Here is a 71,589-nt window from a genome sequence, read left to right as displayed (position 1 = left end):
AAGTGCTCTCTACGGGCTGATTCTTCGACACTCCGTCACGGTGAATCGCCCAAAACCGCTCACAAGATTGACACGAGCCACCCACAAGAACTCCGGGTGATCTTCGTGCCTCCAATCACCACCGAACCGTCTAGGTGATGGCGATCACCAAGAGTAACAAGCAAAGAACTCTCACTTGACCCAAACAAGGCACTAGAGAGTGGTGGATGCACACTTGACTCTTGGAACTCACTAGAGGAGGATTCTCTCAAGAATTGACTCAAAACTCAATCCCCTCTAGGCTCTTTGCAACTCTCTTGCTCCACAACAAGTTTCTCTGAGGTTCAAATGGGCAAGAGGGGTCTCATGGACGAAGTGGAGAAGTATAAATACTATCCACGAAGTCCAAAGGTCGGCCAACCGTTTTCCACTGAAAACGGGGTCACCGGACGCACATTATGTTGCACCAGACGCACTGCACCGAGCGTCCGGTGCTTCATAACGGCTACCTGCTCTTTTCTCTGACAGGTCACCGGACGCTAACTCTCAGCGTCCGGTGCTAGCGTCCGGTGCTCAGGGGAACTTTGCAAGCTCCCTGGGTAAGGGACCGGACGCTACCCGGTGTGTCCGGTGCTAGCGTCCGGTGCCTAACCCTAAGCATGGCACTGTTCTAATGGCTAAGGACCTCACCGGACGCACACACAGAGCGTCCGGTGCAGCGTCCGGTGCCCCTTTGGGCACCCAAACTTCGTCGTAACGCGAACGCTCCAAAACGAAGTTGGTTCCTCTCGATCTAAGGACTAGGTGTGAGCTGCCTAGTGCTAGGTTTACCAAGTGTGCACCACACCTAAACCTAAAGCCTTGCCTAAGTCAAGCTACTAGATCAAAGCCCCTCTTAATAGTACGGTCAAAGGAAAACAAAGTCCTAAACTGCTCTAAGTGCCCTTCTTCACCATATGGCACTTAGACCTAGTCTAGTCTTGACGATGTTCATCCATCCTTTGAAAACCGAAACGATTTCCACTATTAAGTAGGCATGTACGTCCCTGTTCATCGAGTACCTGTTTACCATGACCTTACCTATGATTTTGCCTCTGCAAAACACACGTTAGTCATAGTAATCAACACTGTCATTAATCACCGAAATCACTAAGGGCCTAGATGCTCTTTCAATCTCCCCCTTTTTGGTGATTGATGACAACCTCTAATTATGAAAAGAGTTGAGGTTTTTAAAGTGACTTGGTTTCAATAAGCATATTACGATAAGTGCAAAGGGATTAGTAATGCTTATATCAACCAAGTCCAATACCCTGCATCCAAAAATGTGAGTGGTATACGACAGGATATAAACACTAGGCTCATAGTTACATCGGAGTAGAAACGCGGAAGCAAAGGTAAAAAGAGCCAAAACACATGACATTAAGATATCACAATAACCACAAGTCATGTCTCACAACCATAGTATCTCACACAAGTGCAATGCATAAAAGTAAACGTGATGCATGATAAAGTAGCACACATAAAAGGTATCTCAAAAGAATAAAACTCCCTCTCTAGTTCTCAAAAGAATAAACTCCCTCTATAGCTCCCCCTAACTCCCTAACTCTCTCATATGCACTCTCTCCCCCTTTGGCATCAAGCGCCAAAAACCTAAGAAGACGGTGGAGGAGGCGGAGCAGAAGAGTCCCTCGGTACGGCTACGAAGCGAGCTGTATCATCTGAAGTGTCGGTCGTCGAGGCGGAGGAGGTGGAGTGACCCTCTGAAGCTGCAGGTGCTGGAGAAGCGGTCCGGGTCTGCTCTGGCGCTGTCACAGGCTGTGCTGGCTGCTCAAGTCCGGCTGATGAAGCTGGCACGGACTCGGTCGCTGTAGCTGTCGTCTCTGGAACGGTAGTAGACGGTGCAAGCTGCTCGGACGACGCTACGGACGACGACAGAAGCTCTGTAGTGGTAACTGGCGCCGTAAAGACTGCAGGAGCCTGCAGAGGAGGAGGCGTAGGGTCACCAGTCAGAGCACTGTAGGTGAAGATGAGGTGCGGATCTGTCTGTGAGTCCCACACAAGCTGTGACGCTGAAGCTGACTGAGGGGTGAAGCCTGAGCGGAGAGGGGTAAACTGCGGTACCTGCTCAAAGCCTGAAGATATAGCACCCTGAGATACCTGGTGCTGTGGCGTCGAAAACGGCTGACTCTGAGCTGGTAGCTGGAGCGGCTGCTGTGACGGGCTCTGAGTGTGGGGTACAGGAGTAGGGGGCCTGACGGACGACGTGCCTGGGAGCTGTATCTGCGGTAGCTGAATCCCAGAGGCGGCCATGAGAGCGGCCATCATCGCTGTCTGCTGGGCCTGGAAAGCAAGCTGCTGCTCCTGAAAGGTGAGAAGCTGACGCTGGAGCTCATCCTGCCTAGCCTGCATAGCTGCATTGATGGCAGCCTGATCCCTGTCGCGCCTCGCCTGCTCCTCAGCTGCACGGCGCTGGTCTGCCCTCATCCCCTCTAGAATAGCAAGCAGGGCGGGGTCTGAAGCACTCGTGGTCGTGAGCTCTAGGAGGAAGATCAGTCACTGGCGGCTGATAGTCGTCGTCTGAGCTGTCTGAGGCGAAGTCAAACTCGCCCTCTGCCTCTGCATCGGCGAACGCCCCAATAGCTATGTCCTGCTGCTCCTCTGTCTCTGCGACAGCTGCTGTACTGCAGGTGCCCCTAGGAGAAGACGGGGGCACCGGTCCACGTGGAGCACGAGGAGGAGGGGCACCGCGAAGGTCGTGGTGCGCTCTCAACATCTGCCGGGGGTCGTAGTGGGGGAAGACGGTGTCCGACTCTGTCAACTCCCTCTGCCAGTGAGCTGGCAGGGGCAGTGGCCTAGCACGAAGTATAAGTAGGGTGATCCAATGCGCGTAGGGCAACTGACGCCGGCCCCTGAAGCTCTCGGAGATGGTGTCCTCTATCTCTGAGACAATCAGATCCCACAAGTCAAACTCTGTCTAGGAGATGAGGTGAGCAACTAACCACTGCTGGATGCGAGTAAACCCGTCTCTGTAGCCTGTCCTGGGGAGAAGAGTCTTCCTCAACACGAAGTCAAGGATCCTGGCTGGGCGTGTCAAGTCTCCCACTGTCCTGCTGGAGCCCTCCCCAAAAGGTGCACGGAAGCATGGAGCCACGAAGTTGATCGGTGGTATCTCACCACCGTGAGGACGACGAGGGGGATCCACGTTCCCGTAGCACAACTGGTGAATCCTGGTGGGAGAGGCTCGCAGTCCAAGCACCTGTCTGGCCAACTGTGCTGTCACTCTGTAGTCAGTCCCTGCTAGTGCGTAGTGGATATAACTATGATCTGGAGAAATCCACACTGACGCATAGAACTCTCTGACCCACTGCTCACAATAAGTACCGGGGAGCGCTAGCAGCTCTGGGAGTCCGTGGAGGTAAGTGAAATACTGCCGAATATCTGCCCCGACCACGTTCCCGAGAATCTCTAGGTCAATCACCCTGTGCTCCCTGAACTGTGACTGAGAACGAACCAGTGCCTCGTGAATGTCCTCCTGGACGACGGTGTAGAAGCGGGCACCGGCTCTGGGATCCCTGGCAGCTGGAAACTGTTGACGGTCCTTAATGCTCACATTTAACTATCAACTAATCATGGAAAAGGATCCAAATGCAACCAAAACCTAGACTTAGGGTTTTATCTGACAGAATTCCACGAGTTTTGGTGTTTGTCTATTTCTGCAGGGGGTTATCAGGAAATATGGAGGAAAGGCCCACACGTCAGGATTACATAGAGATATTAACGTGCCGCGCAATTTTCTATCATCTAGAAGACTCCAGAAGCCACGGGAACGAACGGGAGGCTGAGCGGGCCCGGAAGCAGGGCGCCCGCCCTACCCCCCTGGGCGCCCGCCCTCCTCTGCTGGCCAATCAGCACGAGTCTCGGGGATTATGCCCCACCGACTCTAAGGATCGAGGAAAATCACACGATGAAGGTCGGTTTGATCGGATGGTGGAGAATAACGTAGAAATTCCTTGGGAGCTACTCTTCCTAGATTTCTTGGGGGCTACTCTTCCTAGATTTCTTGGGGGCTACTCTTCCTGGACTATATAAGCAGACCCCCACCAGCCCCTGGAGGCATACCTCTTCTACAGAATCAAAGCTAGGGTTTCAAGTCTTCATCCAAGTAGAGAGGATCCCTCTAGTTCTTCTAGTTCTACCTCTAGTTCATCTAGATCTAGTTCTAGTTCATCTAGTTCTAGTTCTAGTTCCTCTAGTTCTAGTTCTAGTTAGTTCTAGTTGTAATCTAGAAAATAGGGAGAGAGAAGAGGAGAGCGGAGGAGGAGGAGCCGGATCTGTCGGATCTTCCTCAACATTGTACTTTTACAGCAACTGGTTCGTTCTTCATCGTTCTCCAGGTTCTTCAATTTATAATTCCAGAGTTCTTTAATTACTTTTATTTACATTCAAGTTATTTATTGGATTCCCACTTGCATCAAGTGCTCTAATCTTTGCAACATTAGAGTAGTAATTAATAGATTAGACGTGGTGTTTAGTCTTGCAATTACCTGGAATTGCACCCAATCCTGCGGATTGTTGTGGTAGCCTTAGGGTAGTGATAGCCCTAACGGTCGACGTATTCCACCTCGTTCGGATCGGTGTTTGTAGGACCGTAGTCAGACCTTCCTAGCCACCTTCTCATCTCTTTCTGTGGTTAGTGTTCTGATGTCCCGAAATAGATAATCTTGAAGTAATTCTTGATTCTTAGATCAACTAGAGAACTCTCAGGAAACTTCCTCTCTTCCCACCAAAAATAATCATATAGTTATCCTTGGGCGATCTTGGATCTTAATTAGTACACTCACGTTCTCTGTGGAAAATCGATACTCTGGAATACTCCCGGGTGAAGGCTACATCGGTATCCGTGCGCTTGCGGATTTTTCTGTTTGCGTTTAAAATACCCAACAAGCTTTCTGGCGCCGTTGCCGGGGAACGGTAGCTGTGCTAGTTTCGAACCAAGTCGTCCGTGTATCTTTTTTCTTTTTCTTTTCCTTTTACCACACTCACCTTACCATTTTCACCACACCACATGGATTTCACTCCTATCTATAAATTCTTTGCTCCAAAGGGCGAGTTATTAGAGCCACCACCATCATCACATCCAATTCTTACAGATGGCTACGACCTCGGCCCTGATCTAATAGCCATGATTCAGGAGCAATCCTTCTCTGGGCAAGTAGATGAAGATCCATACACCCACCTTAGAGAATTCGAGCAGTTGTGTTCTTGCCGATCTATTTCTAGCATAACACAAGAAACCCTTAAGTGGAAATTATTCCCGTTCTCCCTTTTGGGAAGAGCAAAAAAGTGGTATGCTCATTCTGTAGGAGGCGTTAATGGAAATTGGGATGAACTTCGAGACAACTTTTGTCTCGCTTTCTTCCCACTTTTTTGAATTGCTGACCTTAGAATTGAAATTCTTACATTCAAACAAAGAGAGAAGGAAACTTTAGGAGCAGCTTGGGCTAGGTTCACAAGCCTTACCAATTCCGGTCCAAACCTTTCCCTGCCTGACCATGTACTGTACTACCACTTTTATCGTGGTCTAAGCAAGGAGGCTGCTCTTCACCTCGACATTGCTTCAGGAGGCTCATTCACACACAAACTCACAGATGAGGGGAGAGCTATCCTAGAAAGAATTCTTGAAAATACCCCTTACACAGGCATTTATGATGAGTTTCCTGAAGAAGAAAAAGAAGTCGAGCCTGATCCTAAACCAAAAGATGAGGAACTTGCAACCGAGTTAGAAATTCCACCTGACCCATCTAGTAATTTGGTTGTAGAGAAACCTCCTGATAAGGGAATGCAAAACCAATTAAGGGATGATGAACCACCACCTTTAGAGCATCCCTTTGAATTCGAGGAAGATCTTTTTGAAGATTATGGAAACACCTCGAATTTTCCTATCCAAACACGACCTCTAGCAAGGACCACTCAATCCATTCTAAGAGTAGAATCTGTTGACATAGAACACATCAAAAGCCTTTCGGCTATTCTGAGTTATGAATGGCTAACAGAAGCTGAGCTGTCTCCTGAGGTAGCTCGGATCATCACTCCTTCAACCATTCTTCTATGCCAAATTAGAAGGTCCGCTAGGAAGGTCCACTACAATCCATATGTTGGGATAAATGTTATTTCCAAGGAGTTAGCTGACACTCTTTATCCCAACGAGTCCATAACCCCATCTCAAAAACTTTTACAAAGTCCATCTAGATTCATTCTAGAAAGCCATGGGGTATTAAGGGCAGTTCCTGTTAGAATCAAGGACTCTAGAATATGTCTAGATTTTCATATTTTTGACATATCGGAGATTCCTCTCTTGATTGGCAGACCAATCATGAAACTTCTACATGAACAACCACAACGAGGTCATTTAGATTTCAAGGTTGGGAATTCCACTATTGTTGTTCCTCTTGCTAGATTAATTAACACGATAGTGGAACCCAAGCTTGAACCAGATCCTATTGAGGAGATCTTAATGCTGACTCAAGAGGAGATGGCCCAACCATTCTTTAATCATGAACACTTTGTTCAAGAAGAAGAAGTGTTGGTAGAACCCGTTGAGCTAGACAAAAATGAACAACTCTCACCTCCTTCGATAGAATTAAAACCTCTTCCTTCTGGCCTTAGATATGTCTTTTTACACAATAACCCAAAAACTCCAGTAATTATCAGTGACAAGCTTTCCGATTATGAAACACAACAACTTGTCACTGTTCTTGAAAGACATAGATCAGCATTTGGCTACTCTCTCGAGGATCTCACGGGCATTAGTCCCATTCTCTGCACTCATCGTATCCCTATTGATCCTAATTTTACACCTTCAAGGGAACCACAACGGAGACTTAACAATGCTATGCGAGAGGTTGTTAAGAAAGAGGTCCTCAAACTCTATCGTGCTGGGATTATTTATCCTGTGCCACATAGTGAGTGGGTTAGCCCTGTCCAAGTAGTGCCAAAGAAAGGAGGAATGACGGTCGTTAGGAATGAGAAGAATGAACTCATCCCTCAACGAATTGTCACTGGGTGGCGTATGTGTATTAACTATCGAAAACTCAACAAGGCTACAAAGAAAGATCACTTTCCATTACCCTTCATAGATGAAATGTTGGAACGGCTTGCAAACCACTCTTTCTTTTGTTTCCTTGATGGTTATTCTGGATATCACCAAATCCCAATCCACCCAGATGACCAAGAAAAGACTACCTTTATATGCCCGTATGGAACTTATGCATACCGACGAATGTCGTTCGGATTGTGCAATGCTCCAGCTTCTTTCCAACGGTGCATGATGTCTATTTTCTCGGACATGATTGAGAAAATCATGGAGGTTTTCATGGATGATTTTACCGTCTATGGCAAAACCTTTGATCATTGTTTAGAGAATTTAGATAGAGTCTTGCAGCGATGTGAAGAAAAGCACTTAATCCTGAACTGGGAGAAATGCCATTTTATGGTTCAGGAAGGAATAGTGCTAGGACATAAAGTGTCCGAACGTGGTATAGAGGTGGACAAAGCAAAGATTGAAGTTATTGAAAAACTTCCACCTCCCACGAATGTGAAAGGAATCCGTAGCTTTTTGGGACATGCAGGGTTCTATAGACGCTTTATCAAGAACTTCTCTCAAATTGCTAGACCCCTAACTAGTCTCCTAGCTAAGGATGCACCTTTCATCTTTAGTGATGAGTGTCATGAATCTTTTCAAACTCTTAAGAAAGCACTCATCTCAGCCCCGATTATCCAACCACCTGATTGGAATCTTCCTTTTGAGATCATGTGTGATGCTAGCGATTTTGCGGTTGGTGCCGTTTTAGGACAAACCAAGGATAAAAAGCATTATGCCATATCCTACGCTAGCAAAATCTTGTCTGGACCACAGCTCAACTACACTACAACTGAAAAAGAGCTTTTGGCTGTTGTCTTTGCTATAGACAAGTTTAGATCTTACTTAGTGGGGGCAAAGATAATCATCTATTCAGACCATGCTGCTCTCAAGTACCTCCTCACTAAGAAAGATGCTAAGCCTCGTCTAATTCGATGGATTCTTCTTCTCCAAGACTTTGACATAGAAATCCGAGATAGGAAGGGAGTTGAGAATTCCGTAGCCGACCACTTGTCTAGGCTACAATATAAGGAAACACATGATGAGCTTCCCATAAATGACTACTTAAGGGATGACACCCTACTTAAGATAACACATGCAGATCCATGGTACGCAGACATCGTAAACTTTATAGTAAAAGGCTATGTCCCACCTGGTGCAAACAAAAGGAAGTTGCTTCACGATAGTCGTTTCCACCTTTGGGATGAGCCATATCTTTTCCGAGTCTGCGCTGATCGACTCTTAAGAAGGTGTGTTCCTATGGCTGAGGCTACTCAAATTATGGAAAGATGCCATGCCTCGCCATATGGAGGACACTATGGAGCATTTCGAACACATGCTAAAATTTGGCAAAGTGGCTTTTTCTGGCCAACGATGTATGAAGATACAAAGGACTTTGTCAAGAGATGCCACCGATGTCAAAAACATGGGAATATCAACTCACGAAATGAAATGCCTCTCACAAATAATCTTCAAGTAGAACTTTTTGATGTATGGGGCATTGATTTCATGGGACCATTCCCTATGTCCGGGAATTGCGAGTATATCTTAGTAGCTGTGGACTACGTGTCCAAATGGGTAGAAGCCCTACCTTGTCGATCAGCTGATTCAAAACATGCCAAGAGAATGTTCCATGAAGTAATCTTTCCTCGCTTTGGTATACCCCGGATAGTTATAAGCGATGGAGGTTCCCACTTCATCGACAAAATCTTCCGGAAGTACCTAGCCGATCATGGAGTTCGACACAACGTCGCAACACCATACCATCCTCAGACTAGCGGTCAAGCCGAAACGTCTAACAAACAAATCAAAAATATTTTACAAAAGACCGTAGATGAGATGGGTAAGGGGTGGAAGGACAAACTTCCTGATGCACTTTGGGCATATAGAACTGCATTCAAAACACCCATAGGCACGTCACCTTATCAACTTGTATATGGAAAAACTTGTCACTTGCCTGTGGAAGTAGAGATTAAGGCTCATTGGGCACTCAAGAAATGGAACATGGATCTCCACCTCGCTAGCGAGAATCGTCTGATGCAACTATCTGAGCTAGAAGAATGGAGAGAGAAAGCCTACCACAATTCAAGGATTTATAAAGAGAGAACAAAACGATGGCATGATAAGAGAATCAAGCACAAGGAGTTTAAGCCTGGAGATAAGGTTCTACTATTCAATTCAAGAGTTAAGCTCTTTGGGCATGGTAAGCTACGAAGTAAGTGGGATGGACCATATAAGGTTATTGACACTTCAACTCATGGAGCCATTACCATCCAAGACGACATAGGTAACACTTTTAAGGTAAATGGTCAACGCTTGAAAATGTATCTTGAGCCACAAAACAGCCTGGTAGAGGAACTTGATGCGATTGAGTTCATAGAATTCTCATATTAAGCTCTCATAAGCTCTAGACAATTACCTAACCCTTAACATGTTCCACGAGTTTTGTTGTCTATTTGGGTTGTGCAGGATTTTGAGGCTTAAGAAGAGTGAGACCGAACATGCAGGCCACAAGAGTGAACGACTATGTCAACATCCAGCTTGGGGGAGGCACTCCCACGTGTATCTAGATAAGTATTACTTTTCTTTCTTGGTTTTATTTTCTAGTATTCGGAAATAAATAAATAAATAAAAATGCATAACCATGAAACCAAACAAAGTTTTTCTTTTGAGTAATATACAATAGTTTTGTGTAATCCTAAGTTTTAAATAAAAATAAAAAAAAGTTTGATTCAAGTCTAGGTAATTGACAAACATGATATGAGAAGGTCTGAGCTACTATTTAACTTGTTCCAAGTTTTGCTAGAGTTCTAGAGATTTTATCTTTTGAAAATCTAAAAATTCATAAAAAAAAATATATGAGATCATAACACCTAGAGTCTTATAAGATATAAATATTAAAACTGTGGGCACTTGCTTTGTTCAAGCCATTGTTAATTCTTGTAGTTTTGGTTGAGAGAATTATCATGCTCCCAAGATCAAGATCTTTTTGTTCTAAAAATATAAAAGATTCACTCTTCCGAAGTATCATTGCGTTAGAGGCATGGGACTATGCAAAAATGTGACTCGAAAAAAAAGAGAGTGAGACGAGAGGTAAAAATGGACAAGTGTCCGAAGTAGAATTAGGGGTACAAAGATACCCACCTGAGTGGAAAAAAAATGGACATGTGTCCGACAGTAGAATTAGGGGTACTTGCTGCCCACTTGAAAAAAAAGAGACTGAAAAAAGAGAAAAAAAATGATAGCCCATGGTCCCTCTAATAAGCAATATGCCAGTAAGAGATGACAAACTTTTCAAAAAGGTCAAAGGTCTTGATCTAGGAGTATGACATTCCTCTCCCTTGCTCCGAGCATTGACATAGCAAAATGCAAAGTAAGTATGCTAAAACTTTTAAAGCTCTACTTATATATCTTTCGAGAAGAAGGCAAATGCCTCAGTTTTATTTTGCAGACTTATAAAAAAAAACTCCAGAACAAAGGTAAGACAGAAGAACTTAAGACATAGTGCTTGACTTGATCGTTCTGTTTTTCAATCACTTAAGACCTTAGTAATAACTTAAAAAAACCTGTAGTAAGAGGCATAAAAGTAACCCCTGATTTCTTGCTGATTTTAGCTTTGCTCAGGGACGAGCAAAGGCTAAGCTTGGGGGAGCTTGTTGACGGTCCTTAATGCTCACATTTAACTATGAACTAATCATGGAAAAGGAGCCAAATGCCACCAAAACCTAGACTTAGGGTTTTATCTGACAGAATTCCACGAGTTTTGGTGTTTGTCTATTTCTGCAGGGAGTTATCAGGAAATATGGAGGAAAGGCCCACACGTCGGGATTACATAGAGATATTAACGTGCCGCGCAATTTTCTATCATCTAGAAGACTCCAGAAGCCACGGGAACGAACGGGAGGCCGAGCGGGCTCGGAAGCAGGGCGCCCGCCCTACCCCCCTGGGCGCCCGCCCTCCTCTGCTGGCCAATCAGCACGAGTCTCGGGGATTATGCCCCACCGACTCTAAGGATCGAGGAAAATCACACGATGAAGGTCGGTTTGATCGGATGGTGGAGAATAACGTGGAAATTCCTTGGGAGCTACTCTTCCTAGATTTCTTGGGGGCTACTCTTCCTAGATTTCTTGGGGGCTACTCTTCCTGGACTATATAAGCAGACCCCCACCAGCCCCTGGAGGCATACCTCTTCTACAGGATCAAAGCTAGGGTTTCAAGTCTTCATCCAAGTAGAGAGGATCCCTCTAGTTCTTCTAGTTCTACCTCTAGTTCATCTAGATCTAGTTCTAGTTCATCTAGTTCTAGTTCTAGTTCCTCTAGTTCTAGTTCTAGTTAGTTCTAGTTGTAATCTAGAAAATAGGGAGAGAGAAGAGGAGAGCGGAGGAGGAGGAGCCGGATCTGTCGGATCTTCCTCAACATTGTACTTTTACAGCAACTGGTTCGTTCTTCATCGTTCTCCAGGTTCTTCAATTCATAATTCCAGAGTTCTTTAATTACTTTTATTTACATTCAAGTTATTTATTGGATTCCCACTTGCATCAAGTGCTCTAATCTTTGCAACATTAGAGTAGTAATTAATAGATTAGACGTGGTGTTTAGTCTTGCAATTACCTGGAATTGCACCCAATCCTGCGGATTGTTGTGGTAGCCTTAGGGTAGTGATAGCCCTAACAGTCGACGTATTCCACCTCGTTCGGATCGGTGTTTGTAGGACCGTAGTCAGACCTTCCTAGCCCCCTTCTCATCTCTTTCTGTGGTTAGTGTTCTGATGTCCCGAAATAGATAATCTTGAAGTAATTCTTGATTCTTAGATCAACTAGAGAACTCTCAGGAAACTTCCTCTCTTCCCACCAAAAATAATCATATAGTTATCCTTGGGCGATCTTGGATCTTAATTAGTACACTCACGTTCTCTGTGGAAAATCGATACTCTGGAATACTCCCGGGTGAAGGCTACATCGGTATCCGTGCGCTTGCGGATTTTTCTGTTTGCGTTTAAAATACCCAACAGAAACCAAGTCGAAAACGGAACGAACCGCAGCTGCTGGATCTCTCTGGCTGACACAAGGGTGAGATCCCGGTGGATCCTGACTGGCCTCTGGCGGGAAGCTGGAGTGCCTCTAGCCGGAGTGGCATGAGCTGTGGAGGTGGACTGATCCTGCGTACGAGTCCGGGGAGTAGCCTGAGTACGAGCACGAGTCGACCTCCGCAGTGGCTGCTCCTGCTCCTGTCCCTCTGCTGGACCCTCTGCCTGGGTCTCTGTCTCTGTGTCCGGACCCTCCTGAGCCGGATCCCGAACCACAAGCCTAACCCTCTGACCTCCAATCGTCACGGTTCCTGGAGGGGATCCATGGAAAGCCTCTGCTTCAAGCACTGCACGCCTCTGACGTGGCGTAAGATCATCCCCAATCCTCAAAGCACCTGCTCGACCACCTCTCTCTGCGGCCTCTGCTGCTGCTGCCACTGCCTCTGCGACCTCTGCATCTCTGTCACTGGCCTTGCGCTTCTTGGTGGCCAGCTTCTTTCCTTTGCCTTTCTCTGCTGCTGAGAAGCGACGGGGAGGATCACCTCCACCATCACCACCTGAGGCACCTCCAGTGCCGGCTGTCGGACCGCTGACATTCTTGGTACGAGCCATTGCAAAGCAATCATCCGACAAACAACTGACTGACAAAGGAGAACAAAGCACTGCAAAGAATTGACAGGATAGGGTCTATATAAGCAAACGTATTGACTAGAGATGAGATAAGCCTATGGATCGCAAGAAAAGATAAGATACGGGCATGAACGGCTTACGATCCACGGACGAGACGCGTTCCGGAAAGGATGTCACGATCAAGGGCCGTCGGAGAGCACGAGCCAACTTCTCAAGGTGCTATAAGGGGAGATGGATTGAATCGTCATCAAAAGTAACAATGAGATCCAATCACGCAAAGATTCGAACACCTTAAGGGCATGGTTCAAGAACCTTACCCAAAACCTAGCTGCTTCGCAATGGAGAGAAGATCAGCCAAGGAGAAAGAAGAGGGAGACCTTCCTAGGCAGATCTGGCGCGGGAGAAGGCCGAGGGCGCCGTGGATTCGCTGAGGATCAACGGCGACGGTGGTTTCCACCGAGCTAGGGCAAGGGCGGCTCGGGTGATGACGGCGGAGGAAAGAAAGATCGGCCGCTCGAAGCCCCTGGGCGCGGGCTTTATGCGCCCGCCACGGGGTCACCGGACGCTCTTTATGTGGCACCGGACGCGTCCGGTGACCACCGGACTCATGCGCAGAGAGGTCTGTAAATTGCCTTTGCACCGGACGATGGGCACCGGACGCTGGCTTTAGCGTCCGGTGCTTCAGGTCACACAAGGTGAGCACCGGACGCACCTCACCGGACGCTGCAGGAACACTGTTCCTGCGTCCGGTGCGTGCAATCTGGCACACTCACCGCACCGGACGCTCAGGGGCAGTGTCCGGTGCATCGTCCGGTGCTCCTCTGAGCACTTTTCCAACTGAGCACCACGCCCGACTATGACCCAACCAAGTTCCATCTTCAAAAGCACTCAAATAAACACCAAATGGAACTGGTATGAGTGACATCTCTCAAACCCTCAAATTTTCACAAGTATTTAGCCATAGGCTTAGTAGTTTTTATAAAAATAGTTCGAGAAAATCACCAAGGAGCATCGTATGGCCATAAGGCTAGGGGTTTGAATCATGATGAGCTTTGAATGCTCCCCCTATCTATGGACGAACACAGTGGATGCTCAACGAATAACCGAAAAGAAACGATCAACTAACAAGCATGCACATGATATGAGATGTAATGCAATACTTGAAAGAAAACTAATGCTTGTCAAGTTTGATCCAAGGTTAAGCTTTTTCACACACACAAGGGGGTTATCTTAACCATGTTAGACAAGCCCTATATGCAAGTTGGATTTTAGATTTAGTATGCATGGAAAACAAAGCAAAAGTTATTTACAAGATTCAACACACAACTTTTATCTTTTAGTGATGTTGGATAGGTCAAGCACATTAAGTTCATTTCTCAACATACAAAACCTAGCTTCATCTAGAGGTTTTGTGAAGATATCCGCCAATTGATTTTCCGTTCCCACATTCTCTAGTGATATGTCACCTTTCGCAACGTGATCCCTAAGGAAGTGGTGGCGGATGTCAATATGTTTTGTGCGGGTGTGTTGAACCGGGTTGTTTGCAAGTTTTACGGCACTTTCGTTGTCACACAACAAAGGTACTTTGTCTAGTACTACACCATAGTCTAGCAAAGTTTGTTTCATGTAGAGTATTTGTGCACAACAAGCACCGGCGGCTATGTATTCCACCTCGGCCGTTGACAAAGAAACACTATTTTGTTTCTTTGACATCCAAGAGACAAGTGATCTACCTAGGAAATGGCACCCTCCGGATGTGCTTTTTCTATGAATCCGGCACCCAGCATAATCCGAATCGGAATAGCCTACAAGTTGGAATCTTGCACCTTTGGGATACCACAAGCCTAGGCAAGGTGTGTATTTTAGATACCTAAGAATTCTCTTGACCGCAATCAAGTGAGATTCCATAGGCATTGCTTGATATCTTGCACACATACACAAACTAAACATTATATCGGGCCTAGATGCGGTGAGGTAGAGTAGACTTTCTATCATGGAGCGATAGAGAGTCTTGTCAATAGGGTTACCTCCCTCATCCAAGTCGAGATGCCCATTTGATGCCATGGGAGTCTTGATTGGCTTGCAATCCATCATCTTGAACCTCTTGAGAAGATCTTGAGTGTACTTCTCTTGAGAGATGAAGACCCCTTCCTTCATTTGCCTGACTTGAAATCCAAGGAAGAAGGATAGCTCGCCAATCATGGACATCTCAAACTCCTTGGACATCAAATCACCAAATTCCTTGCAAAAATCTTCATTAGTAGAGCCAAAAATAATATCATCAACATAAACTTGGCAAATGAAGATTTCCCCATTCATTTTCTTGGTGAAGAGTGTTGTGTCAACTTTCCCAATCTTGAAGCCCTTCTCAATGAGGAAGTCCCTAAGCCTCTCATACCAAGCTCTAGGAGCTTGCTTGAGACCATAGAGAGCCTTGGACAACCGGTAGACATGCTTGGGGTACCTAGGGTCTTCAAAACCGGGGGGTTGCTCAACATAGACAAGCTCATTAATATAACCATTTAAAAAGGCACTTTTCACATCCATTTGAAATAACTTGATGTTATGACTAGATGCATATGCAAGTAGGATACGGATTGCTTCAAGTCTTGCCACCGGTGCAAAGGTTTCACCGAAGTCAAGACCTTCCACTTGTGAAAAGCCTTTTGCCACAAGTCTTGCCTTGTTGCGCACCACTTTGCCTTGATCATCCTTCTTGTTCCGGAAAACCCACTTTGTTCCAATCACTCTTGCATCTTTGGGTTGCTCTTCAAGTGTCCATACTTGGTTGCGAGTGAAGTTATTCAACTCCTCTTGCATGGCCATGATCCAATCCACATCACGAAGAGCTTCCTCTATAGTCTTTGGTTCATCTTCAAGAGACACAAAAGCGTGATGTTCAATAAATAAAGCATGTCTAGAACGAGTAGTTACACCACGTGATGGACTCCCGATGATGAGATCTTGAGAGTGATCTTGGAGGAGATGTGATGTTCTTCTTGGTGCCACTTGAGGGGTTGGTTGGGGAGCATCAACATCTTGTGCTTGTGCCACCGCTTGCTCATGAGTGACTTGGGTGTCTTTATGAGCATCTCTCACATCCTTGTCTTCATCTTGTGGACCTTGTGAGGTGGATGGTGGCTCAATGACTTGCACATCATCATCATCTTCTTTAGGCTTGATGTCTCCCACCGGCATGTTCTTCATGGCATCCCTCAATGGTTCACCACCTACATCATCAAGATTATCACTGCTCCTTGGGAGCCATTAGTTTCATCAAATTCAACATCAAATGTTTCTTCAACCATGTTTGTGGCATGGTTAAAGACCCTATATGCTTTGGACTTTGATGAATAGCCAACCAAGTAGCCAATGTCACATCTTCTTTGGAACTTTCCCAAGTGTTGGCGCTTCTTGTAGATGTAGCACTTGCACCCAAACACTCTAAAGAATGAGACATCGGGCTTCTTCCCATTGAGCAACTCATATGGTGTCTTCTCTAGAAACTTGTGTGGAAAGAGCCGGTTTGAAGCATAGCATGCCGTATTGATTGCCTCGGCCCACATCTTCTCCGAAGTGTTGTACTCATCTAGCATTGTTCTTGCCAAGGTGATCAATGTCCGGTTCTTTCTTTCTACAACCCCATTTTGTTGTGGTGTGTATGTTGAGGAGAACTCATGCTTGATTCCCACTTCATCACAATATTCTTCAATGTTGGTGTTGTCAAACTCTTTGCCATTGTCACTTCTAATTTTCTTGATCTTCACATCAAATTGATTTTGGGCATTCTTTGCAAACTTCTTGAATATTGATGCAACTTTGGCCTTGTCTTGCAAGAAGAATGTCCAAGTGTACCGGAAGAAATCATCAACTATGACCAAACAATATTTGTTGCCTCCAAGACTAGCATATGTGGTTGGTCCAAACAAATCCATGTGAAGTAGCTCAAGCACTCTTGAAGTAGAGAGATAGGCTTTGGTTGGATGAGTGTTTGCAACTTGTTTGCCCGCTTGACATGCACTACAAAGCTTGTCCTTTTCAAATGTCACATCCTTCAAGCCTCTAATCAATTCTTTCTTCATCAACTTCTTGAGTGTGCCCATTCCAACATGTGCTAACCTTCTATGCCACAACCACCCAAGTGAAGTCTTGGTGAATAAGCAAGTCTTGACATTAACTTCATTGGATGAGAAGTCAACCACATATAAGTTGTTGTGCCGGAAGCCTTTGAATATCACTTCATTGTCATCTTCCTTGGTCACAATTACTTCCTTCTTCTTGAATAGGCATTCAAATCCAAGGTCACATAATTGTCCAACCGAGAGCAAATTGAAACTCAAAGATTGCACATAGAGTACATTGGTGATGGAGTTGTCATTTGATATAGCAACCTTTCCTAGTCCCTTGACTTTCCCTTTTGAATTGTCACCAAATGTGATCTTCTCTTGGTTGTCAACATTTTCATCAAGAGAGGTGAACATCCGGGGATCTCCGGTCATATGTTGAGTGCAACCACTATCAATTACCCAATGTGATCCACCGGTCTTGTAGTTCACCTACACACAAGAGATCAAGCTTGAGATTTAGGGACCCACATTTGCTTAGGGCCCTTGACCTTCTCTACTAGTTGCTTTGGCACCCAAATCTTCTTTGGCCTTTGCTTGTTTGGTGGCCCCATGAAGCTAACCTTGACCTTGCCACACTTGTCTTTCCTTACAATGTAATGAGCATTGAAGGCAAATGGTCTTGCATGCTTGGGCAAGGGTGGTGGTAGTGGTGCCTTACACTCATGAGCAAAGTGTCCTTCTTGACCACACTCAAAACATCTTTTTGGCTTTGGCTTGCTTGCTTGATCATGAGTGGCTAGAGACTTGATGAGCTTTGTTTGATGAGCCTTATAGCCAATCCCACTCTTGTCCATCTTCATGACGGTGTTCATGAAAAGCTCACTTTGAAGGTCCTTCCCTTTTGTGAACTTTGCTAATCCCATGGTTAGGTGTTCCTTCTCTTTCTTGAGCTTGTTGTTCTCTTGAGTTAGCTTCTTGATGATTGAGTCATTGTTGCTAGCTAACTCATCCAAGATGAATGTCTCATCTTCTTCTTGCTTGTCATACATCAAACCAAGCTTGAGATATTGATTTTCTTCTTTGAGTAACTTGTTCTCATATGCAAGTTTCTTGTCTTGATCAAGTGACTCAATCACAATGGTCTTGTGCTTGGATTGGTCTTGCAACTCTTTCTTGAGCATGACAATTTCATCCTTGAGCTTGATAGTGTCCTCATAACTCTCGGCCACTACCACTTTCTTGCCCTTGCAATCAACACATTTGCTTGTGCTCTCCACAAGTAAGTCATCACAAGATGTGGCTACATCAAGCTTAGCAACATTGTTAGTAGCAACATGTGTTTCATCAATTGCAAGTTCATAAGCAATCTCAAGGTTGTCATAGTTTGCTTTTAGAGTTGTTAGTTCTTCTTTCATTGCTCTATATCTAGTGATAAGCTCATCATGAACACTCTCAAGTTTATCATGTTTTTCTTTGAGCTCTTTTAGAGAGAGTTTGAGCTCCTTGAGCTTAGTGGTCATGATCTCATTTTGTTCTCTAAGCTCATCACTAGAGTTAAGCTTTGCTAGAAGTGTATCATTTTCAAGTTCAAGCTTTTCATTTTCACTTCTAGTCTTTCTTATGACTTTTGTGTATTTGTTTAGCAATTTTACAAGTTCATCATAAGAAGGTGATTCATATTCACTATCACTTTCACTACTCTCATCCTCACTTTGTACCTTCCGGTCACCTTTGGCCATAAGGCATAGGTGTGTAGAGGATGTAGAAGATGGTGAAGATGATGGTGATGGAGCATCAATGGTGATAGCGGCAACCTTCTCATCATCACTTTCATTGCCAGAGGAGTCACCACTTGAGCTTTCAATGTCGGTGAGCCAATCACCAACAATATAAGCCTTGCCATTTTTCTTCTTGTAGTGCTCCTTCTTCTTGCCACCTTTCTTCTTGTATTGCTTCTTGTCATTTTTCTCATCATCACTTGAGTCATCTTGCTCTTTGTTCTTCTTTTTGTAATTGTCCTTCTTGGGCTTTGGACATTGATGAGCAAGATGACCAAGCTCACCACAATTGTAGCAGTCCATCTCGGAGATGGGCTTCCTCTTGCTACTTGTGAAGAACTTCTTCTTCTTGGAGTCAAAGTTGACTCCATTCTTGTTGAGCTTCTTCAACATTTTTGTGGTTCTTCTCACCAAGAGGGCAATGGATGCATCATCATCACTTGAAGTTGATGACTCAACTTCAATCTTCTTGGCCTTGCCCTTGTGAGAAGCCTTGAGAGCCAAGTCCTTCTTTTCTTTCTTGGCCGACGAGGAGCCATCTTGAGGGTTCATGTGTATGTACATCTCATGAGCATTGATCTTCCCCAATATGGTGGTTGGTGTAGCGGTGGAAAGATCGCCTTGATGAAGCACGGTTACTATGTGCCCATATTTCTCAATGGGAAGCACACATAGTATCTTCCTTGCTACATCCGCCGTACTCATTTGTGTAAGCCCAAGTCCATTTAGCTCCTCTACAATGACATTCAAGCGAGAATACATTTCATTAGCATTTTCTTTAGGAAGCATTTCAAATGTATTAAGCTTGTTCATCACTAGGTGATAGCGTTCCTCGCGTTCACTCTTAGTTCCCTCATGGAGAGCACAAAGTTCCTTCCAAAGTTCATTGGCGGTTTTGTGGCTCCGAACACGGTTGAACACCTCTTTGCAAAGACCTCTAAAGATGTGGTTTTTGGCCTTTGCATTCCACTTCTCGTTTTCTTGCTCTTGTGGAGTAAGAGCGGTGGCTCTTTCCGGAGGGGCAAACCCTTCGGTCGCGGCTTTTAGGCACTTTACATCGCATGCCTCAAGGTATGACTCCATCCGTATTTTCCAATACGGGAAGTCATCCCCATCGAACATGGGTGGCGGTCCATCCCCGTTAGACATCTTTCTCTAGGCGGTGAAGCCTAAATAATGAGCACTAGGCTCCGATACCAATTGAAAGGATCAAGATGCCCAAGAGGGGGGATGAATTGGGCTTCTCTAAAAATTTAAGCAACCTATAAGCTCCAATTCAACCCTTTGTGCCTAGTGTGACTTAGAGAGCTACCGGATAAAAGTTTTGCAACCTAGTTCCAATCCTATTCTAGCATGGCAATTCTAAGAATGTAAAAGCTCAAAGTAAATGCTAGAAAGTAAAGGAGTAGTGGAAGAAAATGCTCGGCGATGTTTTGCCGAGGTATCGGAGAGTCGCCACTCTCCACTAGTCCCCGTTGGAGCACCCGCGCAAGGGTCTTGCTCCCCCTTGGTTCGCGCAAGGACCAAGTGCTCTCTACGGGCTGATTCTTCGACACTCCGTCGCGGTGAATCGCCCAAAACCGCTCACAAGCTTGACACGAGCGACCCACAAGAACTCCGGGTGATCTTCGTGCCTCCAATCACCACCGAACCGTCTAGGTGATGGCGATCACCAAGAGTAACAAGCAAAGAACTCTCACTTGACCCAAACAAGGCACTAGAGAGTGGTGGATGCACACTTGACTCTTGGAACTCACTAGAGGAGGATTCTCTCAAGAATTCACTCAAAACTCAATCCTCTCTAGGCTCTTTGCAACTCTCTTGCTCCGCAACAAGTTTCTCTGAGGTTCAAATGGGCAAGAGGGGTCTCATGGACGAAGTGGAGAAGTATAAATACTATCCACGAAGTCCAAAGGTCGGCCAACCATTTTCCACTGAAAACGGGGTCACCGGACGCACATTATGTTGCACCGGACGCACTGCACTGAGCGTCCGGTGCTTCATAACGGCTACCTGCTGTTTTCTCTGACAGGTCACCGGACGCTAACTCTCAGCGTCCGATGCACCGTCCGGTGCTCGGGGAAACTTTACATGCTCCCTGCGCATGGGACCGGACGCTACCTGGTGCGTCCGGTGCTAGCGTCCGGTGCTCAGGGGAACTTTGCAAGCTCTCTGGGTAAGGGACCGGACGCTACCCGGTGCGTCCGGTGCTAGCGTCCAGTGCCTAACCCTAAGCACGACACTGTTCTAACGGCTAAGGACCTCACCGGACGCACACACAGAGCGTCCGGTGCAGCGTCCGGTGCCCCTTTGGGCACCCAAACTTCGTCGAAACGCGAACGCTCCAAAACAAAGTTGGTTCCTCTCGATCTAAGGACTAGGTCTGAGCTGCCTAGTGCTAGGTTTACCAAGTGTGCACCACACCTAAACCTAAAGCCTTGCCTAAGTCAAGCTACTAGATCAAAGCCCCTCTTAATAGTACGGTCAAAGGAAAACAAAGTCCTAAACTGCTCTAAGTGCCCTTCTTCACCATATGGCACTTAGACCTAGTCTAGTCTTGACGATGTTCATCCATCCTTTGAAAACCGAAACGATTTCCACTATTAAGTAGGCATGTACGTCCCTGTTCATCGAGTACCTGTTTACCATGACCTTACCTATGATTTTGCCTCTGCAAAACACACGTTAGTCATAGTAATCAACACTGTCATTAATCACCGAAATCACTAAGGGCCTAGATGCTCTTTCAACTTTGTTTCAACAATTTAATTTTTGAATTTCCAAAATTTACAACTTGAAATAAGATTTTGAAATAGCAAATGATTCCACCCAAACAAGTCATCACCAATAAAGTTGTACAACTCACTAAGATCTACAACTTTTATTTTAGTTATTTCTTCGTTTGACAAAGTAGTAGTATACATTATTCACAAATCCACAAATCCCTCACAGTTTATGTAACTATATGAGACATGTGTCAATTTGTGAATAATATTACTAAAACTTTGTTGGATAAAGCAATCACCAAGATATCTTGATGAGCTCAACAACTTTTATGTTGACATTTACTTTTTCAAAACAATGGTTGAAGTTGTTATTTTTGAAAATTTGAATGTTGAATTGACAAAACAAAGTTACATGAAAAGATGACTAAATGAATAGATGTAAGAGTACAATAACTCGATAGAGCATGATTTTAGAAAAATTTAGGAAAAAATCATTAAATTTGGAGTTAGTATGAAAATGAAAAACTAGATACAAGTTTTAAAGAGAGATTAAAAAGAAAATTGCTTGTTCATATCAAGTTAGTATGAGAGTGCGTGTTTCTTTTATTTTGTGTGTGATTCTTTTTTTCTGTGCGTTTTATATAACCCCACAGAATAAGTGCAATTTTTCCGTGCGTGCATAGTACTTTTCTGTGAGTTTTAGAAAACCCGTCAGAAAAATTAACATTTTTATGTGAGTGTATATTTTTTCCGTTTGTGAGTTGTCACGCACAGAAAAATCATGCAATTTTTCTATACGTTTTTGTATTTTTCTATCGGTATATTGTGAAGCTCACAGAAAAATTAGTATTTTTATGTGCGTATAGAAAAAATTATCACTCACAGAAGTATTCGAGTTTTCAGTAGTGAATTCAGAAGAGCCCAGTAATCCTACAAAGGAACATTTCATGCTTCTCCAACCAATCCTTTGAAAATAAAGACCAAAGGTTCCAAATAGACTAAATGGTAGTTGAGGTGATCATGTTCAACATACAGAATTTCTCATTACATGCCTTGTTTACTTTCCACAAATTTCGTAAAATTTTTCGACATTCCTCGTCATATCTAATTTTGCGGCACGTGCATGGAGCATTAAATATAGATAAAAACTAATTATATAGTTTGCCTGTTATTTGCGAGACGAATCATTTGAGCCTAGTTAGTCCATGATTGGATAATATTTGTCAAATATAAACGAAAATACTAAAGTGTTCATTTTGTAAAAAAATTTTGCAAGTAAACAAGGCCTGCCAATACTTCCTCCATATCCATAAAGAAAGTCATTTTGGACAAGTTTTGAGTCAAACATTAGGAATATAAATCATGAATAACTTTCAAGTTGTTGTGTTTAGAAATGTCAAAACCATATGAATAGTCTTGAAAAATACTTTCATAAAAATATATATATACCATTTTATGATAAATATTTTTATAAAAATAATGAGTCAAAGTTATTTTTTAGAAACCATATCGTTGTATTAAACGATTTTGTTTTAGTATAGAGTGAGTACTTTTCAATGTCTCTCATATTAAAAGGGGTGGGGGAAGAAAAGACAGAGACCATACCATTGGTTAGACATCGAAATCCCCACGTGATCACGTGGGGTGACCGACTGACGAATGGAAACCGGTAGTGACGACCTGACCGGCCGTTGAAGTCACTCTCACACATGGAGAACAGGCACGATTTAAACACATGCATGTATGCATGCAGTCACTCTCAAACAACCTTGAAAAATGAAAATCGATTGTCGTCTTATTTCAAAGGGAAATCCACACACACTTTGCCCCCGCTGCGCGGCTATATAACAGCAAGCAGCCAGCGCTCTCATCCCAGAGCCACAGCCCACAGCCGATCAACCTCCACAGCGCGCTCTTTGTCTCGCTCCGACGATCCGAAGTAGCTAGCGACCTGCTGCAGTCTCTAGTACGGTACAACGTAGAGAGAAAGAGCCGAGGGAGACGATGGCCGCCGCGACTGTGACCGTGGAGGAGGTGAGGAAGGCGCAGCGCGCGACGGGCCCGGCCACCGTGCTGGCGATCGGGACGGCGACGCCGGCCAACTGCGTGCACCAGGCCGACTACCCGGACTACTACTTCCGGATCACAAAGAGCGAGCACATGACCGACCTCAAGGAGAAGTTCAAGAGGATGTGTGAGTATCTTCCGTCGTCGTCTACATCATCACTCTCACATCCTTCGCACGCCCCACCACCTTGCCCGACTCGACCGACCCTTTTCTTTTTTTCGATTGACCTGTCGTTGCGTAGACGACGACGAGCCAGCAGCTAGCAACAACCTTCTCGTACGCAAAAGGCGGTCCTGACTTGACGTCCGTGCTCCGCCATAGCATGCCATGCCTTGACCACGGTGGTTTGATTCTGACTCTGACATGACAATGTTTGTGTGCATGCGCAGGCGACAAGTCGCAGATCCGAAAGCGGTACATGCACCTGACGGAGGAGTACCTGGCGGAGAACCCTAACATGTGTGCGTACATGGCGCCGTCGCTGGACGCCCGCCAGGACATCGTGGTGGTGGAGGTCCCCAAGCTGGGCAAGGCCGCGGCGCAGAAGGCGATCAAGGAGTGGGGGCAGCCGAAATCCAAGATCACCCATCTCGTCTTCTGCACCACCTCCGGCGTCGACATGCCCGGCGCCGACTACCAGCTCACCAAGATGCTCGGCCTGCGGCCCTCGGTGAACCGTCTGATGATGTACCAGCAGGGGTGCTTCGCGGGCGGCACGGTGCTGCGCGTGGCCAAGGACCTCGCCGAGAACAACCGCGGGGCGCGCGTCCTGGTGGTGTGCTCCGAGATCACCGCGGTCACGTTCCGGGGACCCTCCGAGTCCCACCTTGACTCCATGGTTGGCCAAGCGCTGTTCGGCGACGGCGCTGCGGCGGTTATTGTGGGAGCTGACCCTGACGAGCGCGTGGAGCGCCCGCTGTTCCAGCTCGTGTCGGCGTCGCAGACAATCCTGCCGGACTCCGAGGGCGCCATCGACGGCCACCTCCGCGAGGTCGGGCTCACGTTCCACCTGCTCAAGGACGTGCCCGGGCTCATCTCCAAGAACATAGAGCGCTCGCTGGAGGAGGCGTTCAAGCCGCTGGGGATCACCGACTACAACTCCATCTTCTGGGTGGCGCACCCTGGCGGGCCAGCGATTCTGGACCAGGTGGAGGCCAAGGTCGGGCTGGAGAAGGAGCGGCTGCGTGCCACGCGCCATGTCCTATCTGAGTACGGCAACATGTCCAGCGCGTGCGTGCTCTTCATCCTCGACGAGATGCGCAAGCGCTCCGCCGAAGACGGCCAGGCCACCACCGGTGAAGGCTTCGACTGGGGCGTGCTCTTCGGCTTCGGCCCCGGGCTCACCGTCGAGACCGTCGTGCTCCACAGCGTTCCCATCACCACCGGAGCGGCCATCACCGCCTGAAGTGCTCCAAACATGGTGGACAGATCAACAATTATTATTTTTTGAGTGTCAACGGGGAGGGAGAGTTTCCCCCACCTTAAATTTGTATTAAGTGATCTTGGCTGAAAAGGCCACCAGATAATAAAGTTTTACATTTGCGTTTTTCCCGAATGATAACTACATCGCTGTTTGGAAATGCTACCCACTGTAATGAATGGCATTTTGTGCGAACTGAAATGCTAAGCACTGCAAATTAATGAAGACGGCAATGCATTATTTTTCCCTTGAAATTGAAACGCTCGGTTGTCAAGTTTACCAAAACGCTCGTTTGTCACCTTCCAAATCTCGTCAGAGGTGTGACGGAACCAGGGGTTGCCCTGGGTTCCGGCGTGGCGAGTTTGGTGGCGCGAGGGCGACACAGTCACCGCGGCGAGAGCGAGGTAGATGAGATACGCAGAAAAACAAACACACAGAGTTATTCGCTGCAAAATGTCACAGCCCTTGAGGATCTTCCATCCCCCTTTTATCGGGCTCAATGCAGTCCCAGAGATCTCGGAACAACCCGAGTCCCCGCGCCATGTTACGTGCCATGTGCGATGTCGTTTCTCTGTGACCCACGCTACGTGCCGCAACACACACCATGGCGCTGACCATCTCACACAACTGGGCTGCGTCGTGGGCCTAGCACGCCTCCAGCCACACGCTACCCGCTAACCTGACTAATGCAGAGGTAACAAAGTTTATTATAATGAGATGCAACAATTTAGCCATCAAGGTATGGCTAAATACAGAGAGTAGTCCAAGCACAAGGATGGCTAAATCCACGGCTGGATGAGTCATTGTCGTGGAATCAGATTGCCAGACGTTGTTTTCGTTGACTCGCTCACAATTACATTTTGATAGTATGTTTTTGGAATCTGAACCCAGGGTTTGACGTTATCATCACCGACACCAAGGTAACATTGCTTGGCGCCAGTGGCAATGGCGCCAAGCCCCGACTCCCACGTGCATGACTATGCATGGCTACAGGTGACATGGCAGCCTCCCAAGCTTGGCGCAATGATGAATGGCACCAAGCTTCATCATGGCACCCTTCATCATGGCATCAACCCCTGTTTAAATGAATTGTCAGCCCTCTTCCTCGCCGAGCCTTTTTTCTTTTTCTTTTTGCTCCTTCATTTCGAGTTTTTTATCTCACCGCTATAACCCACTTCATGAATCCGTATTTTCAATCGTGGAAACTTAGATTTGATCCATCGATCTTCGAGAGCAAGGTACCCTCTCTCCCCTGCTAGATTCTTTTGTATTGATTCAGTATATATTAGTTGTATTTTAGAACCTTAGAATCATCACTACTTAGGGTTTTAATGTTCATTTTAAAATTTGTATGTAGTATGCACCCATAGGATGCCTAGGCGTGGGAAGACTAGCAAACCAAAGTATTCGTTCATTGTTGTGCATTATGTTGTAAATCCTAGGTTTAGAGTTTAATATTTTTTTGGTTTGGTTAATAGAAGGAAATTGTTTTAATTGTGTCCATTATCGGACGACAGAAGGTCGTCACGGCTAAAGCACCTCCCTAGCGGTGTTCCAAGATCCATGTGCTTTTGTGGTGATCCGTGCAAGGTAAAAATTTCTAAAGACGAGGAAACTTATAAGTAGAGGTATTAGATGTGTTCGAATTTGGCAGGGAGCATACGCAGGAAACAACGCCGCAGTACAATCATCATGAGAAGTTTCTATTGTGCATTAAGTATTTTGTATCATATGAAGTCTTGCATGATTTATTTGATTTGTAACAATTGTTTTTCTTGCAGACCCTTCCACCGCTCTGTGATTTTGAGCAGTGGATCGACACTGAGATCAAGGAGGAGGACAAGCGACTTCTACAAGGTCCGAAGGAGTGGGATGCGGAGGTTGCAGAGAGAGTAGAAAAGAGACGCGGAGAGGAGGCTCTACAGAAGGAGCACAAGGAAGAGGAGGAAAGGACGCATGCTGCTGCATGACCTAGTGCCTGTGTAGGTTTAGGACTCCTAGGATTTTGATGCATAGATTCCTGGTGCCCATTTATTTTCAGGACTTCTTCTAGGTGGCCCATGTCATGTGGTGCAATGCACTTATGTAATTTACCTCTACAAACCTATGTTGCCCGCAGCGCCGGGAGGGGGTACACGTCGCCCCAATTCTTCTGATTATGTATGTGGTGATAAGAATGAATCTATTTGCATGAAAATATTAGAAGGGATAAACATATCATGTGCCCTACAAAAATGATGGTTGAGCTTGAGCAAAAGTTATGCTCTTCGTACCAAGAATGATGCCTTCAAATGAGAAACATAGTTTCAGATGGCTAGCAAAAGCTGCCATTTAAGAACCTGCATGGGTATAGATATGTCTTGTAGTATTGATTGTAAAATTATTAGCTCCATGTGAAGGTTAGCTGAAATAACTTTTATAGCCCCTAAGAAAAAAATTGAAAAATACACCCTGCATAAAAGAGAAGTGTTTGTGTCAGTGGGTTCTATGGTTTATTGGATATCCAAGATCGATTGCTGATGAAGGATGTTGACTAGAAGGCTGCTGATAGATGAAGGTGGCTAAATGATGAAAGCTGCTAACAAAATGAAGATCGTGAATGACAAAGGATGCTGACTAATGAAGGCAGATGACATACGAGGGTTGCTGAATGACAAAGGCTACGAACTAATGAAAACTATTGATCGGCAAAGCTCTTACTAAATGAAGAAAGTTGCCAATTGTCGAAGGCTGATAAGTGACGAAGGCTACTGAGACCAATAATAGATGATGTCCACTGATAGATGATGAAGGCCAATAATTGAATATCGTCTAACTGATCAAGACCATGACTGACAAAGCTACTGTCCATCGAAGACCAATAACTGATGAAGATTGTTCACTTATGAAAATCATTCACTAATAGGAGATTGCTGAGATATGTGACGAAGGATGAATATTTCATTAGAACTCGTTTGATGGAGAGTACTAATTGATGAAGGCTAATAATAAACAAAGGCGACTGGCGAGGGCCAATGACTAATGAAGATCAATGATCGATGAAAGTGAAGCCACTGACTAGCGAAGGTCACTAACGAACAAAGGTTGTGGACTAAAGATGGAAACAGGGACAAGATCCCTGATTCCCCACGGGGAATTCCCCTATAAGAGGATAGGGATAGTTGCAGTTGTTGCCCCATGGGGAATAAAGTAGGGAAAAGCTGATCCGCTTCGGGTCTAATAGGGTTGAGGATGATCCTATGTAACCCATCGTTGATTCCTCACTGCCCTGATTTGCTTACCACACCCATGGTGAATTGCAACACATGTATAGACCCAACCACTTGAGTATATATACTGAGCAAGCCCACGACAAATAGGAGCAAGGGCACAAGCCGAACCGAGTAGCACAAGGCAACAAATCTGTGGATCTGGATCCTCTGTGCTCTAGATCACACTAGTACAGAGGCATACACGGTTGTTAACCTATTTCTACTGGCGTTTTTCAGCACCGCCTGTGCTGGAGGCCAGTAGAAATGGGCCAATTCCACAGGCGGGTAACTGAGAACCGCATATGTAGCTTGTGGGATTCGAACCTGAGACCTTGCCCTGGCGCGTAACCTCCTCTACCACTTCACCTTTCACTCAGATATATCTATATTAGAGTTTAGTTCCCCACATATTATCCTATACTGAGCATACGTTGATTATTTGAGGCCCTAAACGGATTCAAATGGAAAAGTTATGAACTACAAAGTTTCATAACTTTTCAAGATCTACAACTTTTATATTGGTAGTTTCTCCATCCGAGGTCATTTACAAAATTTGAATTTCAAATTTGAGAAATTCAAACGTTGTTTTCGACGACAAGATTATCTCAAATGAAAAAATTATCAACTATAAAATTTTATAACTTTTCGAGATCTACAACTTTCATGTTCACAGTTTTTTCAAACGACGTTATTTGAAAAGCTCAAAAAATTCAATTTCAAAATATTTTTACAGACGGTTTTCTTAAGCAACCGCCTGTAGAAATATGATTTTTAGTGGCGGTTCTTTAAGAAAACCGCCTGTAGAAATACATGATTTCTACAGGCGGTTTTGTTAGGAAAACCGTCAGTAGAAATCTAATTTTTAGTGGCGGTTCCTTAGGACAACCGCCTGTAGAAATGCATCTTCACATACGATTGGTAGTTCTGCCACCGCCTTTTTATATCACAGACACGTGATAACTACAACCGCCTGTGGTATAAAAAGGGAGCGTCGGCGTTGTACTCTTTTCTACTAGTGTCATTGAGGATTTGATGTTAATCTACCACTGTTGTGCTCTAGATTTGTTAAAATATTTGGCCTCCCTATCTCTTTTTGTTAACTTAGGATTTCGATTCAAGCATGACGCATCTCCTACTCTTAGCTCTTTTGTAGTTTTTTCTTGACAAATTTAGACTGTGTGCTGAGTTCCATGAAATTGTATAACTTAATCAATATTGTTGCTACCTGTGTGCAAGATGCGATTTAGGCGGGGACGGGAAACCCCATCCTGTGTAAATTCCCCGCGGGGAGCGAGACGAGGAGAAACATCCCTCGTGACTGTTTGCGTGGGTGAGGATGGGGAATTATTTGCTCGGTGCAGATGAGGATGGAGGAGTTATCCCCAATGGGGAATTCCCCGTTGCCGTATTGATTGCTGACTGATGGTAGACAATTATACATGAAGGCCGCTCACAAATGATGAAAGCCAATAACTGACAAAAGGCCGTAAATGACCAAAGCTACTGAGAACCAATAATAGGTTAAGGCCACTTGTCGATAAAATATGCTCGGCAGTCTACCTAGGAGTATGTGATGCGACATGTCTAGGAGTATAGGGATTTATATGTATGTGATGCGACATGTCATCTTGAGCTTATTAGACCAGTGAGGCTTGACATCTCCGACTAGCAGTGAAGTCACCCGAACAGTTGCGACAATATTTCAACTAGTTCGGAAGACAGTCGACCACCATTGATGCTGAAGAAGCAGGTCGTCCGAATAATGCATTGTAGTCTTAAGAAAAAAAGATTTATTTCATGATGAAGTGTGCCCACTTTACTTTTCTGAAAAGTGTAAGATTTGAAAAAGACAAGCATATTCACCATAAGATGAAGTGTGTCCTCTTAGTCCCTGCGCCTGGTAGTAGGTGACGTAGACACGTGGTGTCAGGGTCTAAAAAGAAAAATCCACATTGAAATTCTGATACTGAGATGCATTGCCAGGTGCATCATACCGATATAGTCCCCGAGCTTGCTGGAGGACAAAATATGAGCCTTGTAGCAAGGTATCAAAAATTCAAATTGCCACTCGATTGTATATGAGTCTAGTTCATATGTAACTGACAAGAGTAGTTCCCAAGCTGGGGTCGGAGGGTGATCAAAATAAGCCCCGAGCACAATGTAGAGAGTGATTGACGAGTCCTCGAGCATGGTTGGGAACGTAAACGTACTCGGTGGTCGACACAGTCCCTGTGCACGGCGTAGGGACTGGTCAACCAGTCCCCAAGTGTGGTTGGAAATGAAAACATGCTCGATGGTCGACACAGTTCTCGAGCACAGCGTAGAGACCTGTCGACAAGTCCCCAAGCGTGGTTGGAAACGTAAACATGCTCGGTGGTCAGAGCAGTCCCCGAGCACAACGTAGGGAATGGTTTACGAGTCCATGAGTGTAGCTTCTTGACTAGACCAAGCTCTAAAAAATAAATATAGAGAATAGGTAGTACTTGATATATAAATAAACTCTAGATAAAAATCAGCACTGACATAAGTTTTTGGCTTTTTTGTTATATTAAAATTAGCACGAGTGGTTAATTCATCCTAGAGTTTGCACTAGCTCTGGTCTGACCAACAATCTGGAGCATGAGGCGTGGAGCCTAGGCACGCGTAGGATTGCCAACCTCGCTAGAGAGCTACTACCGACCACCCAGAACGTAGAGGGTGGATCTCGTACACATGTGGAAAGGAGTCAGAGACAGTGCCAGCTCTAGAAAATTCGTATAGGAGAAAAAACTAGCTGGCTTACCAAAAAGTCACTACTAGAGAAATATTTAATCGTGGCGGGAGGTTAACCGTGGCAGGCAAGGCAACCGCCACGGATGAAAGGCCACGGTTAATTGTTGCCTTAACCGTGGTGGTTGCCCAACCGCCACGGTTAATATGTTAACGGAGGCGGCCGCTGTTAAAAAACCGCTTTGGTTAATAGCTTTAACGGAGGCGACCGTTTTAAACCAACCGCTTCCATTAACATGTTAACCGAGATGGTTTTTTAAAATGCCTGTCTTTACTAATGAATTAACACAGACGGTTTTTGTAACTTGCCCGCCTCCTTTAAGTGTATCTAGAGTAAAAAAACTCATTTCAGTTTATTTTCAAATTTGAATCCAAAATTTGTTAGGTTGAAACATATACAAAGAAAATACATATGTATAAACGATGACCACATTGAATCCGAAATTTGCTAGATTGAAACATATACAGAGCAAAAGACATAAGGATAAGCACATATATTACATCCATATATGTCATCTTTATCATTCCACGGTCCATGCATGTCACAAACTATGTTCATATTACATCAATGTACATAATGTTCATAAAAAGCACATCTAAAATAATGTTCACTCAAAAATATGTGGCAACCTATAGTCGTTCATATCTAAACCGCTGGTTCTCCAGCTGCGTAGCTTCTCGAACTTCTCTTCTCTCGCTAGCACGCTCCCAGTATAAAAGAACTGTCCGTCAACATGACAACATTGATCCGTGACAAACTTACAAATGTCAGCTACTATTTGTGTGATGGTCCTTTGATCAATTGTTTCGTTTTCCCACCAACTTTGGGATTTCTGCAGCTGCCTCCAGCTATTGTTGAATTTCCCGCAAGCCCTGAGGTACTCACAAGCATAGTACCCACACAGAACTGAGCCTTCAGGTTGCTTAGCGCACTACATGCATAATGAAGGTAACACATGAGAATTATGACTGGTAGTAGTATCCCTACAAGACAACCATCAGTAGTAGTAGAACTAGAGGCAAGCGGAGTAAGTACCGGGAAGTCTCGCCTCACCACCAGTTTGTGGCCATACTTTTGCTTGTCTTTCTCAGACCTCCGATCATAGCAGCTGGGGTCTTCCACGTACTATTGGTAAGCACTGTATGAAAACTACTAGTGTCAACAACAGATTTCATACGTACTTTGAGTGCATGAGGTGTGTCGTCACTTACTATCGCAAGATACTTTCGAAATGCTTGTATCCTTCTTTGTTCGAGTGTCGCGAGGATTCGAATACGACAGCCTTTCCGTCCTGAGGATAGATCATAAATACAATCCAGTGGCCCATGACGCCCCAGCTGTACCATTGAAATAATATTCATCTCAAATTTTTAGTGGTCTCACCAGTGGTCTCACCTTGCTCAACTTTCTTCTTCTTCCCAAACTCAAAGTTGATGCCCTTGACAATGTCAAACACCTTTTGCCCATAACCCGTCTTCTTGGGCTCAACAGTTTGAGGTTCCGCCTGGTTATCAAAGATTTGATTCATTGAAGGGTGTCGATACCTATGCTTTTTGTCAAGGAATCGCTTGTGCCTCATGTACACCAACTTTTTTGATGCACTAAGGTAAGTATAGCATGTACCGTCAATGCGGACTACACAACCTGACTTACCTTTGATCTACCATGATAGTGAAAAAAGGCCAGGGTAATCGGTGATGGTGACAAAGATGATGGCTTTAAGAGTGAAGTACTCCTTTCGTGATGCATCCATCATATTGACCCCTTTTTCCTAAAGTATCTTCATGTCCTCCATGAGCGGCTCCAGGAACACATCTATATCATTGCCTGGCTGTCGTGGTCCGGAAATAATCATGGTTAGTAAAAGATACTTGCGCTTCTGACATAGATATGGAGGTAGGTTGTAGATGGTTAGGATGACTAGCCATGTGCTGTGGGAGCTACTGAGGTCACCAAACGGATTCATCACATCGGTACTTAGTGCGAACCTGACATTCCTCGCCTCATCACCAAACTCTTTCGGAAACTTGGCGTCAAACCGCTTCCACTGCTTGCCATCAGAGGGCTGTCACAACTTGCCATGATCCTTCATTCGTTCTGCTGATGCATGCCACGACATCAATTGGGCATCCTCTGGGTTCTCGAATAGCGCACGTAGGCGATCGATCACTGGTAGGTACCACATTGAGAGTACAAGGCTTTTCTTCTGCATGTAACCCCCTTCTTCCTCATCCTCGAGAGATGGGATCTGCTTCTTGGTCTTCTGGATATTCGCCTTATTGTTCCCTCTCTTTGTTTGTCCCTCCACATCCACGTCTGCACGACAACTGGCATTCCTCTTATATCGGCTCGCGCTGCAGTGCGGACAGCTCTGCAAGTTCTCATACTTACCCCGATATAGAATACAGTGGTTAGGGCATGCATGAAACTTTTTAAGCGTCATCGCCACTGGACAGATCATCTTCTTTGATCAGTAGGTATTGGCAGGCACCTTGTTACACTCTGGGTATGAGTCAGCAAGCCTCTCTAATAGGTCATTAAAGCTTGTGTCGGACCACCTATGGCGGGCCTTCAGCATGAGCATCTGGAGGTAAAAACGCAACACCATCAAATGCTTTGGACAACCCTCATACAGGGGATCAATTGTTGCCTGCTTCATCTCTTTGAAATTCTCCAACCACTTTGGATTTCCAAATAGAACATCATCTTGATCCATACGGTTAGCAACATTTAAAAAAATCTCCACATCTTCGGGCCCCAAGACAACATCACCCTGCTCATCATCATCACCGCCACCGTCTCCAATCAGATCATGGAGGCTGATGTAATCACGGTTCACACTATCACCGCTCGCCGATGCAGATGGTTGTCGTCCCCCATCATTCACTGTTGACGAGTTACCTCCGCCGGATGCACCTGTCACACTTGGATCTGCTTCTTCACCATGATACTTCCAGATGGTGTAGTCCTTGACGAAGCCATGCCGGATCAGGTGAGACTGCACCACGTTATCTTCCTGTACAAGGTTGTTCTTACAGCTATTGCACGGACAAATGATGCACTCTCGACCCAAATACACACGGTGCTTTTTCGCAGCGGCAACAAACTTTCTCACATGTCCCAGAAAAGCTAAATCGTTGGTGACCTTCGGTATCTTATACATCCACTCTTCCCTATCCATAATGGCCATGACCACCTAGCATACACAAAGGAAGGAAAACAAATAAAGACATATGAAAACATGTGAGTAGCCCTAAATCTAGTTTTATTTCTCTCCTCCATTTGGATCTAGATCTAGATCTAGCAAAACCACCTAAATAATGCAAAAGGGAGAAAATGAGAGTTAGAGAGTAAGAAATCCACCTCTTGCAATGCCCCCCTTCACCAAGTAAAAGGGCAAAAAGTTTTCGCCTCTAAGATATTAAATATTAGGGTTTTGAGGTCAAAACCCTAATAAATGAAGAAGGAGCCATGGGGAAGAAGAAGGGGGCGGACTGCTGCTTTTATAGGCACAACCTTAACTGTGGCGGGCAAATTAAAGCAACCGCCACGGTTAATCTCTCATTAATCGTGGCGGTCGCTGTTAACGCAACCGCCACGGTTAATGTATTAACTGTGACAGTTCCCTTAAGCTGCCCGCCATGTTTAAAAGATTAACCGTGGCGGTTTCCCTAAACCAACTGCCACGGTTAATGTATTAACCGAGGTAGTTTGCTTAGGACAACCGCCACGGTTAACGAGGGATTAACCGTGGTGGTTTGATTACAGTGACCGCCACGGCCGCCAGCCCAGGTTAACCGAGGCGGGCCGCCACCCGGCCGCCTCGGTGGCCCAAATTAAAATGTCTCCCAAAAAGTTTTTTTGTAGTAGTGAGTTATTTTGAAGGATAATCATGTCAAGGACATCATATAAAATATTATGCCAAAAATAATAACATACTAGAACTGCACTTATCTTTAGACGCAAGTCTGTTCGGTGGCGACAAAATCATCTGGCCCTCAAGCATTCTGGTGTCTTGTCATGACGGTGGTCGCGGTTGTCATAGTGTCGTTCTTCGTGGCGACTATTATTGTGACATGATAGGTGGTCAGATCAAGTAGGCTAAGCAATTTGGTCGATAGCCCCGAGCAGGTCGGCGTTATCGATTTGCCTTCCTTGGTAGCAGGGAAGCGAGCAACGCGTTATCGGCGTGGTCGGAGACGTTGCTAGTGTGGTCGAAGCCGTAGCTAGCATGGTTAGAGCCACAACCAACGTCGGTGAAGAAGTAATCAGCGCAGATCGGATCCGCACCTCCTCCATGGTCATGGCGGTGAAGCTGCTGAAGCCGATGGTGCCCAAGGTGAATGTGAGGTCGTCCGCCATGGCCGTGAAGTCGGGGATGATGACCATCTGGCTCGCCTGGGAAGCTGTACGCATACCCCCTACCTGGTATGCCACTATTGACGAAATATGGTCAGCAGTCTACCTAGGGGTATGCCCTAGATAGTAGATTGTCGGCAGATAGGTACGCAAGCTACGAACTAGGTGGTGACGCAAGACACAGACAAGGATTTTATCGAGGTCTGGCCGCCGTGACGGCGTAATACCTATGTCTTGTGTCTAATTGTATTGATGAATAATTGAGTTGTGTTCCATCCTCTAGGGGACCCCGCCCCTCTTTATATAGTACGAAGGGATAGAGTTACAAGTAAGTATCCTATTTGGCACAATATCTTCTTATAGCCTTACGGTGCATGCCAACCAGCGTCGTGCGCCGCACATCTTCATCTTGTGGGCCCGGCCACCTTCGATGATATGGCATGTCGAGCCATCAGGGTATAGAGGTTTATACCCCCACATCACTGATAAATGATGAAAGAGAATAATTGGCGAAGATTGTTGACTGATGAAGGCTTGGTAATAACCCATAATAGAAGATACCACTCACTTACTGATTGATGAAGCCACTGTCTGATGAAGGCTAATAAGTGAAGGTTGAACTTCATGGGGGCCTACTATCTAATGTAAATTAGGGATTGTAAAAAATATGCATACAACAAAGAAAATATACACTACGAGAGGGTTAGCGTGGGGAGGGAAAGAAGATAGGTGTTTTGAGTTTGCTAGTTAAGGCCAAGCATGTATAGCCTCTCGGGCATGATATTGATTTGGTGAAAGTTGTGCCAACTTTTTTGGTCACATTAGTGACAAGTTGTCTATGTGAAGGTTAGCTTTTAAAATTGCCTTGAGAGGTGAGGTTAGATCAAGAATGTGACAAAATAAATCACAAGATAAAATCATCTGGCATTACAAGCTAGCGAGACTATAAAACCTGGTGAGAAAATACTCACTGTTTGGAGGTCTAGGAACTACGCAAGGTCTTTGTCGAGGTCAGGCGCTTTACACCATGGAGGTCGTTTCGTACCCATAAGCCTTGGTCTTGGGGTGACAGTGGGTCCAATTTCTACTGGAAAAGTTATGCTCCAATGTCGTGGCTCCGTTACTAGCCACTTTTGACTTAGGATTGAAATCTTTCTCAAGGGGGTGTTTCCTCTTGGTTTAGTAGTATTTTCCTTAGGCTCTAGAAACAATCAAGAGAAACATTAAACTGAGAGGTCATTAGAACATAGTTGCAAAGGGACAAGAACCATGAGTCGTAAAAAGAGTTAGTGAAGATATCAAAATTTCAAGTCAAGTCTTCCAAAGGTTCAATACCGAAGCCTTCTTGAATCAATTATCCAATACCATGCTAGCAAAACTGATCGAAGGCTGAGGCTATGATAAAAATCTCAATTTCTAGCTTTGTCGATGAAGGCTGATGAAACTGATCGAAGGCTGATGCTCTAAGGAAAAACCCTATTTTTGTCTTCATGACGAAGGCTAATGAAATTGATCGAAGCGTGATGCTTTGAGAAAATCTCAAGTTTCAGCTTTACTGACAAAAGCTAGTAAAACTGATCAAAAGCTGATCAAATTGGTCGAAGGCTGATGTCTCGAGTTTAGGAGGAAGACCCAAGTATCGGGGCTTCGTAGCTTCTAGCTTCCTAAACTAGACAGTCATGGCCATGTTCTGATCAATATAGCTACAACGAAGTAGTTAGCGTAGAGACTTAATAATCTTGAAATTGACTTATCTAACTGACGATGATGTTTCTATAGGTCAAAGGTTTGCAAAAACCTGAAGGTGCACTGGGTTGTTGATGGTTGATTGTCCAAGACGCACCCATCACAATTCCAACCTTGTTTCTGAAAACTTGTGCGTGTTAAGTACAAAGCCAAAACTGTCAAAGCTGTCAATGCATAGACCCCTGCGTCATTTCCTAGTGCAGAGGCTCCCGCACTATATTACGGGGCGGAGGCACCCATGTCGGATGTTGGTGTAGATACTCTGACAAAATCTTGCGGTCGAAGGCTCCTAGGTCAGTTGTTGGTGCATAGACACCCATGTCAACTACTGATGCAGAAGCTCCTGTGTTGTTTCGTGGTGAGGAGGCTCCTACATCGGCTATCGGTGTGGAGGCTCCCATGCCGACTATTGGTGCGGACGCTCCTATGCCATTTCATTACATGGTGCAGAGGCTCTTGCATTGTCTCAGGATTGACCCTCCTGCAGAAAGGTTAGAAAACAGGCCATGACCAGGCTTTTCTCAAAGGTTATCAAAGATTGAAACCGTCGAAAAAATTATTCATGCCTAGCACGTTGGGCATCAATGTTGGGAAATAGGGGATCCCAATAGAGAGTGAAGATGTAGGGCGAGCTCACTACTGCTCGACACTTGAAGGTCGGAGGCTCCGGGCGAAAACCTTCAACTAGCAGAGGTTGAGATATCAAGATGCGACTTGCCTGTTTACTAAGACAATAATTAAGGTTTTAAGTCACTCAAAATCGCCCCCATCCTTAGGGCTGAGCTCCCCTTTTATGCAGTATGCTTACAGTTTTCTATTAGTACAAAAATACCCCTACAATGACTATGACATAAGCCGGAATATTCTGCTCTCTTATGCATCCTCTCGAGTGCACCTAAGTCTTTTACTTCTATAGTGCCTCTTGCTAATAGGCCCTTGCTGATATTGATGTCTCAGCCCATAATGAGGCCCAACTAATAGTCTTTGCGCTTCATTGAGCACCTACCTTCACACAATCTTCTCTGTCTTGGCACAAAGGCTTGCGTTGGCTGTTTCACCGACGACGGCACCATTTGTGGTGCAAAGGCCGCCTGCATATGTGCTTGGTGCAGAGGCTCTAGTCAGCCATTTTGTTGATGTTGGCGCTACTTGCAGTGCAAAGGCTGATTGCCGCCGCTCTTAGTGCAAACCATTATGTCGGCTGTTTCACCGATGCTACCATCACTCGTTGTGCGTTGCCTACCACCATTCTTGGTGCCAAGACTTCTTAGTGCGAAGACTTCTTGGTACGAGTTGTCTTGACTTTCTTTTCATAGAGCCTCTTCAAGGGGATTTGGCTCATATATTGCATTTGGGCTGCCCACACCAGGTTTGGACCATCCCACACAATCTGCCATTTTCAAACAAGCCGTCTCCAAGAGATCTTTATATTTTGTTTCCTAAAATATGGTATTCGCCAACTCCTGAATTAGTATAAAGAAGAAAAAAAGAAGTTGTCTCCAAGAGTTTGCCATATTTCTATTCTAATTTTTTTTCTCGGTTACGACCCGATCTTATGTTTTGTATTAGGAACCCTGCATTTATTTTTGTACACGTTTAAGCCCATGCACCAGATCTTTCTCTCTTGTGTTTTTCTCACACGAATCCCTGTCTTTCTTCTTGCTAACTAGACAGGCCTAAAAACTTTTTGTGAGGTTGAAAAAGATGGGGTGGGAAGATGTCAAACTATTAGAGAAGATTTTTTCTTATTCTGCCAAAAAAATAAGGATGGAAAAGCCAGATGACGAGCATCTCCAGGAGTTTGGTAAACAACTTCCTACTTTGATTTTTTAACAAAAAGAGAAAAAAGTCTCTTCCAACAATTTAGTAAAAAAGGTACTTAAAAATATAAAGTTTTCAGATATCCTCCTCAACTCATAAGTTTACAAAGTGGAGAGAACTCACTATCCAAAAATATGATCGACTCTAATAAACCAAAAAAACGACAAATAGATATGGACTTTACTATGAATTTTTAAATTTTAGAAAGCTACTTATAGGTTACTGTTTGAGTAGAATAAAATTTAAAGTTGCTATTTTTATTATATATTAACTTGCTAGATCTATTAGTTTATACCAAACTCATGGAGATGTTCTTAATACCACAAATTTTTCCGAGATAAACTAAATTAATGAGCCGTGCGCCACACTTCGACGCAAAGAAAAATATAAAAAGGAAAATAGGCAATAGGGAAAGAAGAAGAAAAGAGAAACCATCCCGTTGGTTAGACTTCGAAATCCCCACGTGATCACGTGGCTGACCGGCTGACGATGGAAAAACCGGTAGCGACGACCGACGATATAATCATATAACCGGCCGTTGAAGTCACTTCACAGCACATGCCGGCGGCGGGCGCATCATTTACTGTAGAGCCCGGGACACTGCGCGGCTATATAAGCACCCGCGGGCCTCCTCTGCCATTACAGCAAGCAACCATCGAGCTCGCTCCCATCCCAGAGCCACAGGCCACAGACGATCATCCGCCACAGCGCTCGCTCGCCGTCGCAGCTAGCTCTCTGTCTCGCTCCGACGATCGGGTAAGCCGGCCGGCGACCGACGTGTCGAAGTAGCTTGCGGCCAATTGCCTCTGGTACAACGTAGAGAGAAACAGCCGACGAAGACGATGGCTGGCGCGACTGTGACAGTGGAGGAGGTGAGGAAGGCACAGCGCGCGACGGGCCCGGCAACGGTGCTGGCGATTGGGACGGCGACGCCGGCCAACTGTGTGCACCAGGCGGACTACCCGGACTACTACTTCCGGATCACAAAGAGCGAGCACATGACCGAACTCAAGGAGAAGTTCAAGAGGATGTGTGAGTATCTTTGTCTCTCTCATCTAGCTCTTTCTCCCCGTCTGTCGTCGTCGTGGTCTCCATCGATAGGCCAGAAACTGACCGAGGACGGCGGTCTTGCACTGACTTCCGTGCTCCGGCATAGCATGCCATGCCTTTGACCACCGACGACTGTGGTTTTATTCTGACTCTGACTGTCTGACATTCATTCACTGGCCTGGTGCAGGTGACAAGTCGCAGATCCGGAAGCGGTACATGCACCTGACGGAGGAGTACCTGGCGGAGAACCCCAACATGTGTGCGTACATGGCGCCGTCGCTGGACGCCCGCCAGGACATCGTGGTGGTTGAGGTCCCCAAGCTAGGCAAGGCTGCGGCGCAGAAGGCGATCAAGGAGTGGGGGCAGCCGAAATCCAAGATCACCCACCTCGTCTTCTGCACCACCTCCGGCGTCGACATGCCGGGCGCGGACTACCAGCTCACCAAGATGCTGGGCCTCAGGCCCTCCGTCAACCGCCTGATGATGTACCAGCAGGGGTGCTTCGCAGGTGGCACGGTGCTGCGCGTGGCCAAGGACCTCGCCGAGAACAACCGCGGGGCACGCGTCCTGGTGGTGTGCTCCGAGATCACCGCCGTAACGTTTCGGGGACCCTCCGAGTCCCACCTCGATTCCATGGTCGGCCAGGCGCTGTTCGGCGATGGCGCGGCGGCAGTTATTGTGGGAGCTGACCCTGACGAGCGCGTGGAGCGCCCGTTGTTCCAGCTCGTGTCGGCATCACAGAGAATCCTGCCGGACTCCGAGGGCGCCATCGACGGCCACCTCCGCGAGGTCGGGCTCACGTTTCACCTGCTCAAGGACGTGCCCGGGCTCATCTCCAAGAACATCGAGCGCGCGCTGGAGGAGGCATTCAAGCCACTGGGGATAACTGACTACAACTCCATCTTCTGGGTGGCGCACCCCGGTGGGCCGGCGATCCTGGACCAGGTGGAGGCCAAGGTCGGGCTAGAGAAAGAGCGGATGCGCGCCACGCGTCATGTCTTGTCTGAGTACGGCAACATGTCTAGCGCCTGTGTGCTCTTCATCCTCGATGAGATGCGCAAGCGCTCCGCCGAGGATGGCCAAACCACCACGGGCGAAGGCTTTGATTGGGGCGTACTCTTTGGCTTCGGTCCCGGGCTCACCGTTGAAACCGTCGTGCTCCACAGCGTCCCCATCACCACTGGCGCGGCAATCACGGCATGAATGCTCCAGACATGGTAGACAGGTCCTGTCTAGAGTCCATTACATGACAATTATTTTTTTTTGTGTGTCAACGGAGAGGGAGAGTTTCCCTAACCTTAAATTTGTATTAAGTGATATCTTGGCTGAAAAGGCCACCAGATAATAAAGCTTTACATCAGTGTTTTTCCCGAACGATAACTACTTTGCTGTTTGGAAAATAGTACACTAAGAACTCAGCAATTTGTCTATTCCCACAACTGCCAGCAACAAAGAGCAACGATGGTTTATTCGCAAAAAAAAAAAAAAAGAGCAACGATGGTTGGGAAGTGCTTGTCTGGGATATGGGATGGTGCTGCAGTTTCGTGGATTGCAGAAGCCACTCCCATGTTGCCATTCCGAAAGACTACCCCCAGCTTTCGCCAAACCTCAATACCAAATTTACATTCGACAATGATGTGATCTCTAGAATCTGGCATTTGATTGCAGACCTCGCAGATTGGGTTATTCCACCACTCTTTGCTGTGGAATCAGATCGCCTGACGTTGCTCTCGTCGACTTCACTAGGCAAGCAGTCAGCCATATCGGACCGTCCTGCAGCTATCCAAGGGTGAACACGACCACGAGGCTCCCACATTTCCATCTATCTACCCAAATATACTTAGCTTGTCGGAAAATGAAAACAGTGATTTCAAACTATCGGTGGGGTGGCTCTGCGGTTAATAGACGCTTGCATTGGCAACATTGGGAGTTACTCACACGACCAAAATTTGCTGAAGGTATGGGTTTTCCGCGATCTACGAAAGTTTACCTTGGCTATTTCGGGAAAGCATGGCTGGAGACTAATCAACAAGCCAAACTCGCTGCGTGCAAAGGTACTAGGTATTATCATGATACTGATTTTCTATCTGCCTCTAGAAGCATGCTAGCCAGACCTGGAGGGCAATTTTAGCCAAAAGGGATGTGTTGAAAATGGGACTCTTGAAACGAGAATTGGTGATGGGAGTTCTATCAAAATATGGCAGGACCGGTGGATTCCAAAACACTGCCATGCATGGGAGACCCAAGCACAAGCACTTATAGGCAAAAAAACTCCTGAGACTGCATCGCCATATATGGGCTCGGGACTTGATTGACCCGAGTTGCTGCTCTGATCATGCTGCAGCGATATTCTTATGTGGTACGTGGTCTCTTCGGATGGAAAGAAACAAAAGAAGACATGGTGAGCGGCTGTGTGGTGTATGCCCACATATATGTGTCAGTTCTACCAATGAGTGTTTAAATTAACTTGGAGAAGGTGGACAATGATGGAAGGTTCTGTGAGTCTTCAAAAATATTTCTAAACAATTTTTGGTAGGTTCCTTAATTCTTCTTTATGTTTGTATGTATGGGCAACCTACATGGTTTAAAATCATTTCAGATTACATCAGAGCTTTCATGAAAGCACTTTTGGTGTATGATGCATGTGACAAGATTAACTGATAAGCTCAACTGAACCGCCCAAGGCTCCAATAAGTCAGGTACTATTATGCACTGAATTGTAAGTAGTAATTTTCAAGAAGTTTCACTTTAGTTATGGGCTGCAGGTCTTAGTAGTCCTTGCATCCCAGGTTGCAAATATGCTGCTCTTTTTTGGACACTTACATAATTCCTTTACCGTTTTGCAGGTGCACAAGTTCATGTGCCGCTCTATTGATTTTTATTGTTTTCATTCTAGCTATACAAGTCCACCCAACAGCATTGCCCAATTGCAGTCAAGCGCATATGGTAAGTGCAGTTAACTAATACTTAAATGTAGATGAAGTCTTTAGTTCAGACATAGCTATTTGCCTCATCCGACTTGATGCTTGCTTTGACTGTATTTTGTTTTTTTGTGGAACTATCTGGGTTAGGGGAGGTGTGATTGCCTGTTTACTTTTTTTAGTACCTGATTTCTACAGCAACATTGGAAGCCTTGTTTTTTCTGAAAGGTTCCATGCATATAGGTTGTTCTAATTCAGCACGTCTGATTAATTAGGGGAGGACTGATTTCCTGTTTAACTTTTTCTACCTGAATATTAGGGGCCTTGTCTCTTTAAATGGTTCCATGCATACAGTTTGGTCTAATTTAACATGGCTAATTGATTAGTATTGTTTCTCAATTTTACCTAAAATAGTGTCTGAGAATGATAATCCTTGAAAGACTGTAGAAAGGATGGTTCAAAAAGGACTACAGATGCTTGGAGTTTGACCAGAAATATGACACACCATTGGTTGACGTGGATGTTGTCTTCCATAATTCACGAGTCTATATCCAAGTCTAACGAAGGCTGCAATCCACTTACTAATGATCCTGTATAATATCTCTGCCCAACACTCTATAATGCTTTTGTAGAGACACTATACTTCGCCATGTAGCAAACTTTAATTGTTTTCTGCACCTATATGTTTGGGCTACATATCTGTGGTGCTAGCGGACTTAAACTCTAAATTAGATGTAATATTTCATATGTATAATTATCCTCATTATATTGGACTTTGGCTTCTCAAAACTCTCACATTTGGCACCACCACAACTATTGTATGTTCTATACTTATCCTCCATGGAATGCTATCACACCATGAACAAAACTGGTCTTATGCAGTCGCACTTGAGGGCGCGTGCCCTCCACTAGTTTATATAGAATATACGAGAAAACTTTTCCCTGGAGACACAACAGTCACATCACGTGGTACGACTAAGAAAGTGGTCTTAGTAAAACTGTTATCGCTAACGGAAGAGTTAACCTGCTGCTAAGTAAACACACGTGCATATAGCCAGTGCACACAACGCAACAGGTTTTTCTCATCCACGCACTTGACTTTAAGGTGTTATGCTGACTGTGCAGCTTAGTTAGCGGCGTATGTACGTCTCTGTTTATTTAGAGACAGAGCCAGGATACAATCTCATCTATATCTCTTATAAAGATAAATCCCACTAGCTTAATTCTCTCGCACCTTCTTGAGCCATGTCATCATCCAATTCTCCATTTCCTGCATGCCCTACTCATAAATGATTTCAATAGTGGATGCAGTTACTTACACATAACTATGCACACATACTGCTAGCATTATTTTTTTCACATGACTTTTTCTCTTTCTCCTCGAAAACTAACTATTAATACTCAGACTATATATATTGATAACTCGATAGATTATAGTAAGAATATATGGGGAATCCTCCTAGTAGAAGATGTTTAGAAGTAAACTGGATCCTTTAGGCCATACAGCTCCATTACTAATCTTTTACTTTTTCTTTTTCTTTTTTTCGTGAGCACTTGCTCTTTCTACATTCAGTTTTTGCCTATGTTTTCTATACTTTGTTGGTCTTTTAATAAACATTTGCCCCTCCTGTTTCTTTGGAATTCGATTCCTATTCATGTTACTTGGGAACGATGGATCTATTCATATTAGGATTCCTATATCTATCCAAGTTATTTCCTTTTCAGTTTATAGGTTATAAGATTATCATTCATTTGGATAAAAATATCTGTCTAGGTTATTTTAGAAACCTTTCTCAAGAGGACTCTAGGAAGAGCTATTCTAACTCGTATGATCATGGGTTATATTCGAACCGGGAGAACTCTCTATTTTTCGCTAGTTAGAGAGAGATAGACAAAAAAAATGGATGGACCAAAAAATTCACTTTACATCTGAAATTTTACCTCTTTATTATTAAGTATAAATTTACTTTACAATTTTTAATCAAAAAAGTTGAAACAATTTAGTTGAAAAACCTATTAATATTGAATACATTGCTCAGGCAAACGTAACTCTATTGAAAACCGAATGGAAAAGTCTAAATTGCTCTCCTTAAACAAACATATGGTCCAATTCACTCTCTCCAATTATTTCAGTTTGTCCAATTTACATCTTAAACATAAAATGATTTTTTTGCTTCTCTATGTATAATTTATGTTTTACACTGCTACAATAATTCATTTGCGCAACATTTGGAAATGGGGCTCCAAAGTGGTAAGGAATTTCAACGGCCTCAGTTAATGTCTCATATATTATTAACCAAGGCGGTTACAATCAACCGCCTCAGAAAATTGATATATGGAGGCACCTCCTAAAATCTATTAACCAAGACAGGCCCTATATAAGTGGCCCGCCTCAAAAAGTATACCCATTTTTGGAGGCGGCTCTCTTATAAAGCCCACCTTGGTTAATATCTTCAAGGCCTGACCAAAAGCCCATATCCAATACATAGTGGGTATATATATATATATACCGAAAGGGAGTTAGGGTTTCACACTTTCACTCACTTCTGTCGTCAGTCAGCCGTCTCTCCCTCACTACCCAATTCCCTAGCACAACGACGCCCCCTCTACTAACTAGCTGGATGCACACTCCCTTCCTATCTCGAGGCACAGTCGTTCCCCTCCCTTCCCGGTGACCCACTCCCTTCCCCATCCCAACGGCAAAAGCACTGTCCCCTCCCTATCCCGGTGGAGCATCATTCCCTCCTCTCTCCCACGGCTCCCCAATAGTGCCTCACCTCCACAGCGTGCCTCTCTCATTGAGCACAAGGTTTGCGATGCTCGGTGGTAGATCTGGCCAAGGAGCACCTCGAGCGGCGTGCATCTTGACGAGGAGCTGCTTTAGCGGCAGCTACTCCCTCTCCATCATGCTCCATAGCAGCTTTGGCTGAGGAGCACCTCCAATAGTGTAGATCTGGACGAGGAGCTCCTTTGGTGGTGGCTTCTCCAACCCAAATCCACTGGGTGGTGCCTGGATCTGCGAGTAATGTGGCCGGATCCACGAGCGTGGTGGCCAGATCTAGCGAGGTATGAATGCAGCAACGATGGTGCATGATAGGCTTGGTGGGCCTATGGATGGGCTTGGTGGGTTTACCCACAAGTTTTCATTTTTTTTGTTTTTATCCAATTTACCGAGCAGGCATCCAATTGCCTCGGAAAAGGTCCCATTTAGCATGACCTTTTGTGTGAAGCGGTTGCAAAAACCACCTTGGTTAACCCAAAATGCCTTGCTCGATTAAGTTTCCTATAGTAGTGTTAGTTTTAAATTTTGTGAGGTTATATAGGACGTGACATTTTTTGTTGGATAAATACATTATGTATCTTTCATCTTTATGTTTTGCACAATATTATCTCTAGTGTTAATTTATAATCAAACTTTCTTAAGCTATCAAAATTGTGTTGAAAACTTAAGATATATTTTTTCTAACATAATAACATGAGATGTGCTTATTTAACACCTCACAAAAAATCAATATTGAAACTCATCTTTTATGTGACAAAAAAATAACAAATCATGTTAATGGTAAATTAGACCAGCTGAAATAGATGGAGGGAGTAAATTGGATCAAATGTTAGTTTAGTGGGGTTATCTAGACATACGCTAAACTTGGATAGAGTAATTTGGACTTTTTCCAAAAGTAACTAATAAACTACAAAACCCATCAACTTTACATATACTATTGTCATTTCTGGGAACAATGGTCCTGAACAGGGTCAAGAAAAGAAGACTACTTCGATAAGGCTAGCTAGAGAAGTTCACTTGGTGAAGGTTCCACGTAGAGGTCCTCCGACGTAAGGTCTCATGTGGAGCTCCTGTGACAAAGGTCCCATCCAGAGGTCCCATGCGGATGTCCCCTAAGAATGTCCCAAACAGAGGTCCTGCGATGAAGGCCATATGCGGAGGTCCCGAGTTGAAGGCCCCATGAAGAGATCCCACAACGAAGGTCTCTGTGAAGGCTCCCAAATTAAGGCTCTATGCATAAGTCCTTTGACGAATGTCTAGTGCAGAGGTCTAGTGAATGTTCCATGCAAAGGCTACATGGAGAAGGTTCTGTGATGGAGGTTCCAACATGCAAGAGGAAGAGAGCTCACCGATTAAAGGGGACACACTAGGGTTTTGACAAGCAAAAGAATGGTAGTGAGAGTCCCTTGCCCTCATGCCCTTGGAGCATCTCCAACAACTTGGTATTTCAACATGCTATCCTACCAAATTTGCTAAAAGCATAAAAATCCTCCTCCAACAACTCCTTATCTCAACTTGCTAAATTTCCCAAGTTTCTATCCAGAGGTTTCTACTGCCGAGATTTGTAAAGTTGCTATCCCAAGTTGCTATCCCGAGCGCAACTTGTTGGAGACACATATTATTTTACCAAGTGAGCGGGTCCCATCCGTCATCCTCTATTTTTACCAAGTGAGAATAGCAACTTATTGGAGACACATCCTTTTTTCTTTTGCTAAACAAATTAGCAACTTGCTATAACTCAAGATTTGACAAGTGAATTTTACCAAGTTGTTGGAGATGCTCTTAGGCATTATATATAGGCAACTATTATTTGCATGTGGCCCCTTGGTGGGGATTTGTTTTATAAGCCACTACACTAGCACTAGTTGGGTCTCTTCTTGGGGCGAACTTGGTGACATTTCTTTATTACATTTCCAATTATAGATTTACAACCATTTGGTCAAATATGTTTATATATATAAATATTTACACATTGATGATGAAGAAATTTAAAAACAAGACTAATTCATATAGCCAACAATTGTCTCTCCATGCCGCAAATAAGCAATGCAGCTGCCTCAGTGGAATGATGCTCCTTCGTCAAGCATTTCTCCAATATTGTTTATGCACCAATTCCTTTCCTGAAAGCATGGATGGTCGTTCTGTGCGCTTGTCAAATTTTCTCCTGTCAGTGATGCTGAACAACAGCTTCACCTCTTGCTAGAATGGGCTGCTACATACAATTGCCAGAATCAATTGGCACGTGATACTCAATTAGAATTCTGTTCCTTTGCATGTACCTGCATAGAGAGCTTTAAAACCTCTATTGCTGCTGCTACCCAAGTTGAACTTAACATAAATCATCAAGTGAAGAAAGTAGTACCTGTACAAAATAGAAGTACAATCAACAGTGAGAGTACACGCACACAGAAACATACATTGATTTGAAATGAATAAATTATAACATTTTTTTTGAACACTCTGCATTAAATTTGAGAAAATAGAGTTCAGCTATGTATGAAAATGGACAAGGTTTTGCAGATTGGATTCTAAACCTTTTGATAGAAAAATCAAATTCCATTGACAACAACAGTTCACTACAAACTACAAAAATGGAGAGATTATCTAATTAGGAACTCAGGACTAATAGGTAAGAGAAACAAAGAGCAACGATTCAAAGCATACAAGGCACTAGCAATAGTAGTAACATGAGGAAAACATGTGAACCATTAACAAATGAATTACCATCCAACAATGCAAAAGTAGCAACCATCTGAATATTTAATTTTTATACATTCTGGCATGAAGGTGCGTGTGACAGATCTCGTCCTCACCTGCTAGTATCGGCTGCTGGACTACAGAAATGGGGACGGGGCCTTGCACAACAAAAACCTGCAGCAATTAAAAAGAGGGGATAAAAAATCCATCTGGCGGAGGCATATGACGATCGAAGATGCACAGAAAACATAAGAGATTGTTGCGCTGTTACGGTAACTGCGAAGGCCATCCCTGTGCAACGACATCAGGGGCCTCACAGGATCTGGGCGAGGCCAGCGTCAACAGCACCTGTGCAGCGACATCCCGTACTTCTTCAAGGGCATCTGCACGAATAGCAGGACTACGGTGGTGAGGTCTAGCTGTTGCAGCAGCCTGTTGCGGCAGCAGAGGCTGAACGTGGACGGATTGCTGCTACTGCCGCCTCACAGCAGAAAACAAGCCATCGGTGGTGATGGAGGTGCTCGGCGCGGATCTAACTGTTGCCGCGGCCTAGTGCGGCAGCAGAGGCTGGGCGTGGACAGATTGCTGCTGCTACCGCCTCACAGCAGAGAAGAAGCCATAGGTGGCGACACAAAGGCTCGGCGAATTATGCTGCTCCACCGATGGTTGCACATGGATCCAAGGGAAGGGTGGGGGAGGGGTTCGAGGGCAGCGGCGCTCGGGTGGGAGGTGACGCAGGGAATGGTGGCGCTCACAAGGAGGAGCAGTAGGGGGCGTTAGCACTCTGGTAGGAGGTGTACCCAGGGTGCCAGCACTCAATTGGGAGCGACATGGTGAGGTGTTGGGGTGGCGGCGGCTGGTGGACAAAGATGGATGGATTTAGGTTTTGGGGTGCATTTTTATACATGCGAGTGTGTATTGGGTTTGGGCTGGATATCCACTTTGCTCCCAGTTATGCGTTGCGTGATGGTATAATGCTAGTGACGTTCACCGAATCCGTCATAAATAATTCATCACGGATTAAGGGTTTTCTTGTTGCACGGCGCAAGAACCACCCGACACCAACATTGTCAATGCCTTCATGATAGGCGTGAACAAATTATGCTCTCATCCGTGACAGGCCACTTGTGTCATCTTATGACTATCTTGAACCCCCTTTGGTAACCACTGGGTAGTTGTAACTACATAAAAAGGGAGCGCAGCTCTCTGGAAGGTGATGTTAAGAAACAACAAGCGAAGGAGGTGGCGTATGCGAAGGTTTTAACTTGAACATTATGTTTTTTTGTCTGTCGGTAGGAGTTGGAGTAGGCCCGGGGACTCAACTGATTATAGTTTTAACTATTATATTTTTGCAAGCAGAGGGAGAATATACGTGATATATTTGTTCAAAGTACAGTTAAACTATATATATACGACAACATGAATTCTAATAAAACTACATTTGAACTTGCACGTGTTAAATCTACATGTTAAAACAAACAGGTCCCAGGGTAAGCCTACAATAGTAACTAAATTGTAGCAATTCATGACAATCCAACAATATATCCCCACCACTAACAATCCAGTGGATGAAATCTATAGTGTGCTAGGTAAAACAATTAGGTCCAAAGTATGTATGATCCTATATATTACTTGCTGTTGGAATTGAAGGTATGTTCACCATTTGGAGCAGCGTATTCTAATTTGTTTGTGACTTGCCAAATTCATTTCAAGCTATAGATTGTTTTAGCTTCTTAAGATACATATCTTTTAATACATATATAGATATATACATAGCAATAACCATGAATCTAGAAAAGCCAGAATGACCTACAATTTGGAGGAGTACGTAGCACTGAATATGATATCAAGAGAAGAGGAAATGAAAAAAGAGGTTTGTTGAAAGGATAACTCTAAGATCTCCAGGTTCGGCCCATCCCACACAATCCACCGCCATTTTCAAACAAGCCAGTTAGTACCACAAAATTTGCTGAGATAAACTAAATTAAGGAGCCATGAGACACACTTTTTTTAGAGTTCAAGAGCATTATGTCCCGGCCTTACAATAAACATCAAAAGACCAAAGCTATTACAGTATTGCAGTTCTAATCCTCAGGTTCGTCCACCAGGACTGAAGCTAGAAACAATACAGAGAGTTTTCTTTAACAGTAAAACAACTTTCAACTACTCAACTCGATAATAAGACAACACAACATCGAACTAGATTTCAGCGAGGTGTCCAGTGCACTGCACCAAGGCATCTCCTTTACATCCCATTCAATCGCTGAATCTTGACCCATCAAGGATTTCCAGGTCATTCTTCACCATCCCCTGTCATAGTCTTGATCTTGTTGAGGTAAGCTTCTAGTAAATTCTTCTTATCGGATGGGCACAGAACCATCCAAAGCAAGAGCCCAATAATCCTAAAAAGGAGCATTTCCATGCTTATCTAGCCAATCGTCTAAAAACAGAGACCATGTCTAAGTTTCCAAATAGATCAAATGGTAGTTGAGGTGATCATGTTCAAGATACATAATTTCTCATTACTTACCCAATACATCCCTATGTCTATCATATTCAAGAGGGTGGGGGAAGAAAGACCATATCCCATTTGGTTAGACTTCAAAATCCCCACGTGATCACGTGGCTGACCGACTAACGGATGGAAACCGGTAGTCAAAATATCCTATATATTTTGACAAAGTATATGCTGATACTTTGCAATAGCACTCTCTTATATTCCAGCATAGGTCGTTCAGTGTAGCACGTGACACTGTCTACTGGTATTCGTGACCGTGATTTACACACAAGGGAGAACAGGCACGATTTAAACACATGCATGTATGCATGCAGTCACTCTCACACAACCTTAAAAATCGATTGTCGTCTTATGTTAAGGGAAATCCACACCTTTGCCCCAGCTGCATGCGCGGCTATATAACCTTTGCCTCCTCTGCCATTACAGCAAGCAAGCGCTCCCATCCCAGAGCCACAGGCCATAACCGATCTACCTTCACAGCGCTCGCTTGCCGTCGCACAGCAAGCTCCGACGATACGGAAAGCCGGCCGGCGACCGTCCTGTCGAAGTAGCTAGGGGTCGATTGCCTCTGGTACAACGTAGAGAGAAAGAGCGGACGGAGACGATGGCCGGCGCGACTGTGACCGTGGAGGAGGTGAGGAAGGCGCAGCGCGCGACGGGGCCGGCCACCGTGCTGGCGATCGGGACGGCGACGCCGGCCAACTGCGTGCACCAGGCCGACTACCCGGACTACTACTTCCGGATCACAAAGAGCGAGCACATGACCGAACTCAAGGAGAAGTTCAAGAGGATGTGTGAGTATACTTGTCTCTCTCTAGCTCTTTCGAAAGGCCAGAAACTGACCGACGACGGCGGTCTTGCACTGACGTCCGCGCTCCACCATAGCATGCCATGCCATGCCTAGACGACGGTGGTTTTATTCTGACTCTGACTGTCTGACATTCACTGACCTGGTACAGGCGACAAGTCGCAGATCCGGAAGCGGTACATGCACCTGACGGAGGAGTACCTAGCGGAGAACCCCAACATGTGCGCGTACATGGCGCCGTCGCTGGACGCCCGCCAGGACATCGTGGTGGTGGAGGTCCCCAAGCTGGGCAAGGCCGCAGCGCAGAAGGCGATCAAGGAGTGGGGGCAGCCGAAATCCAAGATCACCCACCTCGTCTTCTGCACCACCTCCGGCGTCGACATGCCGGGCGCCGACTACCAGCTCACCAAGATGCTGGGCCTGAGGCCCTCGGTGAACCGCCTGATGATGTACCAGCAGGGGTGCTTCGCGGGCGGCACGGTGCTGCGCGTGGCTAAGGACCTCGCCGAGAACAACCGTGGGGCGCGCGTCCTGGTGGTGTGCTCCGAGATCACCGCCGTCACGTTCCGTGGACCCTCCGAGTCCCACCTCGACTCCATGGTCGGGCAGGCGCTGTTCGGCGACGGTGCCGCGGCGGTTATTGTCGGTGCTGACCCCGACGAGCGTGTGGAACGCCCGCTGTTCCAACTCGTCTCGGCATCACAGACCATCCTCCCAGACTCCGAGGGCGCCATCGACGGCCACCTCCGCGAGGTCGGGCTCACGTTCCATCTGCTCAAGGACGTGCCCGGGCTCATCTCCAAGAACATAGAGCGCTCACTGGAGGAGGCATTCAAGCCGCTGGGGATCACCGACTACAACTCTATCTTCTGGGTGGCGCACCCCGGTGGGCCGGCGATCCTGGACCAGGTGGAGGCCAAGGTCGGGCTGGAGAAGGAGCGAATGCGCGCTACGCGACATGTTCTCTCTGAGTACGGCAACATGTCCAGCGCCTGCGTCCTCTTCATCCTCGACGAGATGCGTAAGCGCTCCGCCGAGGATGGCCGGGCCACCACCGGCGAAGGCTTCGACTGGGGCGTCCTCTTTGGCTTTGGCCCCGGGCTCACCGTCGAGACCGTCGTGCTCCACAGTGTTCCCATCACCACCGGAGCGGCCATCACCGCCTGAAATGCTCCAAACATGGTGGACAGATCAACAATTATTATTTTTTGAGCTTCAACGGGGAGGGAGAGTTTCCCCACCTTAAATTTGTATTAAGTGATCTTGGCTGAAAATGCCACCCCAGATAATAAAGGTTTACATCAGTGTTTTCCCGAATGATGCTGTTTGGAAAACATTACACTAAGAATCAGCAATTTGTCTATTTCCACAACTGCCAGCAACAAAGGGCAACGAAGGTTGCGAAGTGCTTGTCTCGAATATAGGATGGTGTTGTAGTTTCGTGGATTGCAGATGCCACTACCCTGTTGCCAATTGCCATTCTGAAAGACTATCAGTAGCAAATTTACATTCGGCAATGATGTGATCTGTAGACTCTGGCATTTGGTTGCAGACCTGGCAGATTGGGTTATCCACCACTCTTTTACGAAGTTAGTTTGTTTTGCACTGAATCCTTCCGTGAATAAGCAGCCACATGAAGAACTGCACTGTAGGAGGTGCTTTGCTTAGCCAGCGGATCAGAACTTTGCAGCCGGGTGCGGAGGGCCATCCTTGGATTTGAGCATTCTATATAGGTTTTCTGAATGAGATTTGCCGGTCCAACTCAGTCGTTTAGGTGCTCATAGGGGTAGTGTGTGTGAGTATATTTATAGGATGAATGTGCACTTGTATGGTGAGCGTTTGTGTCTGGGTCTCGCAAAAAAAGAATCTACCATTGGCGAGGCAAAGGGACCTTCTACACGTACAACTAGTCATCAGATGAATGGCATTAATTTCTACGAACGAAATGTGAACCACTGTAAATTGATGAGGATGGCAATGCAGTAGTTTGGCTTGAAATTGAAACGCTTAGTTTTGTCACCGAAATGCTAACCACATGCATATATATGACTGTGTACGGAAAGGCTCGGTTTGTCACCTTCTAATCCTCATCGCAGATACGGCTAAATATGGAGAGTAGTCCAAGCACATGGTTGGCTAAATCTGTAGCTTAAAGAATCATTGCCGTGGAAACAGATCGCCTGACGTTCACTCGACAGTCAGCCAAACCGGACTGTCCTGCATGTATCCAATGGTGAGCTCTTGCAACTTTTTCCCCCGAGAACCTCCCGACGGCCGACTTGGGGGTTCCTGCCGCCGGCTCGCCAGCCCGCCACCTACCGCCCCTCTTCGGCTGTCGCTGCCGCCTCCCGGGGCATGGCGGCGGCCTGCCAAAGCCTCCTTCGTCATAGTCTCCCCCCTCTTCCCCTCTCCTTTGCCTTTCTCCCCTCCACATAGCTCCTCCGGAGAACTGGCGGACCGGCGGGGTGGATCTGAGCCCTCTGTGGCATCCAGCTTCCTTGCATCCGGATCTACTACTTCCTGTGGCGGAAGGCTGGGTAGCACAACAGTTCTCCTTCATGCTCTGGCGCGTGTTGGAGTCAGGTCATGGGCCCCCTCTACGAGCAGTCGAGGCAGCCAGGCCACGCTCGATTCTCGCACCCCCTCCAGTCTGGCAGACGGATGTGGTCGGTGCAATTCCCCTCAGATTAGAACGGCCATCGTACGCGTGGGGACACGTGAGGGACCGCTACGGCGTTGCACCGACAGTGTCCTGTTGCGAGCAGGCTAGGCGACGGGACTGGATCCACCCCTCCCTGGTCCAGAGCAAGCCTCTCTCCTCCTCCCCTTGCTACGATGTGCTTCGTGGTGCGTGGTGGTGGCGCCCGATGGAGGTTTTGTGGGCTCAGTCGAGCGCCCGCTAGTTGGCTTTTTCTAGGGCCTGAGGCGCAGTGGGTTCTGGTGGTCCCAAGACCTTCTTGGCGTCTCAGGCCGAGCGTTGGTGGCCACTAGCCACATTTGCCTGGCTCGCGACTTGGGCTAGCTGGGTGGCCTAGTGGCGGTAGTCGGCGTGGTGCTCTGGGAGAAAGCCTAGCCCAGTGGTCGTCGGGCGAACAACGGTGATGTCTTGATGCCACTTACCTTCCTAGAGGCGTCATTCTACAAGCCTGTTCTCCACCGGTGCTAGATTCTAGATGAAAGCCCAGTCTTAGATGCTTCTATGTCAAACGACGATGCGGTTCTATGAGCATCCCCCTTCTTTGAAGGTGTCGCTAATGAATAAGCCTACGTCCTATCGTTGATTACCGGAGGAGTCCCCCACGGTGCATATTGTTTTTCATTTCCAATCACATTGGTCTATCCTGCAACTCTTGACCTTGCCCGGTGCATGGTCATTGGATATTGTAATGGATGCTTTGCTGCTATCTCCTCTCGTGGATGCTCTATCGCCATTCGTTCGTTGGTGGATGCTTTGCCATTGTTTGGTTCGTTGTCGAATGGTTTGCCATTGTGCCGTCGGCATCCTCTCTGGTAGAAGCTTTGCTATCGAGAGTGATTTGGACGTCCCACAGTTACCGATGCTTTGTCGTAGTGGATATCTTCGCTTCTCCCTGATGAATGTTTGGCCACTGGTTGGTTCATTGGCGGATGCTTTTCCACCATTTGGTTTGTTGGCGGATGCTTTGCCATCGTCGTTGTTGGGCGGTCTTCTGTGTAGTTGACCTTTGTGATGGTGTGTCACTTTCTTGCAGGCTCAGTTCCTAGGTGTTAGATGTTGAGGGCAGTCACCCTCCTATGTATCTTTTTTCATTTTCTTGTTTCTTAGTTTATTTTCTAGGTCCCTCACCACCACCTTGGTGATTTGTAATCTGTGCTACATTGGTCATAATATGTTGCATTCCTAAGTTCGCAATATTCATCTTAACAACATCCTACATGTGCCTGATGCAAATAAGAGTCTGCTTTCTGTAAATCGCATTGCTTGTGATAATAATGCCTTCCTTGAATTTCATGCCCATCACTTTGTCATCAAGGAGCAGGCCAGGAAGAATACTCTCCTCCGAGGTCCATGTGAAAGGAGTCCATATCCTCTGAAGCCATAGCTGAATAAAGAGCTGCTCGGTGCCTTCAAGCCCATCACATCCATATGGCATCATAGGCTAGGCAATGCATCTCCACAAGTAGTGCAGCAGGTCCTTAGCCACTATTGACATCTCTAACACAATTACAAATACAAGGGTCAAATCCTTCCTTAGCAAAGGCGTCAAAAATGTTCGAGACATCTCTTAGCATTCCTTAAGCCAAGTTGTCATCCCCAACACAACACCAAAAGATGTGGTTGTACTTATGATCATAGTAGTTATAAAAGATGAATGAAGGTTATCCACAAGCGTATAGATAAAATACACCCGTTATAGCATTTCACCAAAAAAAAGTTCAAGGTGTCATTATTTATAATTCTACCACTAGGAAGGCACTTGGAGGTCAAAAGAATAAAAGCTATAACTTACACTTGTGATAAGAGTTCCACTAGATCAAACTCAAAGAAGGGATCAATCATATCATAAATATGGATAATTAATAACAGATCATGGTAATCCTAAAAGGGGTTCCACCAAGCATTTTCCTACGTAGGAATGACTCTAGAAAGAACTAGAAAATATAGACTAACTACCAGGGTTATTCTAACTATAGGTCATTGGGCTACATTTATTAGTGCAATTATATATAGCAATCATAGTCAGGGTTACCACGTATTCATAAACAAGAGACATGGCTAAGGTGGGTCAAGAAATGAGCAAGACATCACCCCACAACTAAGCCTTACCTGTCCTATATTCGGGAAGTAGACTATAGAGGACTCAATGAAGCTATAATAGTCACCTTCGTGATCTACCACATGGCCAAAAATATAGGGTGCATTCATAGGTAAACAACGTATAAGCACCACGCTTACACAATATCTACCACCCACCCCTTGATCATCAAAATGAGCACTATACAAACAAGGGTATAAACACAAAGCTACTCCAATTATACTAAAGATATAACCAACATAGGCAATGAACATTATAATTATGTATCTAGAATTATACCAAGTCATATCAAGTATTCAACTCATACATGAACTAGAACAAGAACTAGATGATCAAGATGAACTAGACAAGAACACGATGAACTAGACAATCTAGATGATGAACTAGAAGAATAAATAGATGAACTAGAAGAAGAATACAATGAACTAGAAGACAAATAGCATAAATAGATTAATAATGTTGAATACAAGAGAAAAGTACAAGGCTATGCCCTAGCTAGTGGAGCTCTAGGTTAGCTAGTGGAGCTCTAGGTTATCCTTTCAAGGGACACCTCTGAACTGAACAATGATGGAATGAATGAATTGATTGTCTTAAGGGGGTTTGCCTCTGCTTATATACCCCAGTGGGATGAACCACAGCTCTCGGATCAAACCGACACGAAATAATGGTCAAGATGCATCGTAGAGGTCGGTTGGAGGCCGCCACACGACGGAGGGCCCACCTGGTAGTAGGAGCAGGCCAGCCAGCCTAGCATGTGGGGTCGGCCGGCCCCACCTAGCAGCCATCAGACCTCCACTTTGTTCCTATGCCTTATAGTGTCTTCCATATCCTTCTAGTGCCACTTTCCGATCTGTTTGTGTAATGAGTCATGTCATGGATGGATTCTTTTCTTTCCCAACTTCTACATAAATACCTGAAAAATATTATTTCACAAAGCTGTGGAATCTTGTTGGTTTAGTCCCTTGTCTTATGATGATGATGGTTCTAGGGTCTTCTAGAGTCTTCCGAGTCGCATCCATCGAAGACTTTCTCTCTGGTGCTCCAAATATAGCAAATGATATGTTGGTCTCAATTGATTCGACGAGCTCTCCGCAATGGTGTGCTCACATTCTTCACTTGAGATACTTTTATATGGTGAAATATTGAATATCTCCAAGATAAGTGAGAACAACACAACTCGTGGAACTCGTTAGAATAAACCCCTATAATATTACTTTATAAATCATTTTGGGCCTTTCCTATGATTAGTTGATGGCTTAAGATTAGAGTTAATTACTATCAACTGCCATCATAAACTTTTGATTGTTAAATGTTCATGTAATAATTCAACATGCGATGAATGTCAACAGGGTAAGAGTCATCGACTCCCATACCCCAAGTCAGTTAGTGTGTCATCCAAGCCTTTTGAACTTATTTTCTTCGATGTTAAGGAGCCATGAGACACACTTTTTTTAGAGTTCAAGAGCATTATGCCCCGGCCTTTCAATAAACATCAAAATAACAAAGTTATTACAGTATTGCAGTTCAAATCCTCAGGTTCGTCCACCAGGACTGAAGCTAGAAACAATACAGAGACAACTTTCAACTACTCCACTCGATAATAAGACAACACAACATCAAACTAGATTTCAGCGAGGTGTCCAGTGCACTCCACCAAGGCATCTCCTTTACATCCCATTCAATCCACTACTGGATCCACCGTCTTTGCCGAGTGCCGAGAGCCCTCGGCAAAGGCCTAAAAGCCCTCGGCAAAGGCTTTGCCGAGAGCCTGCCACGTGGCTCTCGGCAAAGAGTTCTCGGCAAAGAATCTCTCGGCAAAGAATTCTTTGCCGAGAGCCACGTGTCCAGGCTCTCGGCAAAGGCTTTGCCGAGGGCCAGAAGCGCCCTCGGCAAAGCCCACGGCGCCGTCAAGAAACGTTAAAGTTGACGTCGTCTTTGCCGAGAGCCGGGCTAGAAGGCTCTCGGCAAAGACTTTTTAATTTTTTTTTAAAAAAAACTTTGCCGAGAGCCTACCAGGCTGGCTCTCGGCAAAGCTGGTATTCTGGTGATCAGCTTTCCATCTTTGCCGAGTGCTGGTATTCTGGTTCTCGGTAAAGCTAGAATTTTTTTTTGTTTTTTTCCCTGTTTTTTACATGACACAGCCCATATCACAAATCCACATGTCTATATCACAAATCCACATATAAATCACACATGAAACATATTGAAGTCCACAGATATCACAAATCCACATATATATATGACAAATATAACATAAAGTCGCCACAAGTTCATAACATAAACCACAAATCTACATCAATATCACTACTCGAAGTCGCTAGCTAGCGCCTCACCCCTAGTGTTGTGACTCTGACCCGTCGTCGCCATGGCCTCCGTCGTGTCCCGAGCCCCCATCTGGCCACGCCGACCAGGGTGAGTGCCCCCCAGGGTGTGGAGAGCTCCCACCTGCCCATGGCGCCCACATGGCCTACTCTGTCACCGACTGGTACGGGTACGAGTATCTGGGGCGCGGAGGAGGGCTGCCGGACAACCCAGGGTGGCCGTGCTGCGGATGGGCACCAGGCCACGTGTGTTGCGTACTCGGTTGGCCATAAGGACTAACCTGCCACCCGCTGCCACGTGTGTTGCGTACTCGGGTGGCCATAAGTCCCCTCGACAGGTCCTGCTCTGCAAAACAAAAAAAAACAACACTATAAGTAGAAAATTTCGGCAGAACCTCCCCTGCACGGGGGAGGTTTCCAAAACCTGGAAAAAAAAGCCGGCTCGATGGCCGGCAGCACATATATATGCAACATATAAATTTGTTAATATAATCACATTAATTAATACCCAAATTGGAACTTAACATACAAAGGTAGAACACATAAATAGCCAAAACCAATTAAGGAATATCACTATAAACCTTTACTGATCAGTTTTGCAAATGAGAAGGCTGCATTTATATGCTGCTGCTGTATATGTATAAGCACATGTAACGGCAAGTTTTCTGCTGTGAATGCAATGGCTAGGCAAAGAGCTTCTCAAACGTGTACATAGGAAGTGAACTGCAAACACTTCTGGAATCATTTTTACATTGGTACAAAAACCAACAGCAGCAGGTTCAGTTCATCCCGTTTTCATGAAATGGATATCTTACGGCAAAGACATACATCCTTCGCAAAATCCAATAATGCATTCTGGAGAATAGGATTTTTTTAATAGGAAATAGGAAACTGATAAAAGATAACAGAATGGATTTGTATTTGTAGTGTTTCCCAGCTGGACTGCTGGAGCTTGTTGTAGGTGTATTTTGTTGGTGGAAGAGAAAAGAAACAGAAGAAAGGTGACCCCAGAATTCTTGCTGCTTGTGGAGATGGAAAAACCAAGGGGTGTGTGTGTTTTCTTGTTTGGCTGGAGAAGAGAAGACAGGGAGCAGCTGTGGTGCCTGGATGAGTTCATCAGGCTTTGTTTGTTTGGTTGTTTGTTCACATCACAGGATCCATGAGACCAAGCTGCTCTTATCTAGCGCTACCAGTAGCAGCCTGCAGCAGCAGCACCATCCAGTGATCCACCCCAATGTCCCATACCACATCATTACACCAAATCCAGACCCAACATAATTGGGTCTCTCACACAACACAGCCCCTGCAGCATTAGCAACCAACCCACGCTAGTATAAACCATACTGTTACCTCTGCTAGCAGTGTGCAACCCCACACAAACCGTATGTAAATAATATACTCCTACTAATTTAAGAAAAATAATACCACATGTAGGCAGCAACATATATATACAAACAAAACTCCCCTGCCTACTAAACATGCTCAAGGATTTCTGCCACTAGCTCACTACTGAATTTTTTACCACAGCGTCCACATGCGATAACATGGCACGTCGCCAAGTTTTGTGATTTTTGGAGTTCATTTGGATTTTTTATAATTAAAAATCACATATACAACACATCGATGGTCATGTTCCGTATACAAGACATTCAAATTTTTGGGTGACTTTATGGATATAGCCTCAAAGTGCACTCTCGAATATGAATATCATTTTTTGAATGGCCATATTTTATTATTTCATGCACCTCTAGTTCAAATTGACTTTTTCGAGAAAAATACAAGGAAAATAAATTAATTGATGAAATATAGCAAAAAGTTATAAAAATCTCTAAACTTTGAACCTATGCTTGTATATAATATGCAAGGGCTACAGAAAAATTTTGGGTCCAAAATTCAAAAAAAAAAATTCTCTTTTCCGAGGGCTAATAGTGGCTCTCGGCAAAGGACCTCTTTGCCGAGGGTCAATTTTGGCTCTCGGCAAAGGAGCCTTTGCCGAGAGCCAGGGTGGCCTGCGCTCGGCAAAGGTTGCTGGCCTGGGCCTAGCTTTAGGCATGTGAGATTTGCCACCCTCCTCTTTGCCGAGAGCCTAACGGGATGGCTCTCGGCAAAGGCGACGACTACGGAAGCTGTTCACGGCGCGGCACCTTTGCCGAGTGCTCGGCTTTGCCGAGAGCTTAGCTGTCGGCAAAGGTTCTTTGCCTAGAGTCCGCCCTGGCTCTCGGCAAAGGGTGCTTTGCCGAGGGTCTGGCTCTCGGCAAAGCTGGACCCTCGGCAAAGATCTTGTTTCCCGTAGTGATCGCTGAATCTTGACCCATCAAGGATTTCCAGGTCATTCTTCACCATCCCCTGTCATAGTCTTGATCTTGTTGAGGTAAGCTTCTAGTAAATTCTTCTTATCGGATGGGCACAGAACCATCCAAAGCAAGAGCCCAATAATCCTAAAAAGGAGCATTTCCATGCTTATCTAGCCAATCGTCTAAAAACAGAGACCATGTCTAAGTTTCCAAATAGATCAAATGGTAGTTGAGGTGATCATGTTCAAGATACATAATTTCTCATTACTTACCCAATACATCCCTATGTCTATCATATTCAAGAGGGTGGGGGAAGAAAGACCATATCCCATTTGGTTAGACTTCAAAATCCCCACGTGATCACGTGGCTGACCGACTAACGGATGGAAACCGGTAGTCAAAATATCCTATATATTTTGACAAAGTATATGCTGATACTTTGCAATAGCACTCTCTTATATTCCAGCATAGGTCGTTCAGTGTAGCACGTGACACTGTCTACTGGTATTCGTGACCGTGATTTACACACAAGGGAGAACAGGCACGATTTAAACACATGCATGTATGCATGCAGTCACTCTCACACAACCTTAAAAATCGATTGTCGTCTTATGTTAAGGGAAATCCACACCTTTGCCCCAGCTGCATGCGCGGCTATATAACCTTTGCCTCCTCTGCCATTACAGCAAGCAAGCGCTCCCATCCCAGAGCCACAGGCCATAACCGATCTACCTTCACAGCGCTCGCTTGCCGTCGCACAGCAAGCTCCGACGATACGGAAAGCCGGCCGGCGACCGTCCTGTCGAAGTAGCTAGGGGTCGATTGCCTCTGGTACAACGTAGAGAGAAAGAGCGGACGGAGACGATGGCCGGCGCGACTGTGACCGTGGAGGAGGTGAGGAAGGCGCAGCGCGCGACGGGGCCGGCCACCGTGCTGGCGATCGGGACGGCGACGCCGGCCAACTGCGTGCACCAGGCCGACTACCCGGACTACTACTTCCGGATCACAAAGAGCGAGCACATGACCGAACTCAAGGAGAAGTTCAAGAGGATGTGTGAGTATACTTGTCTCTCTCTAGCTCTTTCGAAAGGCCAGAAACTGACCGACGACGGCGGTCTTGCACTGACGTCCGCGCTCCACCATAGCATGCCATGCCATGCCTAGACGACGGTGGTTTTATTCTGACTCTGACTGTCTGACATTCACTGACCTGGTACAGGCGACAAGTCGCAGATCCGGAAGCGGTACATGCACCTGACGGAGGAGTACCTAGCGGAGAACCCCAACATGTGCGCGTACATGGCGCCGTCGCTGGACGCCCGCCAGGACATCGTGGTGGTGGAGGTCCCCAAGCTGGGCAAGGCCGCAGCGCAGAAGGCGATCAAGGAGTGGGGGCAGCCGAAATCCAAGATCACCCACCTCGTCTTCTGCACCACCTCCGGCGTCGACATGCCGGGCGCCGACTACCAGCTCACCAAGATGCTGGGCCTGAGGCCCTCGGTGAACCGCCTGATGATGTACCAGCAGGGGTGCTTCGCGGGCGGCACGGTGCTGCGCGTGGCTAAGGACCTCGCCGAGAACAACCGTGGGGCGCGCGTCCTGGTGGTGTGCTCCGAGATCACCGCCGTCACGTTCCGTGGACCCTCCGAGTCCCACCTCGACTCCATGGTCGGGCAGGCGCTGTTCGGCGACGGTGCCGCGGCGGTTATTGTCGGTGCTGACCCCGACGAGCGTGTGGAACGCCCGCTGTTCCAACTCGTCTCGGCATCACAGACCATCCTCCCAGACTCCGAGGGCGCCATCGACGGCCACCTCCGCGAGGTCGGGCTCACGTTCCATCTGCTCAAGGACGTGCCCGGGCTCATCTCCAAGAACATAGAGCGCTCACTGGAGGAGGCATTCAAGCCGCTGGGGATCACCGACTACAACTCTATCTTCTGGGTGGCGCACCCCGGTGGGCCGGCGATCCTGGACCAGGTGGAGGCCAAGGTCGGGCTGGAGAAGGAGCGAATGCGCGCTACGCGACATGTTCTCTCTGAGTACGGCAACATGTCCAGCGCCTGCGTCCTCTTCATCCTCGACGAGATGCGTAAGCGCTCCGCCGAGGATGGCCGGGCCACCACCGGCGAAGGCTTCGACTGGGGCGTCCTCTTTGGCTTTGGCCCCGGGCTCACCGTCGAGACCGTCGTGCTCCACAGTGTTCCCATCACCACCGGAGCGGCCATCACCGCCTGAAATGCTCCAAACATGGTGGACAGATCAACAATTATTATTTTTTGAGCTTCAACGGGGAGGGAGAGTTTCCCCACCTTAAATTTGTATTAAGTGATCTTGGCTGAAAATGCCACCCCAGATAATAAAGGTTTACATCAGTGTTTTCCCGAATGATGCTGTTTGGAAAACATTACACTAAGAATCAGCAATTTGTCTATTTCCACAACTGCCAGCAACAAAGGGCAACGAAGGTTGCGAAGTGCTTGTCTCGAATATAGGATGGTGTTGTAGTTTCGTGGATTGCAGATGCCACTACCCTGTTGCCAATTGCCATTCTGAAAGACTATCAGTAGCAAATTTACATTCGGCAATGATGTGATCTGTAGACTCTGGCATTTGGTTGCAGACCTGGCAGATTGGGTTATCCACCACTCTTTTACGAAGTTAGTTTGTTTTGCACTGAATCCTTCCGTGAATAAGCAGCCACATGAAGAACTGCACTGTAGGAGGTGCTTTGCTTAGCCAGCGGATCAGAACTTTGCAGCCGGGTGCGGAGGGCCATCCTTGGATTTGAGCATTCTATATAGGTTTTCTGAATGAGATTTGCCGGTCCAACTCAGTCGTTTAGGTGCTCATAGGGGTAGTGTGTGTGAGTATATTTATAGGATGAATGTGCACTTGTATGGTGAGCGTTTGTGTCTGGGTCTCGCAAAAAAAGAATCTACCATTGGCGAGGCAAAGGGACCTTCTACACGTACAACTAGTCATCAGATGAATGGCATTAATTTCTACGAACGAAATGTGAACCACTGTAAATTGATGAGGATGGCAATGCAGTAGTTTGGCTTGAAATTGAAACGCTTAGTTTTGTCACCGAAATGCTAACCACATGCATATATATGACTGTGTACGGAAAGGCTCGGTTTGTCACCTTCTAATCCTCATCGCAGATACGGCTAAATATGGAGAGTAGTCCAAGCACATGGTTGGCTAAATCTGTAGCTTAAAGAATCATTGCCGTGGAAACAGATCGCCTGACGTTCACTCGACAGTCAGCCAAACCGGACTGTCCTGCATGTATCCAATGGTGAGCTCTTGCAACTTTTTCCCCCGAGAACCTCCCGACGGCCGACTTGGGGGTTCCTGCCGCCGGCTCGCCAGCCCGCCACCTACCGCCCCTCTTCGGCTGTCGCTGCCGCCTCCCGGGGCATGGCGGCGGCCTGCCAAAGCCTCCTTCGTCATAGTCTCCCCCCTCTTCCCCTCTCCTTTGCCTTTCTCCCCTCCACATAGCTCCTCCGGAGAACTGGCGGACCGGCGGGGTGGATCTGAGCCCTCTGTGGCATCCAGCTTCCTTGCATCCGGATCTACTACTTCCTGTGGCGGAAGGCTGGGTAGCACAACAGTTCTCCTTCATGCTCTGGCGCGTGTTGGAGTCAGGTCATGGGCCCCCTCTGCGAGCAGTCGAGGCAGCCAGGCCACGCTCGATCGCACCCCCTCCAGTCTGGCAGACGGATGTGGTCGGTGCAATTCCCCTCAGATTAGAACGGCCATCGTACGCGTGGGGACACGTGAGGGACCGCTACGGCGTTGCACCGACAGTGTCCTGTTGCGAGCAGGCTAGGCGACGGGACTGGATCCACCCCTCCCTGGTCCAGAGCAAGCCTCTCTCCTCCTCCCCTTGCTACGATGTGCTTCGTGGTGCGTGGTGGTGGCGCCCGATGGAGGTTTTGTGGGCTCAGTCGAGCGCCCGCTAGTTGGCTTTTTCTAGGGCCTGAGGCGCAGTGGGTTCTGGTGGTCCCAAGACCTTCTTGGCGTCTCAGGCCGAGCGTTGGTGGCCACTAGCCACATTTGCCTGGCTCGCGACTTGGGCTAGCTGGGTGGTCTAGTGGCGGTAGTCGGCGTGGTGCTCTGGGAGAAAGCCTAGCCCAGTGGTCGTCGGGCGAACAACGGTGATGTCTTGATGCCACTTACCTTCCTAGAGGCGTCATTCTACAAGCCTGTTCTCCACCGGTGCTAGATTCTAGATGAAAGCCCAGTCTTAGATGCTTCTATGTCAAACGACGATGCGGTTCTATGAGCATCCCCCTTCTTTGAAGGTGTCGCTAATGAATAAGCCTACGTCCTATCGTTGATTACCGGAGGAGTCCCCCACGGTGCATATTGTTTTTCATTTCCAATCACATTGGTCTATCCTGCAACTCTTGACCTTGCCCGGTGCATGGTCATTGGATATTGTAATGGATGCTTTGCTGCTATCTCCTCTCGTGGATGCTCTATCGCCATTCGTTCGTTGGTGGATGCTTTGCCATTGTTTGGTTCGTTGTCGAATGGTTTGCCATTGTGCCGTCGGCATCCTCTCTGGTAGAAGCTTTGCTATCGAGAGTGATTTGGACGTCCCACAGTTACCGATGCTTTGTCGTAGTGGATATCTTCGCTTCTCCCTGATGAATGTTTGGCCACTGGTTGGTTCATTGGCGGATGCTTTTCCACCATTTGGTTTGTTGGCGGATGCTTTGCCATCGTCGTTGTTGGGCGGTCTTCTGTGTAGTTGACCTTTGTGATGGTGTGTCACTTTCTTGCAGGCTCAGTTCCTAGGTGTTAGATGTTGAGGGCAGTCACCCTCCTATGTATCTTTTTTCATTTTCTTGTTTCTTAGTTTATTTTCTAGGTCCCTCACCACCACCTTGGTGATTTGTAATCTGTGCTACATTGGTCATAATATGTTGCATTCCTAAGTTCGCAATATTCATCTTAACAACATCCTACATGTGCCTGATGCAAATAAGAGTCTGCTTTCTGTAAATCGCATTGCTTGTGATAATAATGCCTTCCTTGAATTTCATGCCCATCACTTTGTCATCAAGGAGCAGGCCAGGAAGAATACTCTCCTCCGAGGTCCATGTGAAAGGAGTCCATATCCTCTGAAGCCATAGCTGAATAAAGAGCTGCTCGGTGCCTTCAAGCCCATCACATCCATATGGCATCATAGGCTAGGCAATGCATCTCCACAAGTAGTGCAGCAGGTCCTTAGCCACTATTGACATCTCTAACACAATTACAAATACAAGGGTCAAATCCTTCCTTAGCAAAGGCGTCAAAAATGTTCGAGACATCTCTTAGCATTCCTTAAGCCAAGTTGTCATCCCCAACACAACACCAAAAGATGTGGTTGTACTTATGATCATAGTAGTTATAAAAGATGAATGAAGGTTATCCACAAGCGTATAGATAAAATACACCCGTTATAGCATTTCACCAAAAAAAAGTTCAAGGTGTCATTATTTATAATTCTACCACTAGGAAGGCACTTGGAGGTCAAAAGAATAAAAGCTATAACTTACACTTGTGATAAGAGTTCCACTAGATCAAACTCAAAGAAGGGATCAATCATATCATAAATATGGATAATTAATAACAGATCATGGTAATCCTAAAAGGGGTTCCACCAAGCATTTTCCTACGTAGGAATGACTCTAGAAAGAACTAGAAAATATAAACTAACTCCCAGGGTTATTCTAACTATAGGTCATTGGGCTACATTTATTAGTGCAATTATATATAGCAATCATAGTCAGGGTTACCACGTATTCATAAACAAGAGACATGGCTAAGGTGGGTCAAGAAATGAGCAAGACATCACCCCACAACTAAGCCTTACCTGTCCTATATTCGGGAAGTAGACTATAGAGGACTCAATGAAGCTATAATAGTCACCTTCGTGATCTACCACATGGCCAAAAATATAGGGTGCATTCATAGGTAAACAACGTATAAGCACCACGCTTACACAATATCTACCACCCACCCCTTGATCATCAAAATGAGCGCTATACGAACAAGGGTATAAACACAAAGCTACTCCAATTATACTAAAGATATAACCAACATAGGCAATGAACATTATAATTATGTATCTAGAATTATACCAAGTCATATCAAGTATTCAACTCATACATGAACTAGAACAAGAACTAGATGATCAAGATGAACTAGACAAGAACACGATGAACTAGACAATCTAGATGATGAACTAGAAGAATAAATAGATGAACTAGAAGAAGAATACAATGAACTAGAAGACAAATAGCATAAATAAATTAATAATGTTGAATACAAGAGAAAAGTACAAGGCTATGCCCTAGCTAGTGGAGCTCTAGGTTATCCTTACAAGGGACACCTCTGAACTGAACAATGATGGAATGAATGAATTGATTGTCTTAAGGGGGTTTGCCTCTGCTTATATACCCCAGTGGGATGAACCACAGCTCTCGGATCAAACCGACACGAAATAATGGTCAAGATGCATCGTAGAGGTCGGTTGGAGGCCGCCACACGACGGAGGGCCCACCTGGTAGTAGGAGCAGGCCAGCCGGCCTAGCATGTGGGGTCGGCCGGCCCCACCTAGCAGCCATCAGACCTCCACTTTGTTCCTATGCCTTATAGTGTCTTCCATATCCTTCTAGTGCCACTTTCCGATCTGTTTGTGCAATGAGTCATGTCATGGATGGATTCTTTTCTTTCCCAACTTCTACATAAATACCTGAAAAATATTATTTCACAAAGCTGTGGAATCTTGTTGGTTTAGTCCCTTGTCTTATGATGATGATGGTTCTAGGGTCTTCTAGAGTCTTCCGAGTCGCATCCATCGAAGACTTTCTCTCTGGTGCTCCAAATATAGCAAATGATATGTTGGTCTCAATTGATTCGACGAGCTCTCCGCAATGGTGTGCTCACATTCTTCACTTGAGATACTTTTATATGGTGAAATATTGAATATCTCCAAGATAAGTGAGAACAACACAACTCGTGGAACTCGTTAGAATAAACCCCTATAATATTACTTTATAAATCATTTTGGGCCTTTCCTATGATTAGTTGATGGCTTAAGATTAGAGTTAATTACTATCAACTGCCATCATAAACTTTTGATTGTTAAATGTTCATGTAATAATTCAACATGCGATGAATGTCAACAGGGTAAGAGTCATCGACTCCCATACCCCAAGTCAGTTAGTGTGTCATCCAAGCCTTTTGAACTTATTTTCTTCGATGTTAAGGAGCCATGAGACACACTTTTTTTAGAGTTCAAGAGCATTATGCCCCGGCCTTTCAATAAACATCAAAAGAACAAAGTTATTACAGTATTGCAGTTCAAATCCTCAGGTTCGTCCACCAGGACTGAAGCTAGAAACAATACAGAGACAACTTTCAACTACTCCACTCGATAATAAGACAACACAACATCAAACTAGATTTCAGCGAGGTGTCCAGTGCACTCCACCAAGGCATCTCCTTTACATCCCATTCAATCCACTACTGGATCCACCGTCTTTGCCGAGTGTCGAGAGCCCTCGGCAAACGCCTAAAAGCCCTCGGCAAAGGCTTTGCCGAGAGCCTGCCACGTGGCTCTCGGCAAAGAGTTCTCGGCAAAGAATCTCTCGGCAAAGAATTCTTTGCCGAGAGCCACGTGTCCAGGCTCTCGGCAAAGGCTTTGCCGAGGGCCAGAAGCGCCCTCGGCAAAGCCCACGGCGCCGTCAAGAAACGTTAAAGTTGACGTCGTCTTTGCCGAGAGCCGGGCTAGAAGGCTCTCGGCAAAGACTTTTTAATTTTTTTTTAAAAAAAACTTTGCCGAGAGCCTACCAGGCTGGCTCTCGGCAAAGCTGGTATTCTGGTGATCAGCTTTCCATCTTTGCCGAGTGCTGGTATTCTGGTTCTCGGTAAAGCTAGAATTTTTTTTTGTTTTTTTCCCTGTTTTTTACATGCACAGCCACATATCACAAATCCACATGTCTATATCACAAATCCACATATAAATCACACATGAAACATATTGAAGTCCACAGATATCACAAATCCACATATATATATGACAAATATAACATAAAGTTGCCACAAGTTCATAACATAAACCACAAATCTACATCAATATCACTACTCGAAGTCGCTAGCTAGCGCCTCACCCCTAGTGTTGTGACTCTGACCCGTCGTCGCCATGGCCTCCGTCGTGTCCCGAGCCCCCATCTGGCCACGCCGACCAGGGTGAGTGCCCCCCAGGGTGTGGAGAGCTCCCACCTGCCCATGGCGCCCACATGGCCTACTCTGTCACCGACTGGTACGGGTACGAGTATCTGGGGCGCGGAGGAGGGCTGCCGGACAACCCAGGGTGGCCGTGCTGCGGATGGGCACCAGGCCACGTGTGTTGCGTACTCGGTTGGCCATAAGGACTAACCTGCCACCCGCTGCCACGTGTGTTGCGTACTCGGGTGGCCATAAGTCCCCTCGACAGGTCCTGCTCTGCAAAACAAAAAAAAACAACACTATAAGTAGAAAATTTCGGCAGAACCTCCCCTGCACGGGGGAGGTTTCCAAAACCTGGAAAAAAAAGCCGGCTCGATGGCCGGCAGCACATATATATGCAACATATAAATTTGTTAATATAATCACATTAATTAATACCCAAATTGGAACTTAACATACAAAGGTAGAACACATAAATAGCCAAAACCAATTAAGGAATATCACTATAAACCTTTACTGATCAGTTTTGCAAATGAGAAGGCTGCATTTATATGCTGCTGCTGTATATGTATAAGCACATGTAACGGCAAGTTTTCTGCTGTGAATGCAATGGCTAGGCAAAGAGCTTCTCAAACGTGTACATAGGAAGTGAACTGCAAACACTTCTGGAATCGTTTTTACATTGGTACAAAAACCAACAGCAGCAGGTTCAGTTCATCCCGTTTTCATGAAATGGATATCTTACGGCAAAGACATACATCCTTCGCAAAATCCAATAATGCATTCTGGAGAATAGGATTTTTTTAATAGGAAATAGGAAACTGATAAAAGATAACAGAATGGATTTGTATTTGTAGTGTTTCCCAGCTGGACTGCTGGAGCTTGTTGTAGGTGTATTTTGTTGGTGGAAGAGAAAAGAAACAGAAGAAAGGTGACCCCAGAATTCTTGCTGCTTGTGGAGATGGAAAAACCAAGGGGTGTGTGTGTTTTCTTGTTTGGCTGGAGAAGAGAAGACAGGGAGCAGCTGTGGTGCCTGGATGAGTTCATCAGGCTTTGTTTGTTTGGTTGTTTGTTCACATCACAGGATCCATGAGACCAAGCTGCTCTTATCTAGCGCTACCAGTAGCAGCCTGCAGCAGCAGCACCATCCAGTGATCCACCCCAATGTCCCATACCACATCATTACACCAAATCCAGACCCAACATAATTGGGTCTCTCACACAACACAGCCCCTGCAGCATTAGCAACCAACCCACGCTAGTATAAACCATACTGTTACCTCTGCTAGCAGTGTGCAACCCCACACAAACCGTATGTAAATAATATACTCCTACTAATTTAAGAAAAATAATACCACATGTAGGCAGCAACATATATATACAAACAAAACTCCCCTGCCTACTAAACATGCTCAAGGATGTCTGCCACTAGCTCACTACTGAATTTTTTACCACAGCGTCCACATGCGATAACATGGCACGTCGCCAAGTTTTGTGATTTTTGGAGTTCATTTGGATTTTTTATAATTAAAAATCACATATACAACACATCGATGGTCATGTTCCGTATACAAGACATTCAAATTTTTGGGTGACTTTATGGATATAGCCTCAAAGTGCACTCTCGAATATGAATATCATTTTTTGAATGGCCATATTTTATTATTTCATGCACCTCTAGTTCAAATTGACTTTTTCGAGAAAAATACAAGGAAAATAAATTAATTGATGAAATATAGCAAAAAGTTATAAAAATCTCTAAACTTTGAACCTATGCTTGTATATAATATGCAAGGGCTACAGAAAAATTTTGGGTCCAAAATTCAAAAAAAAAATTCTCTTTTCCGAGGGCTAATAGTGGCTCTCGGCAAAGGACCTCTTTGCCGAGGGTCAATTTTGGCTCTCGGCAAAGGAGCCTTTGCCGAGAGCCAGGGTGGCCTGCGCTCGGCAAAGGTTGCTGGCCTGGGCCTAGCTTTAGGCATGTGAGATTTGCCACCCTCCTCTTTGCCGAGAGCCTAACGGGATGGCTCTCGGCAAAGGCGACGACTACGGAAGCTGTTCACGGCGCGGCACCTTTGCCGAGTGCTCGGCTTTGCCGAGAGCTTAGCTGTCGGCAAAGGTTCTTTGCCTAGAGTCCGCCCTGGCTCTCGGCAAAGGGTGCTTTGCCGAGGGTCTGGCTCTCGGCAAAGCTGGACCCTCGGCAAAGATCTTGTTTCCCGTAGTGATCGCTGAATCTTGACCCATCAAGGATTTCCAGGTCATTCTTCACCATCCCCTGTCATAGTCTTGATCTTGTTGAGGTAAGCTTCTAGTAAATTCTTCTTATCGGATGGGCACAGAACCATCCAAAGCAAGAGCCCAATAATCCTAAAAAGGAGCATTTCCATGCTT

The 71,589-nt window shown here is 45.7% G+C and overlaps 4 protein-coding genes and 1 long non-coding RNA gene across 7 annotated transcripts; 4 read left to right on the top strand and 1 right to left on the bottom strand.

Annotated features, from left to right (window-relative positions):
• LOC8064818 (chalcone synthase 3) lies at positions 23,219-24,973 on the top strand. The gene is made up of 2 exons (XM_002450830.2): positions 23,219-23,538; positions 23,802-24,973. The coding sequence occupies exons 1-2, from the start codon at positions 23,349-23,351 to the stop codon at positions 24,815-24,817; spliced, it is 1,206 nt and encodes a 401-aa protein (XP_002450875.1). The 5' UTR covers positions 23,219-23,348; the 3' UTR covers positions 24,818-24,973.
• LOC8064817 (chalcone synthase 1) lies at positions 39,332-41,209 on the top strand. Its single transcript, XM_002450829.2, has 2 exons — positions 39,332-39,811; positions 40,017-41,209. Exons 1-2 carry the CDS (start codon positions 39,622-39,624, stop codon positions 41,030-41,032), a joined length of 1,206 nt encoding a protein of 401 aa, XP_002450874.1. The 5' UTR covers positions 39,332-39,621; the 3' UTR covers positions 41,033-41,209.
• On the bottom strand, positions 47,425-49,089 carry LOC110435718. Of its 3 annotated transcripts, XR_002453568.1 has the most exons (3): positions 48,578-49,089; positions 48,346-48,403; positions 47,425-47,894 (listed from the first exon to the last, which is right to left on the bottom strand). It is a non-coding gene; the product is annotated as an uncharacterized LOC110435718 (long non-coding RNA). The 3 variants fall into 3 exon arrangements; XR_002453566.1 differs by having other exon boundaries at positions 48,346-49,089; XR_002453567.1 differs by lacking the exons at positions 48,346-48,403; positions 48,578-49,089 and adding an exon at positions 48,257-48,296.
• LOC8064816 (chalcone synthase 2) lies at positions 51,198-52,864 on the top strand. Its single transcript, XM_002450828.2, has 2 exons — positions 51,198-51,541; positions 51,707-52,864. Exons 1-2 carry the CDS (start codon positions 51,352-51,354, stop codon positions 52,720-52,722), a joined length of 1,206 nt encoding a protein of 401 aa, XP_002450873.1. The 5' UTR covers positions 51,198-51,351; the 3' UTR covers positions 52,723-52,864.
• Positions 61,677-63,343, top strand: LOC8064815 (chalcone synthase 2). Its single transcript, XM_002450827.2, has 2 exons — positions 61,677-62,020; positions 62,186-63,343. The coding sequence occupies exons 1-2, from the start codon at positions 61,831-61,833 to the stop codon at positions 63,199-63,201; spliced, it is 1,206 nt and encodes a 401-aa protein (XP_002450872.1). The 5' UTR covers positions 61,677-61,830; the 3' UTR covers positions 63,202-63,343.

This window comes from Sorghum bicolor, chromosome 5, assembly GCF_000003195.3.
Source record: "Sorghum bicolor cultivar BTx623 chromosome 5, Sorghum_bicolor_NCBIv3, whole genome shotgun sequence".
In the NCBI taxonomy this organism is placed as follows: domain Eukaryota; kingdom Viridiplantae; phylum Streptophyta; class Magnoliopsida; order Poales; family Poaceae; genus Sorghum; species Sorghum bicolor.
The sequence above is the reverse complement of the archived record's forward strand: the minus strand, read 5'-3'. Positions and strand labels throughout refer to the sequence as shown.

What these genes read in the sequence shown, in the direction of transcription:
- LOC8064817 (XM_002450829.2), top strand. Translation starts at nt 39,622, where the DNA reads ATGGCTGGCGCGACTGTGACAGTGGAGGAGGTGAGGAAGGCACAGCGC. An exon ending in GGAGAAGTTCAAGAGGATGT is followed by an intron (nt 39,812 to 40,016) that starts GTGAGTATCTTT and finishes GGCCTGGTGCAG; the next exon opens with GTGACAAGTCGCAGATCCGG.
- LOC8064818 (XM_002450830.2), top strand. Translation starts at nt 23,349, where the DNA reads ATGGCCGCCGCGACTGTGACCGTGGAGGAGGTGAGGAAGGCGCAGCGC. An exon ending in GGAGAAGTTCAAGAGGATGT is followed by an intron (nt 23,539 to 23,801) that starts GTGAGTATCTTC and finishes GTGCATGCGCAG; the next exon opens with GCGACAAGTCGCAGATCCGA.
- LOC8064815 (XM_002450827.2), top strand. Translation starts at nt 61,831, where the DNA reads ATGGCCGGCGCGACTGTGACCGTGGAGGAGGTGAGGAAGGCGCAGCGC. An exon ending in GGAGAAGTTCAAGAGGATGT is followed by an intron (nt 62,021 to 62,185) that starts GTGAGTATACTT and finishes GACCTGGTACAG; the next exon opens with GCGACAAGTCGCAGATCCGG.
- LOC8064816 (XM_002450828.2), top strand. Translation starts at nt 51,352, where the DNA reads ATGGCCGGCGCGACTGTGACCGTGGAGGAGGTGAGGAAGGCGCAGCGC. An exon ending in GGAGAAGTTCAAGAGGATGT is followed by an intron (nt 51,542 to 51,706) that starts GTGAGTATACTT and finishes GACCTGGTACAG; the next exon opens with GCGACAAGTCGCAGATCCGG.